This window comes from Grampus griseus (genome assembly GCF_964374135.1).
Source record: "Grampus griseus genome assembly, chromosome: 7".
Lineage (NCBI taxonomy): Eukaryota > Metazoa > Chordata > Mammalia > Artiodactyla > Delphinidae > Grampus > Grampus griseus.
This window is the reverse complement of record NC_139001.1, coordinates 49,965,061-50,037,149: the sequence shown is the minus strand read 5'-3', so window position 1 is coordinate 50,037,149 and position 72,089 is coordinate 49,965,061. Positions and strand designations below refer to the sequence as shown.

At 37.0% G+C, this 72,089-nt stretch overlaps 2 protein-coding genes across 2 annotated transcripts in view; both read left to right on the top strand.

The window, feature by feature from the left end:
* The window catches only part of DUSP19 (dual specificity phosphatase 19), a 21,602-nt gene extending 21,297 nt beyond the window's left edge, over positions 1–305 (top strand). Inside the window, exon 4 of the mRNA XM_082658947.1 lies at positions 1–305. This exon is cut by the window's left edge and continues 3,083 nt beyond it. The gene's annotated coding sequence lies outside the window, so the exon portion shown is untranslated.
* A 16,364-nt stretch (positions 306–16,669) lies between these two features.
* NUP35 (nucleoporin 35) lies at positions 16,670–53,068 on the top strand. The gene is made up of 9 exons (XM_082658761.1): positions 16,670–16,765; positions 19,958–20,128; positions 22,178–22,305; positions 25,099–25,159; positions 46,497–46,638; positions 49,290–49,359; positions 50,118–50,246; positions 51,311–51,475; positions 52,439–53,068. The coding sequence occupies exons 1-9, from the start codon at positions 16,726–16,728 to the stop codon at positions 52,514–52,516; spliced, it is 984 nt and encodes a 327-aa protein (XP_082514887.1). The 5' UTR covers positions 16,670–16,725; the 3' UTR covers positions 52,517–53,068.
* Positions 53,069–72,089: the final 19,021 nt, after the last annotated feature.

Genomic DNA, 72,089 nt, shown 5'->3' with positions numbered 1-72,089 from the left:
CCTTATTTCAAATTGCTCCCATCCCTAACACTTATATCTACCTTTCCTGTTTTATTTACTGCATATCCCTAATTATCCCCCAAATTATATATATATATATATATATATAAAATTATTATTTTTTTTTTGCAGTACACGGCCTCTCACTGTTGTGGCCTCTCCCGTTGCGGAGCACAGGCTCCGGACGCGCAGGCTCAGCGCGTCAGTTTTGTCAACAGTTTTGTTTTGCCTGGCATCCTAGAGGGTGGATTTCCAGCAAGTTCTTCCATATCTCTGCCATTCAGTGAGCCATAGCTTCACTCTGCAACAAGATCCATATTTCAACCCTGGGAGTCTTCTTCCTTGAACACTCATCCCCAGGGGTGGTGGCTGCTCTTTATATCTGCTATTCCTATGTTGTTTACTTCTTCCTTTCTTACCAATCCCTCATTACTCCAACCTATTATGGTTAATAAACTGTTATATCAAGCTTTTCTGGCCCAAGTTATTGTGTACTTTATCTCTCCTGATGGACCCAGACTGTCTAGCCTATAATTTACAGTCACATTTTTTAATAATTGTCCTTGTGGAGTGTTTCTGATAGCAGGTCAAGCTATGTTACAACCATGCAGATTATGTAATAAAAGCTGAAATGGCAACTAATGTTGTCAGTAATTTTTTGAGAGTCTAATTCTATCAATGTAAACAGTGTTCAGCGTAAAGTATAAACACAATGACCTGATTTTGTTAATGCTTCTTGTCTACAGAGTGATGAATTCTTCAAAGTTGAAAAAAAAGCACACAAATAGTGCAATTTGCTATTGTTCTTATGTTTTCACCCACTCTTCCCATTTGTATATCATACCAGCAGGAGAGGAAATTGCTTTCTTTGCTTGCGAGGAGTTCCCACTCCCCTCTTTCCACAGTTCAGTTATTCTACTAAATTTGTGAATCTACTTAATAATAGTTGTAATTAGTGCTAATGCAACTTCATGAACTCTGGGGGGTAAATGAAGACAGCTAATGTCTCATCACTAGAGATTTGTTTATATTTACCTCTTATAAAAGCAAATGCAAGCTTTTATAAGTGCTCACAAACAAAAAGTTCCCTATATCTTCCCCAGGATTGGCATACAGCTTGCTGTGTATAATTTATAGCATTCTCCCTTTCCCCTTTAAAAAATCTGGTATAATAATTGCCTATCTTCAGTTTTATGACACTCTAACAGCATGTCTTAAATATGACTGATCTTGCTTTGGGAATATCATTAGCAGTTTTTCTCAGTATTTCTTCAATGCATAAAAAGAACTTTTTTTCACGCTCAGGGGCTCCCCTGAAGACTCTACTTTTTTATGCAATAACTATTTTTTTTTTAGCATCTTTATTGGAGTATAACTGCTTTACAATGGTGTGTTAGTTTCTGCTGTATAACAAAGTGAATCAGCTATACATATACATACATCCGCATATCTCCTCCCTCTTGCTTCTCCCTCCCACCCTCCCTATCCCACACCTCTAGGTGGTCACAAATATGCAACAACTATTTATTGATCATCTACTACATGTCAGACACTGTGCTAGGTGCTGGGGATATGATGATAAGCAAAACAGTCCAAAATCCCTGCCCCCATGGATCTTGCATTCAAAGTAACACCACCGTGTAATAACCAGACATATCTGCATTGCTCTCTCAGTCTTATGCTGGTTAGATTTTCCCCTGTTTTAAAATGTCTGAACCACGGAGGTCTTTCTTAGGAGAGATGGGCAAATGACCAAGGGCAGAGTTTTCTAAGGATCTCCCAACACGACTGCTCCTGGTCCTACTGAAGTAAATAGCAGCTGTAAGAAGAAGTACAAAAACTCCTCCTCACTAGCATCTACCTACAATGATAACATTAACAATAAATCCCAAAGTTTAAAGAAAACAATTTCCTAGAAATCACTAGAAAAAATGTTGTCTACAGATACCAATTGTGTATTCCTTTTGTTATAAGACAGAGTCCTAAAATCATATTTTAAAAACGTCCTTCCCCAACGTGCAGCCTATTTTTTTTGGTTTTCATCAAGCTACACACACACACACACACACACACACACACACACACACACACACACATTCCTTTTATAAGTGATTTTCAAAAGACCTTTCTTCTTTTTTTTCTTTTTGGCCGCACCACGCGGCATGTGGGATCTTAGTTCCCCAACCAGGGATAGAACCTGTGCCCCCTGCATTGGAAGCACAGAGTCTTAACCACTGGACCACCAGGGAAGTCCCAAAAGACCTTTATACTTTAAAAATATTAATCAAGCTGATATTTAAGGAAATAATTGATACTCTTTTCTGTTCTGTCAAGATATAGGGTCCTTGGATGACCGTATCTGTATGGGTAAACTGTTAACTGTCCTCACAAGAAAGTTGAAAGAATTAGCAATTGAATGTTTATAAACTTTTTTGTTTCTTTGAAAGTTGTTGCAATTATTATTACAATAGGATTAAGTTGCAAATATTGAAGAAGTTACAGTGATAGCACCTAGCTTAGTAGTGGGCACTTGATTTAAATAAAAAGTTGATGTACATTTCCAAATGATGAGTAGCTTAGAAATAAAATTATCTCACTATATAGTCCATATCCTTGGAATAGGTTAAGCACTTATTTGTATTTCAAGAAGACTCTCTTTTTTTTCAGTAAGTACTAATATATTCTACAATTCTCATTAATTCCAGACAAAAGAAGCATTCATTGAAACTTTACTTAAGAAGTAAATTTCCTTTTCAGTAGGGTTAAGAAATTGGGAAATCACTAGAATTCAATTCTGTGATCTCTTTCCATTCAGCAAGGATGGACAGCCGTGGACCTTGTTCACAAATAATACAACAAGCTGGCCAAATGCCACAAGTGTATGGCTCCTTGACATTGCAAATTCATGGTCAAGTTGAGGCTCAACTCCACTCAGACCGGTCAACGATTGGTCTTCCCATTGCAATACTTTGGTCAGAGGAACCTGGAGCAATTAAAGTCATTGTCTTTTATTATCTGTTAACTTTTTTTTTTTTTTTTTTGCGGTACGCGGGCCTCTCACTGTTGTGGCCTCTCCCGTTGCAGAGCACAGGCTACGGACGCGCAGGCTCAGCGGCCATGGCTCACGGGCCCAGCCGCTCCACGGCATGTGGGATGTTCCCGGACCGGGGCACGAACCCGTGTACCCTGCATCGGCAGGCGGACTCTCAACCACTGCGCTACTAGGGAAGCCCATATTATCTGTTAACTTGATATCATCTCCTAATCAATGGCTCTACAACTGAGCTGTATGAAAATGTGTTTTCTAAAACTGTATAGTGCTATACTAATAATATTATTTTGTTATTCTAAATTGGTCAGGAAAAACCTTTTAGTCATTCTGTACATACTTCGGAAACTTCTCTGCTTTTGTAAAATATATGTTGATAGCACAGGATGTGTTAGTCTTCCCCTGTAACACAGAACGTACCAGCCTCTCCTGATTCTGTAGCACAGAGTGTACGAGGTCTCTCCTAGCCCATAGCACAGGGTGTATCAGTCTTCCCTCAGTCTATAGCATGGAGTATTCTAATCCTCCCCCAGTCTATAGGATAGTCCCTTGAATTATCTTTACTTTAAATGATAAAGTGTTAAGTTGTATAATATAATTCATAGTTAATGAACATGCAGATATTCCAAACAACAAAAAAGTTTTTTGTTATTAGTGTTAGAATTTTATTTTCTCTTGTAATTTATAGAACCTCATACAACACAACCCAAAGTAGACTTAGAACTAATGCTCTTAACAAAACTCTTAATAAATATTGGGCTTCTTAGGACCATTGGGTTATGCTTAGTACTACATACATACTATTTGAATGGATCTCAAGTAGGATAAACTGAAAGAAATACACACCAGGACACATCATAATTAATCTTCTGACAACTAAAGGCAAAGAAAAATCCTTGAAAGGAGACAGAGAAAACACCTTCGCTATAAAAGAAAAGCAATTTGAATGACAACAGATTTCTCTTCATAAGTCATGGAGGCCAGAAGGACATGGCATCATATTTTTCAAAAGCTGAAAGAGAAAAACTGTCAAACTCAAATCCCATACCCACCAAAAACATCCTCTAGGAATTAGGAGAAAATCAAGACATTCTCAGATGAAGGAAAACTAAGAATTTTTGGCCAATTGAACTACCCTAAAAGATTGGCTTAAAATCATTTCTCTGAACAGAAACAAAATGATAAAAGAAGAAATCTCAGGAAAAAAGAATATGATAAAAATATGAGTGAATACAATAAACTTTCCTTCTCCTCTTGAGTTTCTACATTATATTTCATGGTCGAAGACAAAATTATATCAAAATCTGATATGCTTCTAAATATATGTAGAGAAACAATTATATTATATATGGGTGAGGGTAATAGCTACTTTTGCCTGATAAAATGGTGGACTTTACTGATTGATTTTCAAATGTTGAGCCAAGGCATAAAGGTTTCTATAGTTCATTTGAAATGGTAAATTATGACAAAATTTAACACCCATTTACCATACTCCCAGAAAAATAAGAAAAAGAGAAAATGTTCCCAACTTAATAAAGAGCAGCCATAAAAAAAAAAACCTATGACTAACATTATACTTAATGGTGAAGGACTAAATGCCTTCCTGCTAAGATTGGTAGCAAGGCAAGGATGTGCATTCTCACTATTTCTTCAACATATTGCTGCAATTTTTAGCCAGAGCAATAAATCAAAAAGAGGAAATTAAAGGTATACAGATCAGAGAGGAAGAAATAAAAGTGTTCCTTTTGCAGACAGCACTATTGTCTACATAGAAAGTTCCTAGGAATCTACAAAAATCTATAATTAATAAGTGAGTTCAGGAAGGTTGCAGGATACCAGATACATATAGTAAAGTCAATTATTTTTCTACATACTAGCAATGAACACTTGGTCACCAAAATTAAAAATACAATATTAGTTACAATCACTCCAGGGTGGGGAGAGAGAGAGAGAGGGAGGGTGATAGAGGAGAAATACTTAGTTGTAAATGTAACAAAACATGTATAGGACTTATATGCCCAAAACTATAGAATGCTGATGAAAGAAATCAAAGATCTAAATAAATGGAGAAATATACTCTCTTCGTGAATTGAAAACTCACCATAGTAAAGATGTCAATTGTCCCCAAGTTAATATACAAGTTTAATGCAATTCCTATCAAAATTCCAGCAAGAATTTTTATAGATATAGATAAGATTATTCTAAAATGTATATTGAAAGGCAAAGAACAAGAATAGCTACAACAATTTTGAAAAAGAAGAATAAAGTATACTTTATATAAAGTACTAGCTATAGTAGTATTTATGGCATAGCTAAAAGACATTATACAGCTACAGTGATCAAGACTGTGTAATATTGGCAGAGAGATAGACACATTGATCAATGGAACAGAATAGAGAACCCAGTACTATACTCATGCAAACACTCTAATTTTTAACACAAGTTCAAAAGCAATTCAATGGAGGAAAGATAGCCTTTCAACAAATGCTGCTGGAGCAATTGGACATCTGTATTTCTGTAGGGAAAGAAAAAAAGAAAAAGAACCTTGATGTAATCTCATACCTTCAACAAAAATTAACTCAAAATGGAGTATACACTTAAATGTAAAAGTATAAAACGTCTAGAAAAAAATAGGAGGACATATTTGTGCTCCAGGTCTAGGCAAAAAGTTCTTAGACTTGACACCAAACTCGTGATCCATAAAAGGAAAAATTTATAAATTGGACTTAATCAAAATTAAAAATTCTGCTCTATGAAAGCCCTTGTTGAGAGGATGAAAAGATGAGCTACAGAGTGGAAGAAAATATTTGCAAACCACATATCCAAAAGAAAAGACTAGTATATAGAACATATTAAAAACCTCTCAAAACTCAACAGTTAAAAATCCATTTAATTAGAAAATGGACAAAAGACATGAAGAGATATTTTACAGAAAAGGATACATATATGGCAAATAAGCACAGGATAAGATGTTCAACATCATTAGCCATCAGAGAAGTGCAAGTCAAAATCACAACCAGATATCACTACATACCTATCGGAATGGGGTTTTTTTGCTTGTTTTTAGAAAATTGTTTCCATACCTTATTTTATTTTATATTTTATTATTTTTTGGCTGTGTTGGGTGTTCATTGCTGCATGTGACCTTTCTCTAGTTGTGGCAATTGGGGGCTTGTCTTGTGGAGCATGGGCTCTAAGTGCGGGGCTTCCATAGTTGCAGCACACGGGCTCAGTATTCGCAGCGCACGGGCTCTAGGATGCGTGGCCTTCAGTAGTTGTGGTGCGCGGGCTCTAGAGCATAGGCTCAGTAGTTGTGGCGCACATACTCTGTGGCATGTGGGATCTTCCCAGACCAGGGATCAAACCTGTGTCCCATTGATAGGCGTATTCTTAACCACTGCACCACCAGGGAAAGTCCTTGGAATGCTTAAAATGAAAAATTGTGACCACACCAAATGTTGGTAGGGATGTGGAGAAACTGAATCACTTATATGTTGCTGGTAGGATTTTAAAATGGTACAGCCACTCTGGAGAACAGCTTGGCAGTTTCTTTAAAAAGTAACCATTCAACAACCATATGACCAAGTAACTGCAATCCTGGGCATTTTCCCCAGGAAACAGATGATGTATATTAATACAAAAACCTGTGAATCGATATTAATAGCAGTTTTATTTGTAGTATCCCAAACTGGAAACAACCCAGATGTTCTTCCATGGAGGTGTGTTTAACCAAACTGTGGTGCATCCATACCATGGAATATTTATTACTCAGCAATAAAAAGGAACGAACTATTGATACCTGCAAAAGCCTGGATGAACTCCAGAAAATTATGCTGAGTGAAAAAGCCAATCTCCAAATATTAACATTGTGCTATTCCATTAATACAGCATTCTGATATGTTGTATTACGTATGTATCTACAAAATTATAGAAATGGAGAACAGATTAGTGGTTGTCAGGGGTTAAGAAGGTGATTGCGACAGAGGGGAAGTTGGTGTGGTTATAAAAAGGCAACAGGAGAGATCATTGTGAAAATAGAAATATCCCGTATCTTGATGTATCAATATTCAGTATCCTGGTTGTGACATTGTACTATATAGTTTGGCAAGATTGTACCATTTGGGGAAAGCCAGGTAAGGGGTATATAGCATCTCTCTGCATTATTTTTTACTTCTTGTGAATCTACAAACATCTCAAGATAACAAAGTTTTATTTAATAAAAACCTTAACAAAAACCTCCAAGTACCTGACTTCATGAAGCTTACAAGCAGGGGGGGATAGATAATAATTTTAAAATTACCGAAGTATATAATTCAAATCATAACCTTGTCTAGTTATAAGGGAAAACTTTCCTGACTTTTGAGTGACGTTTGAGATCAGTGCTGAAAGATAAGTAGGAGTTAACTAAGCATGGGGGAGTGGGTTGTTGAAGATCTTCCAGAACTGAGGGAAGAACACATGTAAAGACGCAGGGGTGGGAAAGAGCATGACACATTGGAGTAATGAGAAGAAGGCTGAGAGGCTGGAGCGGTGAACAAGAGGATGTGAGATGGTGTCAGATGAGACTGAGTGGTTAGTCCAGATCAAGCAAAGGCTTGTGGGCAGTTTCAGGATTTTGGTCTTTTAGAGCAGTGGAAGAAATGGAAAGACTTTAAGCAGGAGAGCAGTTTGCTCAGAATGTTATTTTTAAAGGATAACTCTAGCTGTGCTTTGGGGCGTGGATTAGGGAGGGGGAGTAAGACTAACCAGGAAGCTAATTCCAGGTATCAGATGGTAAAGCTGGGATTTGGTTAAAGCAGTAAAAGTGGAAAGAACTGGATGCACTTGAAAGGTATTTAGGAGGTAGAATTCACAGGATTGGATTGCTGTTGTAAGGGGGTTTTAAAGACCATTTCAAGATTTCATTCTTTAAAAGCTAGATAGCTGGTGGTGCCATTGTCTGAGATAAATATTCAGGTTTTACATTAAAGACCACAAGTTTGGCTTTTTATATTTGATTTTGAAGTGACTTTGAGATATCCAAGTGGAGATGTCCCATAGACAATTGGATATATAAATTTGGATGTCAGAGAATGATTTGGGTTGGTGGTATGAATTGAGAGTCAATAGGGCAATGGATGTGAATGCCATCATATAGAGAAAGAGCTTAGAGTAAGACCAGATCATAAGACTGAGCCTTGGGAACAACATTTCTAGGCTAGGTGGGGGAGGATAAGCCAAGAAAAGAGACTTAGCCACATGGTCAGAGAGGTAGGAGGGAAACCAAGAGAGTCAAAGAAATTAGGGAGAATTTCAAAGAGTGTTTACTGTTAACTAATGCTACTGTGAACTAATGCTGAAAATCTTGGATTTAGCCTTATGGAGGTCTTTGGTGACCTTGGCAAGAGCTGTCTGGTGAATTAATTGGGGAAGAAGACAAATTAGTTTGTTAAAAGCTATGTAGTAAGCTGAATGACATATAGGAGCATTAGGATAAATTTCAGTTATTGAATATATGTTATAGATAATATATACCACTGGGTGAATAAGTCAATGCATTGTAGCTACTATTATTTCCACTATTCAGATTAAAAAACTGAGTCCTAGAGATGTTAATGTCATATAACTATTAAGTATTTAAAGTCAAGATTTGCACCTGTCGTCAGCAAAATGTTACTTCTCTAAATGAAGACATTATCAAGTAAGGAAAGATTAATTTTTTCATTGATTTTTCACTCTTATTTTTTCCAATAAGCTGGGACAGAATGTATGACCTTTGAATACCCTAGAATTTAGGCTTATTGATTGAAAAAAAGAATTTAATTATGGAAAATGTCAAAATACACAAAATTATAAAGAATACCATAATCAATTAGCCATCAACAATTATCAATTCATGGCTTTTCTTGTTTAAAGGATACCCTCAACTATCATGCTCCTCCCCTGCTTCTGCTCTCCCTTATCTCAGTAGATTATTTCAAGGAAAATCCGAGACAAAGATTTTTCTAAAGTCAATCCTATTTTTTTTCAGTGTTGCCCATTTTTTCTGCTGAAACTTCCATGGGGCTTTCAAATAACCAGTTAAGCCTATCTGATAGTTCAAATATAAAAGCAGAAAATAAAATTTTATTTATAACATATTTATACTTATAAAATATAATATATAACACCTGAAAGTTATGTTTTTTAGAGCAGTTTTACATTAATAGCAAAATTGAACAATAGGTACAGAGATTTCCCATAAACCTCTGCTCCCACACATGGTTAGCCTCCTCCTTTATCAACATCTCCCTCCTTTATCAACAATGGTGCACTTGTTACAAGTGGTGAAACTACACTGAAATATCATTATCACCCCAGATCTGTAGTTTACATTAGTTTGTATTCACTCTCGGTGTTCTACATTCTATGGGTTTGAACAAATTTATAATGACATGTATCCACCATTATAGTATCATACAGAATAGTCTCACTTCCCTAAAAATCCACTATGTTCTGCCTATTCATCCCTCCCTCCCAAAGTTATGCAAGTTTTGATGTTACCTTTTTCCTTCCAACCGGTGATAAAAACCATTCATTTAATTGATTAATAGACAACAAGTGAGTCAGCTAAACTGATGTATCTTTTGATGTTTCATACACCCTTTCTGCCAGCTGTTTATTGTAATGAAATGATCAGAAAAAACTCATAAGTTTCCAAATGTATTATTTATTTTAACTTATAAAGACACAGCTTTGGTCATCATTACTTAGAGCAATGAGATAATGCTAATAATAAATAATGGATTTGTATTTTTCTGGGTACAATCCCTACATCTTAAACACCACAAAGCTCTTTTGGAGATCACTTGTCCGTGAGCCCTAGGAAATCATGGTTCCTCTGTGTGCTTTATGTGACATCACAGTCTACGTGATGGACAGCCCATGCTACACCAGCTGCCAAAGGCTGAAATGATCAGAAAAAGAGTGAGAAGATGTCGCCTCTCTTCGCTCTCTTTACAAAGGTGACAAACTCTATTCTTTCTCTAAATTCTTACCAAAGGTGGATACCATTTTTCTTCACTTCAATTAAAAAAATTCTTTGTTTTTATTTTTAAAATAGTCTAGGAGTGGGATTTAAGAATTTAGGTTTATATACAAATACTGCATATTAATAGACATTTATAAATAGGTTGATGAGTATTCAGTATGTATGATAGATACACAGCGGTTTGAGTGAAAACATATCAAATATATTGAAAATAAATAAATTTTGAGATTTCACATATTTCTCACTTTGTAAAAATTTGTTTTGTGTTTAGAAGAAAGTTGAAATATATATAGCCCAGAGCTAATTTTCAGGTTGGACTCTCTATAGCCCTAGGTACTTTACCCAAGTGTTTCAGGGGTTACTTGGAGGTGACAGTTGACAGTTTGGGGGTAAGAATACTGAGTTAGTGGGGCTTGCATTTTTCCTGTTTTTTATTTTTCCCCAACCAGAGTGGCTCTGTTGTATGTATTATCTGCGCAATACCTTGTTAAGTGAAAGTGTTCTCCATCTAAGCTTGAAAATCAGTGGTCTACAAAAATAGCACTTTGATGGAATCATATGTCACTGGAAGGCAGCATTCAGGGAACCACAAGTCCAGAATAGAAATAGGGAACAGGTGTTCCACTTTATGTGACATTTTATTTACTATGTTCAGAAAAGAAAGTAGGAAAACAAGTATTGCGGTTAAGATAATAATATTCATGTACAGAAGAGTATGATGAACGTGCAGTATTTCTATAGAGTGTAGTTTAACAAGAAACACAAAAAGGTAAAATGGTACCATGCAATGTTACTCAGTCAAGATAATCCAAGTTATAAAAATCTCATTTTACCAGAAAAAGGATAAACAGAGCTACAAATAGGTCTTCATTGTATAATATATATAAGCCCTTCTAATAGAATTAATGTGCAAAATTATTATTTTAAACATCTGAAAACATGCAACATTGCATCAAATATGTTATATCATATAATTACATTTTATTCAATGTTTATTATTATTAATTTAGAGCTTATCATTAATTTGTTCATTTATTTACTTTTTCAACATAGGTTTATTGTAAAGTGATAGAAATACAGAATAGAAAAAGTTATGATCCTGTCCCCAAGAAAATTCATCTAACGGGGCTGAAAAGAAAACTTACAAAACAAATATCTTGGAACAAATGAGTTGCAGAAATGTGTTGTACATTTTGAAATGAAATGATGATTGAGGGCTGGCAGGGCTGGGGCAAGTTTCATGGTGGAAGAGAGCTGCTACTTGTGAGAAGGACAGGGATTTGCAAATTGCGGTGGAAAGTAAAGGGATGCTAGGCAGGGAGATTGCTGTGAGCAAGGAATACAGTGTGAAGATCTTTCACAAGAGGCTGAAGGCTTGCAGGGGGGAATGATGGGAGAATTGATTGGAGCAGAAGGTTAGGGTGAGAGGGTGAAGAGACTATTTTCAAAGCCATGGTTCTCAACCTCCCTTAGTGAAGGCAGGGTGACAATGTATATTCCTTTTAGGGTACCTATTGAAATCACTAAAAAAGATGCTCCTACCCTCCTCTTTCAGTTTGTTCGGGCCGTTATAACAGAATACCATAGACTGGGGGACTTATAAACAACAGAAATTTATTTCTTCACAGTTCTGGAAGCTGGGGAGTTCAAGATCAAGGCACCAGCAGATTTGGTGTCTGGTGAGAGCCTGCTTCCCGGCTTACAGACAGCATCTTGTTGCTATACCCTCACATGGCCAAAGGGGATGGGGAGCTTCTGGGAACTCTTTTTTTTTTTTTAAATAAATTTATTTATTTATGGCTGCGTTGGGTCTTCGTTGCTGCACGCAGGCTTTCTCTGGTTGTGGCGAGCGGGGGATACTCTTCGTTGTGGTGCACGGTCTTCTCATTGCGGTGGCTTCTCTTGTTGTGGAGCATGGGCTCTAGCCGCGTGGGCTTCAGTAGTTGTGGCATGCGGGCTCAGTAGTGTGGCTCACGGGGCCTAGAGCGCAAGCTCAGTAGTTGTGGCGAACGGGGTTAGTTGTTCCGCGGCACGTGGGATCTTTCTGGATCCGGGCTTGAACCCGTGTTCCCTCCATTGGCAGGCGGATTCTTAACCACTGTGCCACCAGGGAAGCCCATGGGAACTTTTTTATAAGGGCACTAATATCATTCATGTGGACTCTACCGTCATGACCTAACCACTTCCCAAAGGTCCCCACCCCCAAATAACATCATACTGGGGGTTAGGATTTCCAACCTATGAACTTTGGGGGACATAAATATTCAGTCTATAGCACTTTCCACCCCAAGAGATTCTTTATTTAAAAAAAAAATTTTTTTTTTGGCTGCAGCCGGTCTTAGTTGTGGCACGTGGGATCTTCACTGAGGCATGGAGGATCTTTCATTGCAGCACGTGGGCTTTTGGGTGCACCACCCGGGCTTCTATCTGGTTGTGGTGTGTGGGTTTTTCTTTCTCTATTTGTGGCGCGCGGGCTCCAGGGCGCCTGGGCTCTGTAGTTTGTAGCACTCAGGCTCTCTCGTTGAGGCACACGAGCTCAGTAGTTGTGGCGCCAGCTCAGTTGCCCCATGCGCGGCATGTGGGATCTTAGTTCCCTGACCAGGGATCGAACCTGCATCCCCTGCGTTGGAAGGCGGATTCTTTATCACTGAACCACTGGGGAAGTCATCCCATCCCCACCCCCAAGAGATTCTGATTTTCCTCTTCCATTGCTGCCTGGGTGAGAATGTATATGGTGTAATGGAGGACACTATTGGTTGGCATGTGCTGCACACGTGAAGTTTGTGGCGTTGGGCTGCTGTAGGGAAGAGGAAGTCAGTGAGGGTTTTGGACAGCTGACTAATGTGTACAAGGAGGGGAGCATTGGCTAGTGGTGTGTTAGATTTGGTGGGAGAGACTGAAGGCAGGGAGATGTTAAGAGTTGGCTGCAATTGTCTAGGCATTGAGGAGAGAGAAAGAATAGGATTTGGTATTTGCATGTTTGATGGAAGGGAAGGTGGAAGCCAGGAAAAGCAAAGTGGACCAGGCACTGTACTAAGCATAACCACCTTTCAAAGTAGGTATTGTTTCTATTTTACACAAAATAAAATCTATAAAGATGTAATACAAATTGAAGTAATACAGGATTTAAGTGGGAAAGTTAGGCTTCAAATTCAGGTCCGTCTTACTTTAGATTCTGCTCTAACATACTGTGCTTTTAATTTTGGATTTCTGAGACTAATAGAAAAAGGGACAACTGGAATGGGGATGATTTTAGGGATAAGATGAGTTTGTTTTTGAGGTTTGATGTGCTGGGAGATTGTTCATCAAGCATCTGGAAAAGTATCATTTGGCTTAGAGAGAGCTGAGGCATATAATATTTGGGACTTTTTTCATAGATGTGACAATTGATGAGGACTCCAGGAGAGACTATAAAGAACTGAAGAAGTGAGAGAGGACAAAGGCTTGACTACTAATAATTAAGTGTCCAGGTTAGAATGAAGTAGGATCAGGTATAGAAAAGCCAGAAAAAGAATAGAAAGTTATGAGGTGAAACAGGAAGTGTAGTACCACCAAAAATAAGGAAAACACTGTATAGAGGAAAAGATTGTCAAAGCTGTTGAATACTTCAGATGTCAAGGAGACAGGCTTAATCTAGCCATTAGGACAAAAATAGTTGGGGTCAGTAGTTTCAGAAGAGGATTCACACAGGAGCCAGTGTGTAATGAATTAAACAATAAGATGGTGAAGTTAGGGAAATAGATCATCTACTAAAGTCTGTAGTCTCTTATTTTGAGATACTGAGAAAAAGAGAAAATGTGAGAGGAATTAGTGTATGGTCACTAGAAGAAAGAGCAGTGCCTAGGGAAGGTTTTTTGATAGGGAAAACTGGGCATCTTTATAACTCGGTAAAGAAAGAGACAATTGAAAGAGTAGAAGTTTGAAAGGCAAGTGAAGAAAGGAAAATGACTTTCTTAAAGGAAAAAAAAGTTTTAATTTGAAGAATACTAAAAATAGTAAGTAACGCCTATAATCAACCACTAAAAATTATATAAGGTAAATTGAAGGCCCTTCTTAAGTCCTCTAATTTACAAACCCCTCTCCCATTTTACCTTCCCTGTTAATGGTTTGGCAGAAATATATTCTAGGTTTTTCCTTTATTTAAACAAGCATCTGCCTTTCTCTTTGCATCTGTTCCCAAAAGCACACTTTTTGTTAAATTAAAATAAAATGATGCTGTATAATGTTTTCAAATTGCTTCTTTCATATCAATCATGGAGATTTTTCTAGGTCAATACACACAGTCACATATCAAATCCATTTTATTCTTTTTAACAGGTGCATAATATTCTTTTGTTTGGCCAGACCATAATTTATATCAAAATTCCTTCATTGATGAACATTTTTTGGTACATTATTTCTAGAAAGCGGGTTGCTGGGTGTGGTGGGCTGAATGGAGCCTCCAAAGATATCCACACTCTAATCCCAGGAATCTATGAATGTTACTTTGCAGATATGATTATTAACTTAATCACTGCAACTGGATATTGCAATGGGAAGATTATCCTGGATTATTTGTGTAGGCCCTAAATGTAATTACAAATGTCCTTATAAGAGGGAGGCAGAGGGAGATTTTACTATAGAAGAAAAAGGCCATGAAATTACAGAAGCAGAGAGAAGCAGTGCCAGAGAGATAGAAGATACTATGCCACTGGCTTTGAAGCAGGAGGAAAGGGCCAAAAGCCAAGTAATATAGTTAGCCTTCGGAAGTTAGAAAAGGCAAGGAAACAGATTCTCCCCGGAGCCTCCCGAAGAAACCAGCCTTGCTGAAACCTTGATTTTAGTCCTTATAACTCATTTCAGGTTTCTGGCCACCAGAGCTATAAAAGATAAATTTGTGTTGGTTTAAGCCACCAATTTTGTAGTAATTCAGTATGACTTCATCTGAACTTGATTACATCTGCAAAGACCCTATTTCCAAATAAGGTCATATTCATATGTATTGGAGGTTAGGACTTTAACATATATTTGGGGGGACACAGTTCAACCCATACACCTGTTAAAAAAAAGTCAATTCATCTGTAAGTGGTTTTACATTTTGATTTCTGGGAACTTGTCATTTAATGCTGGAATTATTATTGCCTCACAGAAATTACACAATTCTTGGCTGGATTTGGGATTTCAGGAAATCCCGGAGGGAATAGGGAGGATGGGTGGGTATTTTGAGGATAATGAGTCTGGTATGGATCAGAGAGTGTTTCAGAATATATACATGTAGCACATCACTTTTATAAAATTAGTGAGCAAAACAAAACAACATATTTTTTCCTTTCATTTATTCTTGTTCGTTTTTTAATTTTTATTCTATATTGGAGTATAGTTTATTAACAATGTTGTGTTAGTTTCAGGTGTACAGCAAAGTGATTCAGTTATACATATACATGTATAAATTCTTTTTCAAATTCTTTTCCCATTTAGGTTATTACAGAGTACTGAGCAGAATTCCCTGTGCTATACAGTAGGTCCTTGTTGGTTATCTATTTTGTTTTGTTTTATTTTATTTTATTTTTGGCCGCCCCACACAGCTTGTGGGATCTTAATTGCCCGACCAGGGATTGAACCTGTGCCCTCTGTGGTGAAAATACAGAGTCCTAACCACTGGACCGCTCGGGAATTCCCTATCTATTTTAAATATAGCAGTGTGTACATGTCAATCCCAAATTCCCAGTCTATCCCTCCCCCCACCACCCTTTCCCCCCGTTACCATAAATTTGTTCTCTAAGCCTGTTTGTCTTTTAAATAAGTTCATTTTAATCATTTTTTTTGATTCCGCATATAAGCGATATCATATGATATTTGTCTTTGTCTGATTTACTTCGCTTAGTATGATAATCTTCAGGTCCATCCATGTTGCTGCAAATAGTGAAATAACATATTTTCACACACACATATATAGAATATGTGTGTGATATTTGAATACGCTCTAAAGAAAAGCAGCAAAGTAGGGGGAAGAGGACAGCAGGGATGGCATAGGGAGGAACACAGAGGATTCTGCAGTGTGGTGACTTCACGGGTGTTTATTATTAGCCTTCATTATTTAATACCTTTTGCATGTATTAATATATAATAAAACAGCAAGTATGAGTTAACGCTTTAATGTAAAATTGTGCCTATATAACACAAAATTTTAAAAAATGGCATAGAGATGGTAGAAAATATGTTTTGAGAATTGAGGTTCATGCAAATAAGGCCGGAAATCTACATTGGAAAGCGGCACAATCTGTTTCTTCAGGCCAACTTTTCCAGGTGGTACTTGGAAAAGCTGACGGATGACAGAGCACCGGGTAAACTCACGCTAATTATGAAATCGTGAGTAAAATAACTTGTGCTTCTATAAAACTCAAGCACCAAAAAATCAGGAGGCTCACAAGGTGAGCAGAAGAATTCCCAGAACCGCAGTTTCCACACTGTTTCATCACCCTACCAGTAAAAACCCTCTCGGAGATGTTGCATCTCCGAAAAGACTGTTTTCCCATTCCAAAATGACGACTCCGGCGTCACAACTTAGGTATAGCGCATGTCCGGAAGTTACGCAACCCCATAAGGCAGCGCGCCCCTATCCGTGGGGAGAATTTCCGCCATTTTTGAAAATCGGGGAGGTGCGGGGCCAAGTGTCGCCGCTGCTGCGATGGCAGCGTTTGCTGTGGAACCCCAGGTGCCCACGTTAGGTGAGTAAAAAACTGCTTTTCCTTCCTAGCATTGCGATGCACGCCGTAATCTTGGAAGCGGGCAAGCCTGAAAGGCAGTAGTCATAGGGCTCTCGTCTCTAATTTCAGCCTCAGAGGGGCAGCCTCTGGCTCGCACCCAACTTCTTAGTCCGCCCCCTACTCGAGGAGTCTACACCCAGCCGCTACCAAAGCGGCTCCGGGAAAATGCGGGCCCCGAGGAGGGCGAAGAAACGGCGGTCTTGTGGTGACTCAGCTGTTTTGTGCCCCCTTACGCCGGAGCCAGACCTATCCATACCTGGGACTCCGCCAGCGCGTAGACGCGATGCTAGGTTCCGGGATCCGGGGAAGAGTTGGTGGGAAGGAACTCACCTGTGAACACCTGCGTGGGCAGTGCTCTGGAGTGTGGTTACCTTTCACCGCTGTTTGGTCACCTAGGCTTCTAGTTCCAGTTTGATTCCTTCCTTCTCCCGGGCTTTGCAGAAGAAATCAGTTTTTAATGGAAGCTTGAATCGTGCGACATTTAATTAACCAGGTGATGCAGCCATTGAGATATTAGCCTTAATAGGAGGCCAGGAGTTCGCTCGATTTCCCCCGGCTTTATCTTGGGAAAATGACTAAGTATTGTAGGTGGTCTTTTCCTCTAATCGGTCACGTCATGATTTTTTTAAAAAAAATTCATTACCATTATTTAATGGGGCGAGCATTGTTGAGATGTGTTGACTTCAGAAAATCTTGCCAAGTTAGCAGGATGTCGATTTTGTGTGTGTGTCTGCTGAGTTTTGTGAGAACCGTTGAATATCTTAGAACAGAAAATAAATCGTCTATTGTCATAGAGATGTATTTGAAAGTTCGGTTACAACTTTATGAGTTTGAAAGGAGAGCAAGCAAGCAGGATATGTATCTGTAGAATGAGTTTTATTAGAGTTGAAGGATATATAATGCTTGCCATGTTTTGTGCAAAATAAGTTTCTTTTGAGAATAGAGGAACGTGTTTTAGCATTAGTTATAAAAAACTAAATGCATAATATCAACAGAGATACTCATCTACATTTAAAGTTGGTCTAGGTATTATGTCTTGTATTATTTTAGAGGTCAAAAAGCTTTTCATTTCCAGTTCCAAAGTTTTCTACTCAACAAAAACATTTTGGAGTGTATGTTTTTTTGGGTTACAAATATGAATAAACCTCTGGTCAGAAATCTGACATTAGTTGTATTAATTGTTCAAGTCCACATATTGCAGATATTCCAGACGAGGAATAAACGTTTTCCCAGCACCTAATGGTACAGTAAAACTAATGGTTACTTCAACAAACAATGCTAGCTGAGTAAGACACTGTACTTAACATGTTAGGAGTACAAGACTGAAATGGAATTTAAGACTTTCCAGATCCATTGGTATAGCTCTCTAAGTGAAAGGGTGGGGTGGTAAGTGACAGTTCAGTTAAGAGCCCTTTGTGCCCTCCTCACTCTGCTGCTTTCTACTGTATCACAATATACATTCCGATGTGTCAGAAATTTTCTTGACTTCATTATTTCTATACTTGCCATATATGTATTTTTTTTCTTTTGGGGCTGGGAGAGTGAACGTAGTTGGTGGTACCTAAAGCTTTGTAATACATTTATTACTATGGGTTTATAAATATATGTTCATAGTATGCTTTTGTTTAGACTTTTGGTTTGATTTTAGTGGTATGTTCTTTGGAAATATGTAATAGTACTGTGGTAACATTGTAACTAGCACTTTGAAGTAATTACAATGTAGTATAGCTCTTCACACCTTATTTCAGTATTTGCTTTATTCTTTTCCTGAATTTCTTTTCCTTTTTCCTTTTTTATGTGTTTGCATTGTTAATATCTAGGTCTACTATGATTAGAAATAAGAGGAAGAATAAATAATTGACAGCATTTGGATAGCAAGAAACACATTTTTGAGGCTGTTTAGAAGTTAAGGAATAGTTAATAAAGGTAATATAAATAACATACCAAATGTTTGACCTTTCTGAGTACCATGAATCACATTCAGGCTTGTCAGATAGTTGAAAAATTAAATTTTCATAAGCAGAAATTGCAAATTCTACATATACACATCAGTTCCTCAGTTTTGGCTATTGTAAGATACTATTAGAATAATAATAACTAATATTTGGTGAATACTTACTGTATGTTAGGCACTTGAGATAAGTGCTTTACTTGCTGTAAGTCTAATCAAAGCTCTGTGGGTGGGTACTACAGTTATGTCCATTTTGCTGAGACGGGAACCGAGGTCTCTTGACTCCAGAGCCCATGTTTTCCTTACTGGGCTATTTTGTTCTGAAATTAGAGGAAGTTATAGCTTGCTTATTTTTTCATAGTTGGAATAATAATAATACCTACCCTATAAATTGTGAAAAATAATTTTGAATTGATGATTGTGAAGTATCAGTTCTTAAGTTGGTTTTATGTTGGGGAGACTTTTATTGGTTATTCTTAACTTTAAAATGAATGGTTTTAAAAATGACCCAAAACAACCTTTCCAAATCTTTTCAATATAATTCTTAATTGGTGTGCTTAACATCACATTATTTCATATGTGCTTTAATGTGTGCATGATTACACTTTTATTACAAAAATGACTGACAGTTGTATATGGGGAAAGAAAAACGGGACATACAGCACGCTAAACCTATTGTGTTTGATTTGCTTAGACTTTGTGTAACTAGTGCACCTTGTTCTTGTTTTTGGTTGTTACATAGTAGAAGCTGATCCAGAAATGGAAAGAAGTTATTCTCTATGTATTAGGGATTTTTTTTTAGATAATAAGCTAAAATTTTAAAATTTAAAAGTAAGTGTTGATTCTTAAATCTATGAAGTAATGTAAACAAAAACAGCTGTCAAATATTATTTGGTTAATACAAAATGTTTCACATTTTTCTAGAAATAATTTTTATTGGTTTTTAAAATAATAAAATGAACTATGGTTCTGTAATACTTAACAGTTTTGATTAAATTCTCAAAATTGTTTATGCTGAACATATGTATATGTATAACTGATTCACTTTGTTATAAAGCAGAAACTAACACACCATTGTAAAGCAATTATACCCCGATAAAGATTTTAAAAAAATTGTTTATGCTGGATTCTTGCATCTTTTTGTTAGATATTGTTACGTTAAAGTCCTTTCTTTGTGTTATTTTATTTTCTGATTCATTTAGGATCTGAACCAATGATGCTGGGTTCACCCACGTCTCCAAAGCCAGGGGTTAATGCCCAGTTCCTACCTGGATTTTTAATGGGGGATTTGCCAGCTCCAGTGACTCCACAACCTCGATCAATTAGTGGCCCTTCAGTAGGAGTAATGGAAATGAGATCACCTTTACTTGCAGGTAGGTAAATTGCTTAAAATAGTTTTATAGTACTATCAGTACATGTACAAGAATTTTAAAAAGGGTAGTGATGCAGCGTTCACCCTCAAACCACATTTATTTTAAAAAATTAAGCAGTGTCTCTATTTTTTATTTTAAGATTATTGTAATAGAGGTGTAAGCAATATAAGTTACTATAATTCCAAGAACCACTCACTAAAAATATGCATACTACATTTTATTCAATCTAAGATGCCATTGATTGTAAAACTCACCATTTTTTTAAAATTTAATTTAATTTTATTTTTTTTTGTGGTACGTGGGCCTCTCACTGTTGCGGCCTCTCCCGTTGTGGAGCACAGGCTCCGACACGCAGGCTCAGCGGCCATGGCTCATGGGCCCAGCCGCTCCGCGGCATGTGGGATCTTCCCGGACCGGGGCACAAACCCGTGTCCCCTGCATCGGCAGGCGGACTGTCAACCACTGCGCCACCAGGGAAGCCCAAACTCACCATTATTTTAAGTACCACTAAGAAAGAAAAACACTACATATGATAGAACAACATTTGCCAGTTTTTGTAAATTATCCCTGTTTCGGAGATGTTAGTGTGTGTGGGTGGGGGGAGGGGAATATGGTCGTTTAACTTCAGCTGAATTCAATTTGAATAATACATCTTAAATGTAATAATAGCAAATAGTCAAAAGAAGTGTAATTTGAAAATCTGTAAATATGAATTCTACTTCTAGTCATAGTGAATTAAGAGTCTCACTTATAGTGTGTTTAGTGAAAGGACTTACTCCACAAACTATGATTTGCAGTTGCCAGCACAAAATGTTATGTAAATGAAACATATCTTTTACAGGACTCTTTTAGCAAACAAATATTGGAAAACATAACTTGGAAGTTTTGACTGTGAGTAGTGAGAGCTACAAAAATGATTGAATTCCAAATGTGAGCTAATATCCTTTTAATAGATGTTTAAATGAAAATTCTTCTTACTTGAATTGTCCTTAAGGTATTATTTCAGTTAAAGTGGTTTATTATCATTTTTTTTTTTTTTTTTTTAGGATTGATCAGGGAGAATTATAAGTTATATTTGAAGTGATTCACTTAAGAACGTTATTCTGGACAGATTTTTGTTTTTTACATATTTCAAGTGTATTATTTTATTACTGTAGCTACCATATATTGAGTGTTTATGAGCCAGGCAGTATGCTAAGCATTTTATATGTTATTTTCATTCTTTTATCAGTCTTAAAGGGTAGTTAGTAGTATCCTCCAAAAGAGGAAGCTGAGGCTAAATGCAGTATAGAACTTGCTGAAGCTCACTGGTTAGTGACAGCAGGAGGTTAAAGCCCAGGTCAGTCTTGTTCTATAGCCTGTGCTCTAATCTAAATACCTTACGCCGTACTGTCTAGGCTCAGACATTAGTCTTACAGAGGGCCTGGACTGCTTTGCTACTTGGCATTGTTGATTCTCTGACTTAACGAAGATCCCTTTGTATCCCCCAAAGTTGGTCCTTTTCCTGTATGTTTATTATGTACTTAAATATATTTCTACTGTGAGAAACACGAATAGGAATTTGACAGTCAAATTCCACATTATGAGATTATATTCAAGTGTATACAAACTGGAGCTGTTTAATACCTACTTTCAAGTGAGAAATAGGATCAAATTTTGTATTGAAATGTTAAGCATCTTAACATCTAGAGAAAACAAAAGAAAAGCATCTAGAGAAAACAAAAGTTGCATGTGTTTACTAAAAACTAAAATTTCTATTTACTTATTCTGGAACCTTTTATTCAAAGTGCAGTCTATGGATCACCAACATTGGCATCACTGGGAGCTTGTTAGAAATTCATAGTCTCAGGCTCCATCTCACATGATCTGAGACATAACCTGAATTTTAACAAGATGCCCAGGTGATTCTTCTGTGTATTAAGATCTGAGAATTGCTGGGAGACAGGAATTTAAGTCATTATTTTAAAAATATTAATTTAAAAGATCTTACCAGAAAGATGGAGGATTTCTTTATTTTCTCACCTGTCTATATTTTTTGTGCATTGTTAGGTGGGTCACCACCACAGCCAGTTGTACCAGCTCATAAAGATAAAAGTGGAGCTCCACCAGTTAGAAGTATATATGATGACATTTCCAGCCCAGGACTTGGATCAACACCTTTAACTTCAAGAAGACAGGTGACACACATATCCTCATTCAGGACCATACATGTCCTTATTTCATGTTTTTATGTGGTTTTACAGGGAGGGTCAGTGATTTGAAGTGTTTGCCTGAGGTCTGTTTTAGTGTAATTCTATTGCACAGAATAAGCATTAGGGATAGTTATCCTAGAGTCTAATTAAATTGCGTTTATCATGAAATGTACTTAAAAATGTGATAGAACTTAGATAATTTTCTCGTATAGATAATTCTGTGGTTTTTAAAGGTGTGCCTATTCACCTGTCTATGCCCCCAACCTCCTTAATAAACATGTAGAAATGATTATCATTTAAATTGTTCATTGTTTAAAAAGTTCAATATTTATACATAATTTTGTGAAAGAACAAGTGAAGATTCAGGGTTTATCCAGATCTAAGGCACCTTGTAATGATTTGAGGTCTTTATTTTAGGGATGGTTTTATTAATATAAGACCAATATCCTTTTAGAGCTGTGTTCACTGTTTACTTATTTTACTGAAAACGCTTCCTTCTGCATGTTTATGAGCTGATGGTTTAGTGTGTTCCTGGTGTTGGTGTTCTGATGGTGATGTTAAATTTTGGTTGGTGTAGATGTAGGTGTTCTGATGGTCATGTTAAGTTTTGGTTGGTGTAGATGTAGGTGTTCTGATGGTGTTATTTTCAGTCAGATTATACAAGGTAGAGATTCTCTGTTTTAATGGTACTGATAGCACAAAAAAGTATGTAATACTTATGAAGTAGCTACAGTGCACATGGCCTGATCTTATAACTTCCCACGTATTGTCTCATTTAATCCTCACAGTGAATCTGTGAGGTAGCTCTTACGAGCTTTATTTTATCATTGAGGAAACTAGGACACGGAAAGCCTAAGTAATTTGTCAAGGGTAAGGCAGCTAGTCTAGCAGAGCCAGATTTTAAACCTAGCAATCTTGAATCTAGAGCCAGTGTTTACAAGAGCAATGTTCTGCTAATACACACTACTGTGATTTCTCTTGATTGTCAGTTGAAAGGTAGTGTGGATTTTTCTTTTAAGTAGGAAGTTTAGTAGCTTTTATAGTCAAAAGTTTTCTCTCCTGTTACTATTATGCCTAGAAGGATATGTAAACAAAGTGTATCAGCTAAACTGGTAAGTTCTTTGTATAACGACATTTCTGCTGTTTGATTTGGAGAAATATTTTATGGCCTTTCCCTAAATCAAATATAGCATATTTTTTGGCAAGTTTAAAAAAAGTAGAAAAATCTTTCAGTAAATTTTGATTATAGGCTTGATATGCATGGCATACTAGGCCTGTTTGTCAAACAAAGCAAAATTAATTCATTGAGTTAAACAGATTACTTTCTTTTTCCATCACTTCTACACGTGCCCTCCTGTCGAGTGTAGTAGCTACTAGCCAAGTGTGGCTGTTGACACTTGAAATGTGGCTAGTCCTATACTGAATTGAGGTATACATGCATACTATAAAATTAACAACTGCTTGTGTGGCTTGTGTTATATGTGGACAGTGGTGTTATAAACTTAACTATGTCCATGGGGCTTCCCTGGTGGCGCAGTGGTTGGGAGTCCGCCTGCTGATGCGGGGGATGCGGGTTCGTGCCCCGGTCCGGGAGGATCCCACGTTCCGCGGAGCGGCTGGGCCCGTGAGCCATGGCCGCTGGGCCTGTGCGTCCGGAGCCTGTGCCCCGCAACGGGAGAGGCCACAGCAGTGAGAGGCCCGCGTACCGCCAAAAAAAAAAACAACAAAACTTAACTATGTTCAGAATATTCTGGTCTGGAGTATTTTTCTAAAGGTTGATAGATAAATCTGATGTTTAGTTTGATATGAGGATCTCTGACTTATAAGTTTATGCCAGTTTTTATTACTTCTCTCATAATACATGAAAAGAAAGGTAGTTTATAGTTATTGCTATGTTCAAAATGTTTAAAAATCTTGTGGATCATAATTTGTAGAGAAAGTTTTTGATTTGAAAGTTGGTAAGAATATTATTAAAGTCCAAATTAGTTTTGCCACCTGACACTTTGGTCAATCTCTCTCTAATCAGGAAAGAAGTTATCATTAAGAATTGAACAATGCATTTTGTATCCCTCCTAACAATCTCTCAGCATTTGGTCTGGTTGCTGGATAATAGCCAGATTTTAGATTTTCTTAGTTTAGTCAGAATCTGTTAAAAAATTTTCTCTCTGTATGTTTACTTCTAGAGAAAGAGTCTGTTTCTCATTCTGAATTAGATATTTCTGTTTTTGTTTATAGAAGGACTTTTAACTACTTTAATCTCTAATTTTCTCACATTTAAAGGAGTTAGTCTTTGTTACTTTCTGCTAGTAAAGGCAGAGATATGCTGTCTTTTACTGTATAGACTGATTTGAATCTATAGTATTTCATGGTTTGTAAATGTCAATTTAGAAATATAGTTTTGCCATCTTTCTATTTTTCAATGTGAACTTGATGATTTGAGGAATCACTATTATCTCTGTTATTTCAAATATTGTATCTTAGGAACTAAAAACAAATAGCAGTGTTACTGTCTACTAAAAATAATGTCTTTTTATCTAATGCAACTTTTCTTATATTAAACATATAATACGCTAACAAGTCTGGCATTTTAGATTAATACTGTTCAGCTTAAAAAAAATAAAAAAACTTAGAGAGTACTCTTCAATTGTGAGCTAATAGGCATTTCCAATACCTGGTAGACATTCAGTTGTCTGTTGAATGTAGTTTTTCAACACTTATTGTGTTTGTGTTATGGTTAGAACTTTGCATTTTTACTTTAACACTTCTGTTTTCACATAGGCAAACATTTCAGTAATGCAGAGTCCTCTTGTCGGAGTTATGACAACTACTCCTGGAACAGGTAAGCAATGCCTTTTAACACCAATGACTATTCTTTACTCTTTGAATGAAGATAATATAAGACCTTTGTTGGTCATTGCCAAAATTTTGTCTTTTATATTTCAAACTTGGAGACTTTCTTAAATGTCAATAACTTCCTTCAGCAAGGAAATATTTATTTGTATATTATTATTTTCTGAACTTATAGATAAGATGAGATATTTTACTGAAAAATATTAAAAAATTTAAAAATATGTATTTAATAGTGTCTCCTGAATTGTTAAAAACTAATTTTAAAAAAAGTAGTTGCAATTGAGAAGAAGAAGAATACAGAGCCTGAATAATAAAGATGTTTTGAGAGATATTAATGCATAGCTATAAATCTAAATGTCATTGACTACAAACAGCCACTGATTATATCTCATTTTTCTTTAAGATTAATGGTTTTTTTAATCACGGTTAGCATCATCATAAGCACAGCTCTTCTAACATATTTATATATTTATAATCTATCAAATGTTCGTTCAGTAAATATTTGAGCACATAACCAAGTATCAGGCCTTGGGAAACTGAACAAAATAGGTAATCTTTGCCTTTCTGGAGCTTACATTTATTTATAGAATTCACATTTATAAGTAAAATAGTTTGTTAGAAGGTAATATATTTTATGGAGGAAAATTAAGCAGCAAAGGGAAGTAAGGAATGAGGGCTTGTATTAACTAAGGTAGTGTATTAGTTTTCTTTTGCTGCCATAACATATTACCACAAACTTAAAAGTGGTTTAAACAGTTCAGTGTACTGTTTTACAGTTCTGGAGGTGAGAAATCTGAAATGGTCTCAGTGGGCTAAAATCAGGGCATTGGTAGGCTGTCTTAATTTATGGAGGCTCTAGGGAAGAGTCTGTTTTCTGCCTTTTCCATCTTCTAGAGGCTGCCCACATTTGTTTGTGGTCCCCTTCCTCCATCTTTAAAGCCAGCAACATTGTATCTCTGACCATTCTTCTGCAGTCAAGTCTCCCTCTCTCTCTTTTAAGGACTCTTGTGAATACTTGGAGCCCTTCTGGATAATCCAGGATAATCTCCCTATTTTAAGGTCAGCTGATTAGCAGTCTTAACATCTGCAACGTTAATTCTCCTTTGCCATGTAATGTAACACTCCCAGTTCCAGGGATAAGGACACGGACATCTGGGGGTGAGGGGAAGCATTATTCTGCTTACTACAAATAGTTATAGGAAAAGTAACATTTGCTTAAAAACATTTAGGGCAAGTTTTCTAAACAGAGGAAATAGCAAGTACAAAGGCACTGAGGTGGGATTGTGTCTGGGGTGTTCAAACAAGTATAAAGTATATACTGTGAAATGGAGTGAGTGAGGGGGCGAGTAATAGGAGATGAGGTCAGAGGGGTAATGTGGGCTGATGCAACAAGGCTTTGTAGGTCATCGTAACAGTTGGTCTTTACCCAGAAAAGGTGGAAGAAAATAGGATGAGATTGGTCCTGTGATGTGAATAGACTTTGAAATAAGGAACAGGGTGGAAGCAAGGAGACCATACAGTTGGCTACTGCATTAGTCCAGGTGAAAGATGGTGGTGGCTTAGACATAAAGGAAGGCAGGAAAGAAGGAAAGGAGGAACAACAGCAAAAACAGACGGAACAAAAGAAACAAGAGCAAGACAGTAAGTTTAAATGAACCAAATGGACAATTATATAAAACGAAATGTGCTAAACACTCCTGTTTAAAGGCAAGATAGTAGCAAAAGTAATATCCAGTGACAAGTTAGATCTTTTTATCCTCCAAATCTTGATTTCTTCAAGCAGTCTGAGTCATCATGGCAGTGTTCTTAAAGTCTAGATTTCTACTACTGGTTTGTTCAAGGCTATTTCTATTATGTTCCTCAAATTTCTTCCAGCCTCCACCCACTGCCCTATTCGAAAGTCATTTCCACACTTTTACGTATTTGTTACAGCAGCATCCCTTTTGGTACCAAAATCTGTATTAGTTTTAAATTGTTGCCATAACAAATTACCAAAAACTTAGTGGCTTAAAACAACACACATTTATTACATCATAGTTTCTAAAGGTCAGATGTCTGGGCACAGCTTGGTTCTTTGCTTTAGAGGTCAGGTGTTAGCAGGGCTCTGTTCTTTTCTGGAAGCTCTGTGAATGAATCTGCATCCAGGTCGTTGGCCAAATTCAGTTCCATGTCGTTGTAGGAATGAGGTCTCTGTTTCTTTGCTGGCTGTCACCTGTAGGTTGTTTTCAGCTTCTAGAGGCTGCCCTCATTCCTTGGCTTATGAAGACAGCAATGGCAGATCAAGTCCTTTTCTATGATTTGAATCTCTCTGATCTCTCTCTTCTGTTGTATCTCTGATTTGACTTTTCTGCCATCTGCTGTTAAGAGCTCATCTGATTACTTTGGACTCACTGGAATAATCCAGGGTAATTCTTTAAGATCAGCTGATAAATAACCTAATTCTGTCTGTAAAGTCCCTTCACAGCAATACCTGGATTAGAGTTTGATTGAATTACCAGTCAGTCAAACCAGAGGACAGAAGATTTGGGGTGATGTCTTTAGATTTCTGTCTGCCACATATATATAATGGTGAAAAATCTAGGATGTCACCTCTGTCTCAGTTACATACTTGAGGCGAAATGTTCTAGGGGAATTAGGTTTTAACAATCCTAATTTGATCAAATAGGCAGATGACAGTGCTTTGTTACGTGATAATGCTTTGCTACGTGACTATTTGTTATAATATTGACTATTCGGTTGAGTCAGTCAGTGATCCCAGAGACACTGAAGATGCAAAAGTACATGTTAAGTAATGTATTTTATGCTTTAAAGGATCTCTTAGTTTCCTGAAAAGCATGCATTGTAATATTCTGATTGATGTCAAGTGGAAGAGTACAGGATTAAAGTTAATTAAACCTCCTTTTGTTAATTTATTTTTTCTAATTCTGTAACTTCTATGAGGTTTTTGTAATTTTAGAAATCATATGTGAAAATATAAGAACTATGATAGGAAAAGATAACTGTCATAAATTGGCCACTGGGAGCCACTGCTACTTCTTATTTGAGTTTAAGGAATTTATGTAAAGTCTTAATGGGGCATAAGTGAAAAAGAATACTTTCTTTTTTTTTAAGAATACTTTTGAAAAGATGGGATAGACATGAGTACTGTCATGCATGGTCAATACCTAAAGAAGACATGGAAAAAGGGAGTTGAGAAAATTGAGGTAGAAAATGAAGACTTTTCACTTAGAGCTATTTTTTTTTTAATTTTAATTTAATTTAATTAGTTAATTTATTTATTTTTGGCTGTGCTGGGTCTTTGTTTCTGTGCGAGGGCTTTCTCTAGTTGTGGCGAGCGGGGCCACTCACTGTCGCAGCCTCTCTCGTTGCGGAGCACAAGCTCCAGACGCGCAGGCTCAGTATTTGTGGCTCATGGGCCTAGTTGCTCCGCGGCATGTGGGATCTTCCCAGACCAGGGCTCGAACCCGTGTCCCCTGCATTGGCAGGCAGATTCTCAACCACTGCACCATCAGGGAAGCCCTAGAGCTATTTTAAACTCTTATATTTAGTGTTAAATAAATGAAAATTTCTTGTATGATTTGTAAATTTTAACTTTCTGAGATTGGCACCTTTTAAAAAGAGACATCACAGGATTTAATGGCATGAATTGCTATTTTATGCTTAGGTCTTTGTATCCAAAGGTGACTTTGGTTAGTTTATAATTCTGAAAGTGAGGTTAAAAATCTCTTTTAGAATCTTATTTCTGGTGTAGAAAAACCTTGGTCATATAACAAAGTGGGAAATCTAGATTAAAGAATTTCAAAAACTTTTTTCAACCATTATCGCCTCTGATAAACAGTACTGAATGTTTGCCCTCTCTTTCCCCATCCTCACCCCTCAATTTTCTTCTGCTACTATTTAAATATTATGCTACTTTTCATCCTATTTTTATTTTAAAAAATTTATTTTTATTATTTCTTTAGTTTTTTTTTTAACATCTTTACTGGAGTATAATTGCTTTATAATGTTGTGTTAGTTTCTGCTGTATAACAAAGTGAATCAGCTATACGTATACATATATCCCTTCCTCTTGTGTCTCCCTCCCATCCTCCCTATCCTACCCCTCTAGGTGGTCACAAACCACCGAGCTGATCTCCCCGTGCGATGCAGCTGCTTCCCACTAGCTATCTATTTTACATTTGGTAGTGTATATATGTCCATGCCACTCTCTCACTTCATCCCAGCTTACCCTCCCCCACCCCCGTGTCCTCAAATCCATTCTCTATGTCTGCATCTCTCTTCCAGTCCTGCCCCTAGGTTCATCAAAACTTTTTTTTTTTTTAGATTCCATATATATGTGTTAGCATACGGTATTTGTTTTTCTCTGTCTGACTTACTTCACTCTGTGTGACAGAGTCTAGGTCCATCCACCTCACTACAAATAACTCAATTTCGTTTCTTTTTATGGCTGAGCAATATTTCATCGTATATATGTGCCATATCTTCTTTATCCACTCATCTGTTGATGGACACTTAGGTTGCTTCCATGTCCTGGCTATTGTAAATAGTGCTTCAATGAACGTTGTGGTACATGTCTCTTTGAATTATGGTTTTCTCAAGGTATGTGCCCAGTAGTGGGATTGCTGGGGCATATGGTAGTTCTATTTTTAGTTTTTTAAGGAACCTCCATACTGTTCTCCATAGTGGCTGTATCAATTTACATTCCCACCAACAGTGCAAGAGGGTACCCTTTTCTCCACACTCTCTCTGGCATTTATTGTTTGCAGATTTTTTGATGATGGCCGTTCTGACCAGTGTGAGGTGATACCTCATTGTAGTTTTTTTTTTTTTTTTTTTTTTTTTTGCGGTACGCGGGTCTCTCACTGTTGTGGCCTCTCCCGTTGTGGAGCACAGGCTCCAGACGCGCAGGCTCAGCGGCCATGGCTCACGGGCCTAGCTGCTCTGCGGCATGTGGGATCTTCCCGGACCAGGGCACAAACCCGTGTCCCCTGCATCAGCAGGCGGGCTCTCAACCACTGCGCCACCAGGGAAGCCCGTATTTACAGGTTGTTTTTTTTTTTCTCATTGTAGTTTTGATATGTATTTCTCTAATGATTTGTGATGTTGAGCATCCTTTCATGTGTTTGTTGACAATCTGTATATTTACTTTGGAGAAAAGTCTATTTAGATTTTCTGCCCATCTTTGGACTCGGTTGTTTGTTTTTTTGATATTGAGCTTCATGAGCTGCTTGTATATTTTGGAGGTTAATCCTTTGTCAGTTGCTTCATTTGCTGATATTTTCTCCCATTCTGAGGGTTGTCTTTTCGTCTTGTTTTTGGTTTCCTTAGCTCTGCAAAAGATTTTAAGTTTTATTAAGTCCCATTTGTTTATTTTTGTTTTTATTTCCATTTCTCTAGGAGCTGGGTCAAAAAGTATCTTGCTGTGATTTATGTCAAAGAGTGTTCTTCCTATGTTTTCCTCTAAGAGTTTTATGTGTCTGGCCTTACATTTAGGTCTTTAATCCATTTTGAGTTTATTTTTGTGTATGGTGTTAGAGAGTGTTCCAATTTCTTTCTTTTACATGTAGCTGTTCAGTTTTCCCAGCACCACTTATTGAAGAGGCTGTCTTTTCTCCATTGTATATTCTTGCCTCCTTTATCAAAGATAAGGTGACCATGTGTGTGTGGGTTTATCTCTGGGCTTTCTGTCCTGTTCCATTGATCTGTATTTCTGTTTTTGTGCCAGTACCATACTGCTTGATTACTGTAGCTTTGTAGTATAGTCTGAAGTCAGGGAACCCGATTGCTCCTGCTCCGTTTTTCTTTCGCAAGAGTGTTTTGGCTATTCGGGGTCTTTTGTGTTTCCATACAAATTTTTTGTTCTAGTTCTGTAAAAAATGCCATTGGTAATTTGATAGGGATTGCCTTGAATCTGTAGATTGCTTTGGGTAGTATAGTCATTTTCACAATGTTGATTCTTCTAATCCAAGAACATGGTATATATCTCCATCTGTTTGTATCATCTCTGATTTCTTTCATCAGTGTCTTATAGATTTCTGCATACAGGTCTTTTGTCTCCTTAGGTAGGGTTATTCCTAGGTATTTTACTCTTTTTCTTGCAGTGGTAAATGGGAGTGTTTCCTTAATTTCTCTTTCAGATTTTTCATCATTAGTGTATAGGAATGTAAGAGATTTCTGTGCATTGATTTTGTATCCTGCAACTTTACCAAATTCATTGATTCACTCTAGTAGTTTTCTGGTAGCATCTTTAGGATTCTCTATGTATAGTATCATGTCATGTGCAAACAGTGACAGCTTTACTTCTTTTCTGATTTGGACTCCTTTTATGTCTTTTTCTTCTCTGATTGCTGTGGCTAAAACTTCCAAAACTATGTTGAATAATAGGGGTGAGAGTGGACATCCTTGTCTTGTTCCTGATTTTAGAGGAAATGGTTTCAGTTTTTCACCATTGAGGACGATGTTGGCTGTGGGTCTGTCATATATGGCCTTTATTATGTTGAGGTAAGTACTCTATGTGCCTAGTTTCTGGAGAGTTTTTTATCATAAATGGGTGTTGAATTTTGTCAAAAGCTTTTTCTGCATCTATTGAGATTATCATATGGTTTTTATCTTTCAGTTTGTTAATATGGTATATCACATTGATTGATTTATATATATTGAAGAATGCTTGCATTCCTAGGATAAACTCTACTTGATCAAGGTGTATGATCTTTTTAAAGTGCTGTTGGATTCTGTTTGCTAGTATTTTGTTGAGGATTTTTGCATCTGTGTTCATCAGTGATATTACCCTGTGGTGGTTTTGGTATCAGGGTGATGGTGGCCTCATAGAATGCGTTTGGTAGTGTTCCTCCTTCTGCTATATTTTTTAAGAGTTTCAGAAGGATAAGTGTTAGCTCTTCTCTAAATGCGTGATAGAATTTGCCTGTGAAGCCATCTGGTCCTGGGCTTTTGTTTGTTGGAAGATTTTTAATCACTTTCTATTTCAGTGCTTGTGATTGGTCTGTTTATATTTTCTATTTCTTCCAGGTTCAGTCTCGGAAGGTTGTGCTTTTCTAAGAATTTGTCCATTTCTTCCAGGTTGTCCATTTTATTGGCATATAGTTGCTTGTAATCTCTCAAGATCCTTTGCATTTCTGCAGTTTCAGTTGTTACTTCTACTTTTTCATTTCTAATTCTGTTGAATCTATTTGAGTCTTCTTTTTTTTTTTTTCTTGATGAGTCTGGCTAATGGTTTAGCAATTTAGTGTATCTTCTCAAAGAACCAGCTTTTAGTTTTATTGATCTTTGCTGTTGTTTCCTTCATTTCTTTTTCATTTATTTCTGATCTGATCTTTATGATTTCTTTCCTCCTGCTGACTTTGGGGTTTTTTTGTTCTTCTTTCTCTGATTGCTGTAAGTGTAAGGTTAGGTTGTTTATTTGAGATGTTTGTTTCTTGAGGTAGGATTGTATTGCTGTAAACTTCCCTTGTAGAACTGCTTTTGCTGCATCCCATAGGTTTTGGGTCATCATGTTTTAATTGTCATTTGTTTCTAGGTATGTTTTGATTTCCTCTTCGATTTCTTCAGTGATCTCTTGGTTATTTAGTAGTGTATTGTTTAGTCTTCATGAGTTTGTATCTTTTACAGTTTTTTTCCTGTAATTGATATCTAGTCTCATAGCATTGTGGTCGGAAAAGATGCTTGATACGATTTCAATTTTCTTGAATTTACCTAGGCTTGATTTGTGACCCAAGATATGATCTATCCTGGAGAATGTTCCATGAGCACTTGAGAAGAAAGTGTATTCTATTGTTTTTGGATGGAATGTCCTATAAATATCAATTAAGTCCATCTTGTTTAATGTGTCATTTAAAGCTTGTGTTTCCTTATTTATTTTCATTTTGGATGATCTGTCCATTGGTGAAAGTGGGGTGTTTAAAGTCCCCTACTATGATAGTGTTACTGTTGATTTCCCCTTTTATGGCTGTTGGCATTTGCCTTATGTATTGTGGTGCTCCTATGTTGGGTGCATAAATATTTACAGTTATAATATCTTCTTCTTGGATTGCTCCTTGGTCATTATGTAGTGCCCTTCTTTGTCTCTTGTAGTGGTCTTTATTTTAAAGTCTATTTTGTCTAATATGAGAATTGCTACGCCAGCTTCGTTTTGATCTCCATTTGCATGGAATATCTTTTTCCATTCCTTCACTTTTAGTCTTTCTGTGCCCCTAGGTCTGAAGTGGGTCTCTTGTAGACAGCGTATATATGGGTCTTGTTTTTGTATCCATTCAGCCAGTCTGTGTCTTTTGGTTGGAGCATTTAATCCATTTTCATTTAAGGTAATTATCGATATGTATGTTCCTATTCCCATTTTTTTAATTGTTTTGGGTTTGTTATTGTAGGTCTTTTCCTTCTCTTGTGTTCCTGCCTAGAGAAGTTTCTTTAACATTTTTTGTAAAGCTGGTGTGGTGGTGCTGAATTCTCTTAGCTTTTGCTTGTCTGTAAATGTTTTAATTTCTCCATCGAATCTGAATGAGATCCTTGCTGGGTAGAGTAATCTTGGTTGTAGTTTTTTCCCTTTCATCACTTTAAATGTGTCCTGCCACTCCCTTCTGGCTTGCAGAGTTTCTGCTGAAAGATCAGCTGTTAACCTTATGGGGATTCCCTTGTATGTTATTTGTTGCTTTTCCCTTGCTGCTTTTAGTATTTTTTTCTTTGTATTTAATTTTTGATAGTTTGATTAATATGTGTCTTGGCATGTTTTTCCTTGGATTTATCCTGTATGGAACTCTCTGCACTTCCTGGAGTTGATTGACTATTTCCTTTCCCATGTTAGGGAAGTTTTCAAATATAATCTCTTCAAATATTTTCTCAGTCCCTTTCTTTTTCTCTTCTTCTGGGACCCCTATAATTCAAATGTTGGTGCGTTTAATGTTGTCCCAGAGGTCTCTGAGACTGTCCTCGATTCTTTTCATTCTTTTTTCTTTATTCTGCTCTGCTGTAGTTATTTCCACTATTTTATCTTCCAGGTCACTTATCTGTTCTTCTGCCTCAGTTATTCTGCTATTGATTCCTTCTAGAGAATTTTAAATTTCATTTATTGTGTTGTTCATCATTGTTTGTTTGCTCTTTATTTCTTCTAGGTCCTTGTTAAAATGTTTCTTGTAATTTCTCCATTCTGTTTCCAAGATTTTGGATCATCTTTTCTATCATTACTCTGAATTCTTTTCTAGGTAGACTGCCAATTGCCTGTTTATTTGTTTGGTCTGGTGGATTTTTACCTTGCTCCTTCATCTGCTGACCATTTCTCTGTCTTCCCATTTTGCTTAACTTACTGTGCTTGTGGTCTCCTTTTTGCAGGCTGTACGTTCATAGTTCCTGTCGTTTCAGGTGTCTGCCGCCAGTGGGTAAGGTTGGTTCAGTGGCTTGTGTAGGCTTCCTGGTGGAGGGGACTGGTGCCTGTGTTCTGGTGGGTGGGGCTGTATATTGTCTTTCTGGTGGGCAGGACTGCGTCCGGTGGTGTGTTTCGGGATGTCTGTGACCTTATTATGATTTTAGGCAGCCTCTCTGCTAATGGGTGGGGGGTTGTGTTCCTGTCTTGCTAGTTGTTTGGCATGCGGTGTCCAGCACTGGAGCTTGCTGGCCATTGGGTGGAGCTGGGTCTTAGTGTTGAGACAGAGATCTCTGGGAGAGCTCTTACTGATTGATATTACTGGGGCCCAGAGGTCTCTGGTGGTCCAGTATCCTGAACTTGGCTCTCCTACCTCAGAGGCTCAGGCCTGACACCAGGCTGGAGCACCAAGGCCCTGTCAGCCACATGGCTCAGAAGAAAAGGGAGAAAAAGAGAAAGAAAATAAATGCATAAATAAATAAAATAAAGTAATTAAAGTAAAAACATTTTTAAAAAGTATTAAAATAAAAAAGTAATTAAAAAAAAGAAGAGAGCAACCAAAGCAATAAACAAATCTACGAATGGTAACAAGAAGTAAAAACTATACTAAGATAAACATAAAAATTAGGAACAAGTCAGTCGCAGGCAGCAAACCCCAAGGGTACAGCTGCTCCCAAAGTCCACCACCTCAATTTTGGGTTGATTCGTTGCCTCTTCAGGTATTCCCCAGACGCAGGGTACCTCAAGTTGATTGTGGGGATTTAATCTGCTGCTCCTGAGGCTGCTGGGAGAAATTTCCCTTTCTCTTCTTGTATGCACAGCTCCTGGGCTTCAGCTTTGATTTTCGCCCCAGTGCTGCGTGTAGGTTGCCCTCAGGCTTCTGTTCCTGCTCAGACAGGACAGGGTTAAAGCAGGGGCTGATTAGGGGGCTCTTGCTCATTCAGGCCGGGGTGGGGGGGTGTATGGGTAAGGTAGTTAGTGACAGAGGCCGTGACATTGCCACAGCCTGAGGCACGCTGTGTGTTCTCCCAGGGAAGTTGTCCCTGGATCATGGGACCCTGGTAGTGGTGGGCTGCACAGGCTCCGGAGCGGGTGTGGGTAGTGACCTGTGCTTGCACACAGGTTTCTTGGTGGCTGCAGGAGCAGCGTTAGCATTTCATTCCCGTCTCTGGTGTCTGCTCTGATAGCTGCGGCTCATGCAGTTTCTGGAGCTCGTTTAGGCGGTGCTCTGAATCCGTCTCCTTGCACACTCCATAACAATGGTCTTTTGCCTCTTAGGCAATTCCAGACTTTTTCCCTGACTTCCTCCTGGCTAGCTGTGGCTCACTGGCCCCCTTCAGGCTGTGTTCATGCAGTCAACTGCAGTCCTCTCCCTGGGATCTGACCTCCCAAGCCCGAGGCTCAGCTCCTAGCCCCCACCCACCCTGGCTGGTGAGCAGACAAGCCTCTCGGGCAGGTCCACACCGATCTTCTGTGTGAGAACCTCTCCACTTTGCCCTCTGGCACCCCTGTTGCTGCGTTCTCCTCCGTGGCTCTGAAGCTCCCCTCCCCCGCAGTCTCCACCAGTGAAGGAGCTTCCTAGTGTGTGGAAACTTTTCCTCCTTTACAGCTCCCTCCCCAAGCTGCAGGTCCCATCCCTATTCTTTTGTCTCTGTTTTTTCTTTTTTCTTTTGCCCTACCCAGGTACGTGGGGAGTTTCTTGCCTTTTGGGAGGTCTAAGGTCTTCTGCCAGTGTTCAGTAGGTGTTCTGTAGTTGTTGTTCCACATGTAGGTGTATTTCTGATGTATTTGTGGGGAGGAAGGTGATCTCCACATCTTACTCCTCTGCCATCTTGAAGGTCCACCTTTCATCTTATTTTTAATTAAAATTTTTTTTTTCTTGAGAAGTTCTTTCATTTATCTATCAGCTCTCTTCTCAGGTGGTATACCACTTATATGTACTGAACTAGAATCCTTATTTGTGTTAGCATATTATTAATGGGGTAAGTGTGATATTTAGATTATAGCAGTTTTTGGCTGCTTTTGTTGATGCCAGGAACTCAGAATTCTGTTAGCGTTCCCAGAAGGCGGATAAAGGACTAATTTATCTGTGAGGAAACTTTCCCTGACACTTCTTTTTCTTATCTGGGTTAGCTGTTCCTTGTATGTGCTCCTATAAAGCTCTCTCTGCTAGGTTCTTATCTTTCTCCATTACTGGGTTATGAGCTAAAGGGCAGAGATTCCTTCTGTATATCTTCATTGTTTACCTGTGACAGAGCTGGATATAAAGGGACCTCAGTAAATGTTGGTTGACTGAACAGATTGATGGATATAAGTTGTGAGTTGAATGGTGGCCCCCAAAATGATATGTTCACATTCTCACTCCTGGAACCTTGAATATTGCTTATGTGGCCAAAACATGATTAAGTTAAGGATCTTGAGAGGGGTAGCTCTCAAGGACAGTTTAGTGAGTTAAGGAGACAGGAAAAGAGGGGAAGATAATCCTGGTAATTACCTGGAAGGGCCCTAAATCCAATCACAAGTGTTCTTAGAGGCACAGGGAAATTTGACACAAACAGGAAAGACACAGAGGAGAAGGTCACATGAAGTGAGGCAAACTTTGGTGTTGTAGCCATAACCCAAGGAACACTAAAACTTACCAGTGTCACCAGAAGCTACAGGGGCCAGTAATGAAGTATTTCTTAGTGCCTTCAACAGGCGTTTGACTCTGCTGAAAACTTATTCTTGTACTTCCGGCCTCCAGAACTGTGGGAGAATAAATTTCTATTGTTTTAAGCCACCCAGTTTCTGGTAGTTTGTCACAACAGACAGAGGAAACTCATGTATGTATATTGTGTTTTGAGGCAATGACATCCCAAAACCAAATGATGATTGGAATATTTGTGTCCATCTTGGCATTGCGTAGTTTTTCTTTGATAATATTGAGTCACCACTAGCCTTAATCTAGATTATATTGGTTTCGTATTGCTGCTGAAACAAATTATGACAGATTATAGTGGCTTAAAACAACTCAAATTTATTATCTTAAAATTCTGGAAGCCAGAAGTCTGGAATGGGTTTCAGTGGGCTAAAATCAAGGTATTAGTAGGGCTTCATTCTTTTCTGGAGGCTCTAGGGGAGAATCTTGGGGTTTTTTCCTGTTTTCCAGAAGCTGCCCATATTTCTTGGCTCCTGGCTCCCTACCATCTTCAATGCCTGCGATGGCTAGTTGAGTCTTTATTTCACATCATTCTTTTCCCTCCCCATTTATGGATCCTTGTGATTGTGTTGGGTTCACTCTGTTAATCCAGCATAATCTTCTTGTTTAAGATGAGATGATTAGCAATCTTAATTCCATAGCATCCTTAATTCTTCTTTACCATGTAATATAACATATTCACAGCTTCTGGGCATTAGGACATGGACATCTTTGGGGGCCCATTTTCTGCCTACCAGGTAAAGTTTTTAAAATTAGTCACCAAAATTTATTTAGTTTCATGCCAGACTAGCCATAGTGCCATTTATTGGTCTCTAATTTTGGTGGGATAGTATTTTATATTTTAGTCAAAAGAATAAATGCAGATTGTTTAAAAAAGTCAAATAGTACTTAAATACTTATAATGAAATGCAGCAGTCTTTAGCTTTATTCCTCACAACTAGCCAGTCCAGATCTTAGAGCTCTTCCTTTTGGAATTTACCTCCACTTAACTAAATGAGAGGCTGTATTAGCTTTCTGTTAGCACTGTGACATATTGCCATGAATTTAGTGGCTAAAAACAACTCGGATTTATTCTCTTATAGTTCTAGAAGTCAGAAGTCCAAAATCAATTTCACTGGGCTAAAGTCAGGTGTTGGTAAGACTGGTTTTCTGGAGGCCCTAGAGAGAATCCATTTCCCTGCTGTTTTTTGTTTGGTTTTTTTCCAGTTCCTAGTGGCTACCTATATTCTTTGGTTTGTGGCCCCTTCTTTCATCTTCAAAGTATATTGTATCACTCCAGTCTCTTTCCCATCATCATATCACCTCTCTTGTAAGGACAGTAGTGGATATCTTGGGGGTCCACCTGAATAATCCTGGTTAATCTTCCCATCTCAAGATCCTTAATAAATGCAAAATCTCTTTTGCTATATAAGGTAACATTCATAGGTTCCAGGGATTAGGATGTAGTCATCTTGGAGGGCCATTACTTAGCTGTATATGATTATATTGCTAATTCTTTTTTTTTTTGGTGTTTTTTTAAAAAAATTATTTATTTTTGGCTGCGTTGGGTCTTTGTTGCTGCACGTGGGCTTTCTCTAGTTGTGGTGATCGGGGGCAACTCTTCATTGTGGTGCGAAGTCTTCTCATTGCGGTGGCTTCTCTTGTTGCAGAGCACAGGCTCTAGGCACGTGAACTACAGTAGTTGTGGCATGTGGGCTCAGTAGTTGTGGCTCACAGGCTCTAGAGTGCAGGCTCAGTAGTTGTGGCACATGGGCTTAGTGGCTCTGCGGCATGTGGGATCTTCCCAGACCAGGGCTCAAACCTGTGTCCCTTGCATTGGCAGGCGGATTCTTAACCACTGAGCCACCAGGGAAGTCCTATTGCTAATTCTTTCTTTTCTTTTTTTTTTTTTTCTTGCAGTACGTGGGTCTCTCATTGTTGTGGCCTCTTCCGTTGCGGAGCACAGGCTCCGGACGCACAGGCTCAGCAGCCATGGCTCACGGGCCCAGCCGCTCCGCGGCATGCCTTCCCGGACCAGGGCACGAACCCGTGTCCCCTGCATCAGCAGGTGGACTCTCAACCACTGTGCCACCAGGGAAGCCCTTTATTTTCATTTTTAGTATTGCTATATTTATCTTAATGTAGGGGAGATAAGATATAATTATCTTTAATTACCTTATCTGAATATAATTAAAATATATCAAACTTTATTCCTTTGTCAGTGTATTATTATGATTATGTAAGCACTGTTTAGTTTTGCACCAAGTAGTATTACTATAATTTATTCTTTCTGTAAAATGTTAATTTTTTGTTAGTTAATAATTGTTTCTTTTTTCCATTTGTCTAATTTTTCTGTGTGCCATTTGCTCATATTTTAAGCAAATATTCTGCTGCTATGATACATATATATCTTTTTAAAAATGCTCATAGTTTCAAACACACCTTTGTTTTGTTTTAAACTGAGAACTTCTCATTCTCAGCTTCTTTTTTGGCTGTTTCCTATATCAGCATGATGTACAGCTATCATCTTAGGACTTGCCTTAGCAAGTTTCTAGAGTTGAGCTATTTTTCCTAGTTAACATGTTTTCTTCTTAGTTTATTTCCTAATTTTGGTGAAGAAATATATGAGTAGCTTTCTAAGAAAGCTTGCATGGGAAATTAAATTGAAGACCTTAAGTTTGAAATGCTTTTTATCTCCCTTAAAATGGATTGCTAATTTAACCAAGTATAGAATTCTAGGTTGGAATTTTGGAGGCATTATTTCTTTGCCTTCTAGCTTCTAGTGTTCTGCAGAAGTCATTTGTAGTGATGATTCCTGAGTTGTTGTATGGGGATTGGTTTCAAAAAATTTAAGATCTCTGTAGGGTTAGTGTTTTCAGTTTCACAAATGTGCCTTGGTCTGGGACTTCCATTTATTTTTCTGGGGAATTTGTGGATCCTTTAAATCAAGACACTTACCCTGAGTTCTGGGAAACTTGCCTGTATTTGATAATAGCTTTCCCTCTGTTTTGTCTGTTCCCTCTTTCTGGAATTTCTTCTGTTTGTGAGCACTGCAAAGATTTCTAAATTTCTACTTTTTCTCTGCGAGAGTGTGTTTTATATTTGTATTCTACTTTCTGAAAGATGTCCACAATCTCAATTTCCAACACATCTAATAATTTTTTATTTTATTTTAATTTCCAGTAACCTTTTTTTTTTGTTGTTCTCTTAATGTACTTAAAATGTAGTATCCTTTTCTTGTTTCATGGGTAAAATAACTTATCAGTGAGGTACATGTTGGTCCTTTATTCCTGCTCATATTTTCTGTTTCCTTCTAGTTCTTTTTTTTTTTTTTCCTCTCTTTTTGTTTTTTTCACCTCTTCTGCCTTTCTTGGTGAAATGAGGCACTAAAAAGCTACTTGGAATCCATGTGTGTATGTGTGTTAACAATGGTAGGAAGGGGGACATTGGTGGAGAGAGGCTGTTTTGTCTCTTTTTGGGCTTCACTGTAGGAGGATTGGACAGTTAGGTAGATTTTTGTTTGGAAAAATCTCTGATTTTAGCATATATAGATCTTTCTCTTAAGTTTCCCAAAGAATAATTCTGTAATATTCAGTCTTAATGTCTAAGCTGGTGTTCTGAATATAGAAAGGGAGAAGTCTTCTTTTCTTTTTTTTTAATTAAAAAAATTTTTGATCTTTATTGAAGTATAGTTGCTTTACAATATTGTGTTAGTTTCTGCTGTGCAGCAAAGTGAATCACTTATACATATACATATATCCACTCTTTTTTAGATTTCATTCCCATTTAGGTCACCACAGAGCATTGAGTAGAGTTCCCTGTGCTATACAGTAGGTTCTCATTAGTTACCTGTTTTATACATAGTAGTGTGTATATGTCAATCCCAATCTTCCAATTCATACCATTCTCCCCTTGGTAACCATAAGTTTGTTCTCTATATCTGTGACTCTATTTCTGCTTTGCAAATAAGTTCATCTATACCACTTTTCTAGATTGTAAATGTAAGTGTAAGTGATATTATACAATATTTGTTTTTCTCTTTCTGATTTCACTCTGTATGACAATCTCTGGGTCCATCCACGTCTCTGTAAATGGCACTATTTCATTCCTTTTTATGGTTGCGTAATATTCCATTGTATATATGTACCACATCTTTTTTATCCATTCCTCTGTCAATGGGCATTTAGGTTGCTTCCATGTCTTGGCTATTGTAAATAGTGGTGCAAGGAACATTGGGGTGCATGCATCCTTTTGAATTCTGTTTTTCTCTGGATATATGCCTAAGGGTGGAATTGCTGGGTCATATGGTAACTCTAATTTTAGTTTTTTAAGGAACCTTCATACTTTTCTCCATAGTGGCTGTACCAGTTTACATTCCCACCAACAGTGTAGGAGGGTTCCCTTTTTTCCATACCCTAGAAGTCTTCTTTTCAATATGCAGATTTTTACTTATTCTTTTACATAGATTTTCTCCACTGTGACTGGACCCACTGAGTCCTGAGCCACTGAGATTCCTTTTCCTCAGGGACTAAAACCTTGGTCTCTTGGTGGTGGAGTGGCTGGGTAAGATGAGGAAGGGCTTGCCATTTCATCCCGTATTATACACTCTTAAACTAGTTTTCCTTAATTTCAACGAGGAGCCTCTTTCACACTTTTCACAGTTTCTGTGTTCTCCAAAACCTGGGACTTTCTAGATTGACTGTCATTAGGTGTCTGACAGGGATTAGAGATGAATACAAGTGTTCAGGTCGCCATATTGTTTTGGTTATTCTTGTATTCATTGTTCAATATTATTCTGGGTACAAAGACTTTGTCAAACTGAAGAGTCTAAGGAAACAGTACCTACAAGATTGCTCTCTCTTCAGGTGCCAGCTGCAAGTTTGGGGGTCCCCAGGACCACCCTCACTTCAGACCTGCTGGCTGCAAATTCAAGCTTTCCCAAGCCCACTCTAAGGTTGGATAATTCACTGGAAAGACTCAGGACCCACTGAAAGTGCTACACTTACGGTTACAGTTTTATTATAGAGAAAGCAGACAAATTAGAACCACCTAAAGAAAGAGATGCATAGGCTGAAAACAAGAACTTCCGTGACATGTTACCCTCCTGGTATTGATATATGGCACTACACAGAGTATTGGCTAGTAGGGAGCTTACTGGAGCCTCCATGTCCTGAGTTTTCATTGGTGTTTCATTACGTACAAATGACTGATTGAATCACTGATCAAGTGGCTAAACTCAGTCTCCATTCCTTCTGCCCAGAGGTGACCTTTTTTATAACATGGATGGTCTTCATGGTTGGTCTTTATGGCGTGACCTACCCTCACCAGGAGTCACCTTGTTATCATAAACCATCAGGTGCTCTTGAGGTTGAGGGGCCTGCCACGAGTAACAAAAACACTCCTGTCGCTGGGGAAATTTCTAGGGTTTAGAGGTTGTCTCCCAGGAACCTGACAAAGGCCAGACATCTCTCTGGGCTGAGGCCAAATTCTTTATTATACATTGTGCTACGTTGTTTCATGGTTAGAAGGTAACAGCACTGCCAGGAACCTCTTTTTCTCCCAAGTTTCATATGCCATGTGTCTGTTTAAAATTCCTACTCTTTTAATCTCTTTTATTTTCATTTAGGTTAGTTGTCTATTTTGAAATAATTGAATGTGGTCTTCAATTGAAGACATTTTCATAAAGGGTAATAAGTTATTTTGCCCTCCACTTCAGTCTGATCTTAAGACAGAGTAGTGATTTACAAAGGGAGACACATTACAGTTAAATTTGATGTGGTTTGCTAGGCACACTTTATTTTCATCTTATAAAGCATTGCATGTGAGTACCAGAAGTCTGATTGAAAGGAAGTAAAATCAGTGGAGCAATGAAACGTTAACAAGGTGGGGGGCAATTATGCTAAAGTTATGTAAATAGTTTTAGTTTATGTATAAGTAATTATGTTTTTCAGAGTAGTTGACAGGGCAAAAATTAGATTGCTTATTCGTTTGAGACTTAATTTTGATTTGTTTTATTTTTAAAAGTCATAATGGTAGTCTCATTTTGAGATTTCCATTTAATTTCTTGCTTGAAGGTTATTACATAATGTAGAACTAAATTGTACCTTCTTAATGGTAATGCAGGACATAAAAATTTTGAATTGGCTTTAGGTTTTATACTAGAATGCCTTTTACCATCTTTTTTGTGTTAAAGGCATGTCTTTGTAGTAAGAACTAAACTTATTTAAGCTTATCTTTCGCTTGCTTCTCTTTATTTCCTAAAGGGGTAGTTGATAAGTTGGTTGATTAGCAGACACTTGTCAAAGTGGGGTGGTTCATTTTAAATCAGCCTCATTTTAGAAATGTTTTGTACCTATTAAATGCATCCGTGGTGATGAGGAAAAGAAGAATTGCTAGGAAAAAGAAAAATTGCTAGATGTATTATAGCATGTATGCAGTTTGACATTCTTTTCAGTTATTTACTTCGTATTGTCTCTTTTAAGCATGAACTCAATTTTAAAATTAGATAAATCTGTAAGACTGAGCCATGTAATGTACTAGGATTCCATGTCCTTCTTGTACATCTTTTTGTTTTCTCTAGAGTTAATAACTGTTACATACTTTCTTTTGCTTGATTACTATTGTAAAAATATTTGAATATTTGTTTCTCATTGCTAAATTCTTTTTTGCCTGGTTACTCAACAGCAGTCAGTTTTGAGCATCTTTATTTTCTAGTAGGGTCTAGGATAGTGTTCTGAATCAAATAGATTCTTTAATAAGCCTAGTAGATCTGAGGTGATCTGAAATGTATTTTTATTTTCCCTTAAGGAAAGGCTACATTAATGGGTTAAATTAGATTAATTCTGGTCTCTAAATTTGACTCCAGATGAAGTAAAGGGATTCAAGTTGTATGGCATAAAGAATTAAGAATTTTGAAATCCTTAGATGACCATATTTTTCCTCTTTAGTTAGAATCACATTGTTGCATTGTAGTTTTTACTTGATTGATGCCTTTGGCTTTTAATTCTGTTGAGGGTATAGTTTCGGTTTACTACTGTTCGGAGGCAAGAGAATGGACATCATTCCTGGAAGTCTTTTATTTTAGGTTTGACTGAATATATTTGTGCTGTTGATGCAAAAGAATAATTGTACCAAGTGCATCACTTATAGTATTGAAGTTATATATTGTTAAAACAGTTAACTTTTGTGAGTTCTTGTCTACCTAAAGTTTCATTTGATTCTTGGAGTAACATGTTAAGTCTTCTGTCACAGGTTAATTTATGGATATAGTAAAGGGAAACTAACATTTAGTAGAGTTAATGAGATATAATTGACATTGTGACATTGTGACATTGTGTAAGTTTAAAGTATACAGTGTGTTGATTTGATACACACTGTGGTCATTTTGATATTACAAAATGACCAGTGTCTTAGCTGACATTTTTCATCACGTCACTTAATTACCATTTCTTTTTTTGTGGTGAGAACCTTTAGATCTACTCTCTTAGCAGCTTTTAAGTATATAATACAGTATTATTAGAGGTAATCACCATGCTGTACTTTAGATCCCCAGAACTTATTCATCTTATGACTGGACGTTTGTACCCTTTGACCAACAACTCCCCATATCCCCCAGCCTCCGGCCCCTGGTAGCCACAAGTCTACTCCTTCTGTGAGTTCTGCCATTTTTACATTCCACATATAAGTGAGGTGATAGAGTATTTGTCTTTCTCTGTCTGACTTCTTTCACTTATCATCATGAACATCATGCCCTCAACATCCATCCATACTGTAGGAAATGGCAGGACTTCCTTCTTTTTCATGGCTGAATAACATTCCATTGTATATACGTGCCACATCTTCTTATCCATTCATCTATTAATGGACCTTTAGATTGTATCCATATCTTGGCTCTTGTGAATAGTGCTATATTGAATATGGGAGTGCAGATGTCTGAGATCCTGTTTTCATTTTCTTTGGATATATGCTCAGAAGTGGGATTGCTGGATCATATGGTAGCTCTGTTTTTAATGTTTTTGAGGAACCTCTATACTATTTTCCATAGTGTGTGCAACAACTTTATTGTCCTGCCAACAGTGCACAAGGATTCCTTTTTCTCCAAATCCTCACCAGCACTTATCTCTTTCTTTTTTTTTGATGATAGCTGTTGATGAGGTTATATCTCATTTTGGTTTTGATTTGCATTTTCCTGATGATTAGTGATATTGAGCACCTTTTTTGGGTACCTGTTGGCCATTTGTATGTCTTTGGAAAATGTGTATTTAGTTCCTCTGCCCAATTTTTAATTGGATTGATTTTTTGTTTGTTTTTTGCTATTGAATTGTATGAGTTTCTTATATATTTTGGATATTAACCCTTATGTATATACATGTTCCTTTTCACCTTTCTCTGTTATTATTTTTTTCCTGTAAGATTTTCTGTTTTCTAACATACTAGGTATTTACTTGTCTTTCTTCCACTAGAATTTAAGCTCTATTAGAGATTTTTCCCCCCTTTGGTCTAACTTGTTCATTACTGTATTTTTAATACCTAGAATAATGCTTGGTGTACATTTAAGTGCTGAAAAAATATTTCTTGTATGTGAATCATTATTACTACTCCAAAGATGAAATAGTCTCTGCTTCTCAGAAATGTGTGGTCTCAGTAGGACAGAGCCTCTGAGATAAAAGGAACACATAAAGTGTTTAGCTTGACATGTTGGACGTGAAGTACTCATTAATTGGTAATTATTGTTGAAGAATAAGAAAAGAAAGAACAGAATCAGACATTTCAGATAGAAATGACCTCAATAAAAGAAAACTGCGTTCACATCTTAGGAACTAGGGTAGATACTGTTTAGGGGTACATTGAAAAAATAAGGTTGGAACTATATTGTGGAGAACAACCAAGACATTTGGATTTTGTTTTGTGTGTAATGAGGAGTTACTGAATCTTTTTAAGGCAGAGGTGTCATAATGAAAGTGGTAGGTTTGGAATATGAAGTCCTTGAGGTTGACTGGAGATCCTTCTGCTGTAAGTTTAACTGGAAATTAATAAAACATTTAGCAAATTTATAATAAATAATAAAACATTTGCAAAATGATAAATTATGCTCAAATTTTAATGACTTCCTCTCAAATTGTGTGGTAGTATATAATTATCATTTGATTATAGTGTGTATTTTGAATTATTTATGGAATTGCCAACTTTTAATGTACTTTCCCATTTAAAACTAAAGCTTTGATATTTTAAATCAAGATGTTTATATTGGTAACTAACTTACTAAATACACTAATATAGGGCAGAGTGTGTTTAGTCCAGCAAACATTGGTCAACCACGAAAGACAACATTATCTCCTGCCCAGTTGGATCCTTTTTATACTCAAGGAGATTCTTTGACATCTGAAGATCACTTTGATGACACTTGGGTGACTGTGTTCGGGTAAGGTTTCTAGATTATTTACTTAAAAAAAAAAAGCTCTCACATTTTCTAATGAGTATTATCAAACATAAAAAAACTAAAACAGTGGCACAGCAAACACCCATATGTACCGACCACCTAGATTCTGCAGTTGTTAACGGCTACATTTGTTTTATCTACTATTAATTCATCTTTTTTGTTGTTGGTATATTTCAGAGTAAGTTGCAGACATCAGTACATACCACCTTGACATTTCAGCATGTATTTAAGTAATGTTTGATTTTTGTATTTTAAGTAATGTTTTAAGTAAGGTTTAAGTAATGTTTGATTTTTAATAGTTTTTCCATCATTTATCTGTGTGCCTCTTCTCAGATTATCTTCTCTTGAGCACATTTGCTGGATATTGGAAGAGGGTTGGTTGTCCCTTTAGACTTAGGAAGCTCCTTTCTCTCTTTGTTGTGACTGTGTCTATGCTTATATTGGACTTAACCAGTTTTGAACTAACAGATTGAATTTCATTTGTATATATATGCATACTATTTCACAGGGTTGATACTTTCTAGCTACAGAATATTGAATATTAATAGAAATTGTGCATGACAGTCCTAGTTGAATGGAGTTTTAGATCTAATAAAGTACTTTAAAGCGTCTTAGAGATCATATTGCATCATTTACATATGAAAAACCTGAGATATAGACAGATTAAGTGATTTACTGAGAGGCTTACATCTAGTTATTTAGTAAAGCTTCATCGAAAACCCAGGTCTTTTATTTTCAGGCTGTGATTGTTTATACTGTACTACATAAGGTTGGTTTCTGAAAGTGTGATGTCATACTGTTACTGGACCTTACTATATTTAGTTTTGGGGTTTAAAAAAATATAAAAACATGTGAGCTCCTTGAAGGAAGAACAATGCCCAGTAAATAAATATTAGTGGACTTTATATATTCAATTTATTTAAAATTCAGAAGAATGTGTAAGAATATGGTGAAAAGTTTTCCTTCCCACTTTTTCCCCCAGATAGTTTTTCTCCCTTGTAAGGCAGTAATTGCCACCTGTTTTTTGTGTAACCTTTCAGAGAGATTCTTTGTTACTGATTCTGTTTAGGTAGTAATCAGGGTCATTGCTTTCCCTTGTTCTCCAGAAAGGGCACGCTCAGCCATATGTCCATAGCAGTTGGGCTGACTGCTGCTGCTTCTTTTTTTTTCTTCCCTTTTATGTGTTTAAATTTTTGTATTCTCTTGTGAAGTAAGTGGCTGTATGTTTTTGAATGTGTCTGTCCACTCTCAAGTGTTTTTCAGGTTCAGTAGTAATGGTGTCATTTTTAAGATTCCTCAGTAATTAGATAAATTACTTGAAGTACTTCTGTTAGCCCTTCATTTTTAAGATGTACACTTTCCCAGCTATTTATTTTCTGTTGGTTTTATGTTTCAGTAACCCTGCATATAAGTTTAATTGCAAGCACAGAAACATTTTCTTCTAAGGGATAAAATATTTTATTTTGATTATTTATAGGGAAGTACATCTAAAATATATTATATATCTTCTTCCTTTGATAATTTAACTTTTTCCTGCTGATTCAGGGTCATCATGAAATACCATTTATTGTTGTAGGGTGATTCTGTGACAGGATATTCTGCTGCTTCTACTCAGAGTGGTCCTAGACTCTTGGAATTATGTTTTATTTCTCAAGTGCCTGCATCACTTGCAACCATTATTTCTCCCTTTCGTTTTAATTTTTTTTTAGTTCTGCTTGCAGGCATCCTGACTCATTTGTTGTTTTCTTTGGGATTAGAAATCTTATATCCAAATTTACGTAACATAAAATAAATTTCCAGTCCTGAATGCAGTGAGTATTTTAGTCACATAGATTTTAACGTGTGGAGTTTCTCATTTATTTTTGTGACTTACATTTTTTCCTTTAGGTTCTAATCCAAGCTCCAGATAACTGAAGTTACTGGTTAAGGAAACTCCAGATTTTCAAGCTGAAAATAGCTTTATTATTTGGACTATAAAAGTTATATCTCATTGTAATATTCAAAGCATACAGAACTTTATAAAGAAGAAAGTAAAAATCACTTAAAATTTTCCCATACAGAGATATGGCTATTAAAATTTTGGTAACAGTCCTTTTAATTGATTGTTTACCATTGATATTGGTTCGGACTGTATTTTTGTTTCAGGAATACATTTCTGAATTTTCAGGTAGTGCTCAATATATATTGATATGATTCTATATAATTTAAAGTTCTTTCCCCTTTAATAACCATAGTAGTATATTGCAACATTTCCCTTTCTCTCTCTCTCTCTCTCATGGACGTGCACACACACACACACACACACCCACACACCCATGTAAAATAAGTTATTTACAGAACTGTAACTTCATAGTACTTTTCTAAGGATTATGATAATGACAGTGAGAGTAGAAGGTGGAATTTGGGGCTGGAGAAAAGTGGCTGAGTCAAAATTAATTTTAACATAATTTGCTTTTGGGTGATGGGCAAATGAATAGATTTAGCTAATATAGGGGAAAATAGGATGTTCAGGGTCTCTTATTAATGTACTAGACAGTTAGGGGGAGTATATTGTGAAACACTTGTAAGGTAATTTGCATTTGTATTATCGAAGTTGACTGTTCAGACAACTTTTTGTCCCCCCCCAACCCCAGGTTTCCTCAAGCATCTGCTTCCTATATATTATTACAATTTGCACAGTATGGAAATATCTTAAAACATGTGGTAAGTCTTAATTCTTTTCATTTCAAGATTTAAGCTGAGGAAAGATAACCTGTGAATTGAGGGAAAACTTTGCTGCTGAATGTTGTCTGTTTTTTTCCAAACTTGAAAATTTTTCTTTTTTTTAAAGTTTTCATAGGATGTATCTATCTATTGGAGTTTGGAAGGCTGGTAGTTGCATAGTATTTGATAAAAAGGGATAAAGAGAGAAGATAAGCAAGAGAGTGAGAGTTTCAGGTTTCCCCCTTTTAAAAATAGTTCACAGTCTCTTAAAAAAGATCATGCCAAGTTTTCCAATTTGAGCTTGTTTTATTGGGGATAAAGGAAAAGGGAGATGTTTCTAACTTAGAGTTCTTAGAGCTTTTTTAGCTTGCCAGTTATAAATAACAAATCTTTTTTCTATTACTAGAAATTGACTTAACTCCTATGCAAAATCAGATTGATGAATACAGTTTTTAAAAAATTTCATAGCAAGTGTTGATAAGACCTTTTTATAAGAAACATTATCTTTTGAGAATTACTTTGCTTTCAGAGAATATTTGTCACATATTCTTTATATAAGAGATTTGAGAACTATTGAAATGTATTGAAATAGTTTAATAGGATTTTTGTTGAATCCTAGTATACAGCTTTTTACAGGGCATCAAATAAAAAGTGGAAGCAGATTTATTTCATATGTTTCTGTTTTCTAATAGAACTCATTAAGTTTAAATTTTGTATACTTTGTATTTTAATTTAAGAGAAAACTTCATTTTTTGCAGATGTCTAACACAGGAAATTGGATGCATATTCGTTATCAATCTAAACTGCAGGCCCGGAAAGCTTTAAGCAAAGATGGGAGAATTTTTGGAGAGTCCATCATGATTGGTGTAAAACCATGTATAGATAAAGTAAGTTATTGCTGGTGTAAGGAAAGCAGTTTAATTTATATGTAGTGCACAAGTCTAAGTACTAACATTGGTGGTTATGGCACTTTGCTTCACTGTGCCTCTTATTTTATAAAATGTGATGGATGATGTTACAGCACTCTTTTATGGTAAGTCAAAGATATTTAGTCACAAGACTTTAGAGGTAATACACGCCAACCCCTTCACTCTACAAATAAAGAGGCCAAGGAGACTTAGGTAACTTACCCAGAGTTGTTAAGGTGAAGCCTACATTCTAGGTCTTTTAACTTTTAACCCATTCCCTTTTTTGTGCAAAGCAACTTCAAATTCTTTACCTCAAAGGAGTGGTGCTATTTCAGAATGAAATATTTCTTAAGAATGGTAACTGAGGGTTAACTTCTAAAAGCTGAAGCTTTTTATTAGTCATTTCTACTTTAAAATATTTAAATATTATTATATATTTGTATACTGATAAAATAATCCTGGGCACAATTTAAACTTTGTGGTTTGTAAAATCATGATCATTCTTTAAGTAAATATATGTGAACTTCTGCTACCTACCAGGCACTGTGCTTGGGACTTACGTATACACACTAGTGCACGAAGCAGACATGGCTCCTGTTATCATAATCTAGGATCACTGAGTAGTTGTGTAATTATTACGTTGTACTGTAGCAGGTGTTTGCAGAGGCTAGAGGAAAATTTGGGGTTACTGGATACTAAAAAGCACTGGACTTTGATGCCCCACACCCCTCAGTTTCCCTAAGAATTCTTTTTTTCTTACTGATTTTCCGTAGTGTTTGTTAGGAGATTCTTACTCTTGAGAGTCTATAGTTTTCTTGAGGATATTTGAGGTCATTCAAGTGAGATTTCTGGTTGAGCATTAGATCTCATATGCTAGCTGAGAAGCACATATTGTTTTCTCAACCCTAAAGTTATTTGAAAGTTTAATTAGATTAAATAAAGTACGCTACTTTTAATGAAGTTTTCTTTGTAAGTAGGACATAATAGTGGATGATATGTATTATGTTAATAAACAGAGAAGTTCTTTGTCTTTATTTTTCTAGAGCGTTATGGAAAACAGTGACAGGTGTGCTTTATCATCTCCATCTGTTGCCTTTACACCACCAATCAAAACCTTAGGTACACCAACCCAACCTGGAAGTACTTCTAGAATTTCTACCATGAGACCTCTTGCTACAGCATACAAAGCTTCTACTAGTGACTATCAGGTATTTTAAAGATTGGATAAAAGAATATACTTTAAGGGCTGCAGTACTTAGCATGTTTAACTTTTTCATTGGATTGATTTGTATGCCATTAAATATTTCCTACTGAAGTTGATTGGCTTGATGAAACCTATAAACTTTGCATTTTTAAATTTCCTATTTTAAAAATTAGAATTTTAGCCAGTTGGAAATTTATCTTGAGTTTTTAAAAAAATTCTTTGCCATTTTAAAAAACATTTTGAGAGTTAATTAGTTTAGTTTTTTCTAAGGTATGTTGCATACGTAAAAAGTTTCTCTTGTGGACGTCTCTGGCATGAGGGAATGTTAAATCCCTGTTAAATTGATAACTAAATTTGATGGTGTTGCAAATGAAGAACCTCAGATTGGAAGTAGCTTTGGTTATCAAAAGAAAACATTGACCAGTCCCCATTTCAAAACTTCTTATTTCAAAAAAGTTTAAAGGAAAAGTTCATTATATTCATTGAAGAATGCTAGAAGTATTATGACTGTCATTCACCATGCTATTGTTGCCTACTTAATTAGCCAGTAGTTCTGAACTTGCCTAGCTGCAGACACAGGTCCTGAGATAGCAAATAAAACACTTTAGTAGGGCAGTTTGACTTCCCTTGAAATTTGGGGATCATTCTAGAACTGGTTTAATTTTTCCCTTTAGTTTTTTTTAAACTAGTATTTTAAAGTCCTTATCTCTTTTAGCTTTTGTGGTGTTTGTTCAGTTTACTAATTTAAGGAGCAGATGTAATTTGCCTTGCCAAAGGAATACAATTTTGTTATTCTTAAAAGCATAAGGATGTTCCAAGCAAGCCTATATTTTAATTTTTAAATATATAATTTATTGTTGCAAATCCACTTTAGTGTTTGGCACTTTTAAATTAGCCATTAACTGAAGAATTGACTATGATACTAAAGAAACCATAATCTTACAATTGTGTGTGTTTTTTTTAATAGGTTATTTCTGACAGACAAACGCCAAAAAAAGATGAAAGTCTTGTATCCAAAGCAATGGAATACATGTTTGGCTGGTAATACAGTAAGAGCTAAGAACTCAACTACAAAGGAGAAGGTTGCCACAATAAAACAGACTTAGCAGGGTACTGCTGGGTTTCCTTCGGTTAGTTATATAACCACTCTTGACTATCGAATAGCTGTCTCATACTTCCTTTAGAAGCCTTTTTCTTAAAGGATACAGCATATTTGTAGCTCGCACTTTAAATGATGCTTGAGATACATTTTAAAGAAACAAAAAATCCCTGTATATAAGATTTTGTGCTTTCTGTGATAGTGCATGCTTAAGTGCAAAACACTCATTGATTATTGTAAGTTATGTAATTGAGTTTGTAGTGAGGCTTTGTAGTCTTCATGAGTTGGTGAGGTGAATTTCATGACGGGTAACTGTACAGCTGATTCTAACAAGACACAAAGATTATAATTAATTTGAATTATGGTCTTTTAATTTAGATGGTATTTAATATTTTAATTATCCTTGTTTATATTTGTCCTGTCATGAATTGTCATCTTTCAGTCTTGTAAAACCAACACAGCCTTTTAAAAAACCTACCGAAGTTTCTTGATAATAAACTTGTCGATTATATGTATTGAGCAGTTTTTGAAAGGGTGATTTATTAATTAGTACAAGAAGTTTGAAGTCTTCGCAGAAATAGAGAAAATATGTAATGAACCTCCATCCACCTGTAATCCAGCTTTAATAACCATATAACCATCACTATTTTCTTAATTTCTAATATCCAGTCCTTTTAAAAATTTCCCAATTGTTTCCAAAATTTGTTAAATTTTATGTTTGGTTTGTGTGAGTCTCTGTCGAGACTAGGTCTACACAGTGTATTTGGTTTTGTCTTTGGAGTGTCTTGAAGTTTAAATTAGAGTTCCCCTACTTTTCCCCACCGTTCAGTACACCATGATTTGTTGAAGGAACCATGTGAGTTGCCTACAGAGTGCACCACAGACTGAATTTGATCTAAACAAGAATAGCGTTCTTGTTTAACTAGTTCTGTCATTTGTCCCATATCCTAGAAGTTATATCTAGAGAAGGTTAATTAGATTCTGCAATCTCATTTTTTTGAGCAAGAATACTTGATAGTAGTATGGTGTACTTTATGTCAAACGATGAGGCATTTAGTTCTGGTTGTCCCACTTTTAATGGTCCTCAGGTTGTTCATTGGGCATGTGGGCAAAAGCCAAACACCATCATTGGAAAGTTCCCCATAAACTTTTTACATAATGTATTTAAAAGCATGCATTAATGATACTTGCCTGAATCAGTTATTTCATTAAGATTTGCAAAATGAGGACTTTCCAAACCTATCATTCCTGTTGCATTTATTAGTTGGAATTCTTTCATATAGAAGAAACTTGTCGCATCCATCCATTAGGGCTATTTGGTTATCATGGAACACATTCATACCAGGATAGCAGGATAAATATTTAATTCGTTTCCTTTATCAGCTTTCAGAGTTATTTTTGGTGCCCTGGCGACCTCCACTGCTGTCCTGAGTTAAAATTTTTTTTCCTTTGGTATCACTATGCACTTAATGGCTTTTTTTTTTTCTTTTTTAAATTCACTGTTTCAGTCACTTGCAGTCATCACTCTTTTATTCAAATTATCCTCCTTGGCCAGTGAGAACCTCATCAAGCTGGCACTTGTATGAAAAGGAGGTTTTAATTGACATGATATTTCACCATAATACATGTATCTAGGTAATCTGCATCTTTCTTTATCTTTAATACATATCTATAAAGAATAAAGTAACACATTGTATAGAAGGTTTTGATATCCTTTTTAAATCACAGCAAACTACCATTGAAGACTTGTTTAGTTCTCTGAGATGAAGTGAAACTAAGGAATGTACTGGCATGGATGAAAATCCATTTATCATTACATTTATAGAGTATTTTTCATCTGAAACTTTTAAAGTCTTTTCCACCTTAAAATAGGAGTATATTTTTTATCCTGTTTCTTTACATACAGAACTCAGTTATTCAAGGTAGATCTGGATAGTTTTCCTATTAAACTGTTGGATTTGTATTTGAGTTATACACATTTTTGTAAAAGGGCTGTGGGTTTTATTTTTGAGAGGGCATTTTATTTCCGTAAACCTCTGTGGAGCATGAAGTTTGCTTTCTGGCTAAAAATATTTGTTTGCTATGTTTGGGTTCGTTATTTTTACCCAGTATTGTATCTTACCTGTCTTTGTATCCATCACATCCTTTATTTAAAAAGAGCCAGGAAATACATAAATATATCAAACTAACACTTTGTATACCTCAGACTTATACAATGTTATATGTCAGTTGTATCTCAACTTAAAAAATACAATAAAACCAACAAAAATACAAAACAAAAGTAAAAGCCAGGAAAATCTGAGGAAATAAACTGCCACATTTTCCAGTACTATACAAAAACAGTAGAATCTGTGAAACTGGAAAAGTTACCTTGAAACAAGCCTCATTTTAAAGTTCAGAAAAGCTGATTTCACACAAAAATAAGTAACATAAAACTGTAGTCATGGGACTTCCCTGTGGTGGCACAGTGGTTAGGAATCTGCCTGCCAGTGCAGGGGACACGGGTTTGAGCCCTGGTCTGGGAGGATCCCACGTGCCGCAGAGCAGCTAAGCCCATGTGCCACAACTACTGAGCCTGTGCTCTAGAGCCTGTGAGCCACAACTACTGAGACCACATGCCACAACTACTGAAGCCCACGTGCCTAGAGCCTGTGCTCCGCAACAAGAGAAGCCACCGCAATGAGAAGCCCGTGCACTGCAACCAAGAGTAGCCCCCGCTCGCCACAACTAGAGAAAGCCCGCGTGCAGCAACAAAGACCAAATGCAGCCAAAACTAACTAACTAAAAAAAACAAAAAAAAGTATAGTCATGCAAAGTTGTTAAAAAAAAAATAAAGAGGATAACGAACAAAATTTCCCATAGACATTGAAAGCACACCAGAAAGGCATGCACATAAAATAGATCAAAATTATGACCTGTTATTTAAAAATAGGTTCTAAGATGTTTTGGAAATGCTGCAAAATATGAAAGGATACTAAAAATCAGAATTTGAAGAACTTGGGAAAATACTAGAAATAAAGGAAAAAAATTTAGAAATGAAGACTAAACGAGAATACACACAAAAGTAGATGAACAACAGATAATGCCTTATGGAAATACAGTGCAAAAAAGGATGATGGCTTTAGAAATCAGAAAGAAAAGGTATAGAAAGGATTTATAGAAAAGTGACATTTTAGAGATTAAAAAAATATAGTGAACAAAACTGTATGAAGAATACTTTGCTGAAAAAGAATATTTGGAGCTATATACTGGAAGAACATCTTGTCTACTAAGAATATTTTCCCAGATATAAACTGGGTTTGGCTATCTAGACGAAAACAGTGACTTAGAAAAGCAAGACTTAAATACAGTACTGTGCCAGGAGAAAATGATACATTTAAGATATTTGCGGGAAAAAAATGTGAGCAGATTTTATATCTAAGAAAACTGATCTTTTAAAAAATTGAGGTAGCAGTGGTTTATAATCTGTTTTTTGTGTACAACATTGTAACTTGACTTCTGTATACACTACAGCATGCTCACCACCAAAAGTCTAGTTTCCATGCAATTGACCCCATTTACACATTTCCCCTTCCCCCACCCCCCTTTCCCCTGTGGTAACCACCAGTCTGTTCTCTGCATCTACATGTTTTTTTTTTTTTTTTTGTGGTACGTGGGCCTCTCACTGTTGTGGCCTCTCCCGTTGGCGGAGCACAGGCTCCGGACACACAGGCTCAGCGGCCATGGCTCATGGGCCCAGCCGCTCCGCGGCATGTGGGATCTTCCCGGACCGGGGCACGAACCCGTGTCCCCTGCATCAGCATGTGGACTCTCAACCACTGCGCCACCGGGGAAGCCTTACATGTATGTTTTTGATGAAACTGATTTTTAAGTAAAAGTCATTGCTCAGACAGTATCAGTATGCAAGAATTCAGGAAGTTTCCTTTGAGCGCTTCCTGAGAAGTGGACTAGAGAATGTGCTCAGACAAGCTAAATAACTAGGAAGATGTTGACATAAAGTCTGCGGTGAGCATTAATTTTGACATCACATCACTAGACCAAAGTGCTGACCAGGTTTATTGCTTGAAGCTCAGCCCATTGGGTGGATTTTCCCCTCATCACTGTCATTCAAGTCCACTCTGAATCTAATATGGCAGCAGTCAGGTTTTGGCTTACAGCAACATATCAAGCCGATCTGTCTGAATCAAGCCTGGATTTTTTTCTCCTGTCAGCTGATGGTAGTGAACTCAAGTCATAGATTGTGAGTTGAGGGAGAGGTGTTCAGTGTCTTGGAGGTAAGTGACATGGGCTCCTGGGTCACCTTGTCATGAAACTTGGAGCCTGTGGACCTCATTGTGCCCCAATCTGAATGTGCCATAGGTTACTGTTACGCTGGCCCGGTCTCAGGGCTTTGTGGATCTGACAGTACCGAGCTTATGAGGGACAGCTCTGGTCATGTATTTAATATGCTCTGATGTAATTGATGATTAGGTGTTAAGTCACTTGTCCCAGTGCCCTCTCTCACTCTGGGCTCCACTAGAATCTTCTAAGTAATCTGAGAAATGGTTTGAAGCACTTTCTCATTGATATTGGGTTGTCTCCAAAATCCAGAAGCTTACCAAAAAGAGATTTACCAAGTGCTGTGTCTCTTTTTTAACGGTAGGAGGAGCAAGGTGCAACAATTTATCCTTTAGGAAGAGGTGTCTTAGTGTGCCCCAGACCACTGGACTCATAACTTCACCAATGTGGTAAACCTGAATTTTTGTGGTTTACCTTCTACTCTCTGGCATACATGTACCTTACCAGAATGTCCAGAGTATTTCCCACTTATTTCTTGCAGGTTCAATGAACATGATGCCATCAATGTAGTGGATCAGCACAATGTTCAAATGATCAAGAGTTCTCTGACTATATATTGTGACTGGCCTACTGTGAGACAGACATGGGCTAAGTTTCTGTCACCTGGCTTCCTTATGACCCCACTTTTAACAGGAACCATGAGAACATTTTGATTCATCATGTCAACTAAGACCCTGAATTTAACAGCCCTTGGAAATATCACTGTATTCCTCTTCTTCAGTGCACTCTGAAAAATGAGGAAGACTTGCTGTGGCATTGAAAATTACTTCCTCAGTTGGAGGTGGGAGAAACTAAAATACTTTCTGTATCTTATTGAGTTTTCCTTCTTTTCAGTGTCTTTCCTTTAAGTCTTTATTTCTTGTATTTATTCAGTCTTGTGTGCCTTCTGGTTTAGTCTTCATTTTGAAATGATTTTGCCTTTGGTTTTTGATTCTTTTCTGAATTCTGTACATCATTTTTAGGTTTCTAATTCTGATTTATGTTGTTATTTCATGCTTGTATCATTTTATTGATGTCTTTTAGCTCAGTTTGAAACAAGTTTATGGGTTTGATCTTTTTAGGCTTATGTCTTTCTGGTGTGCTTTCATTGTCTCTAGGGATGTCATTCTTCTCTTTTTTTCTCATAATAACTTTGTATGGGATTTGACCTCACTACTTTGGTCTTACTCATTTTTATATGAAATGAGTTTTCCTGAAATTTAAGAAAGGGTAAGGTTCTAGGAAGCCTTGCTAACTTCACAGTGGTTCCTTTTGTGTGTATGTGTGCAGAGTTGTTGGATGTTTTTGTAGATGAAGAACTATGGTTTTGTTACCAACTATATTTTTTGGCAATTAGAGTGAAGAAATGTAGAAATGTTTTTAGGAGATGAAGTTCTGCAAAGAAACTTGTTGGCTCAAAAGATAGTAATTTCTAGCTTGAAGGTTTTGGTTAAATTCCCTCATTCCCTTCTGAAATGTTTTGCCTTTTCTCCAAAATGTCTTAATCAGGTTTTATAAAGTGTTGTAAATCTAAAGAGTACTTTTCCTTTCCTTCCTTCCTCTTGCTACCTGATCCTAACTCTTTTAAAGTTATTATCATTCATTTGTCAAACGTTTAGTTTGTCTTATTCATTATGCTAGTTGCTAGAGATTGAGCAGAAATAAGGCATGGGGCTTTGATCTTTTTTCTGGGACTCAAGATGATTAATTTACTTAGTGTTCCCCGCATTCCCCTGCCATTTTTTACTCTTGTTTACCCAGTTACCTTAGTCTCACTGCCTTTCTTGATTCTCCAGCCCCTATCTTTTCCCACACTATGAAGAAAGAATAATAGAAAAATAGAAAGATACTAGAAAAAAAAAACTAAAAAGCTTCCATTGCGTTTTGATTTTTAAAACAAAGTTTAATTTTGATACACAGCTTTATTCATCTTCTAACATGCAAGTAAAGGAAAGTTTATGGCCATAAACAAATCTTGAGCTAGGTGACATTGTGTTCTGATTGTAAGCTTTGTGTTTTCCAGCTCATCTGTATCTCAGATTTCCAGTGTAACTTGAATGGCAAATGCTCTGTGTATTTCTTCCCTTCTGTTCATAACACTGGATACCCTCATGTTATGATAGTAGGGAGAAAGGTGAGTCTCTGTTTCTCCAACTTCCTGTGAATTGGTTGGCAATAGCTCTGTGATTTAGGGCATGAAGACACTCCTGTGAATTACAAACTTAGCCTTAAATATGAATACTCTTTTAAACCTCAAGTACTTTCCAATACATTTTTTTATCCCTATATATATAATAAGTAGGAATAGACTAAAAGTAAAATACACTAGTATATGTTGTGCAGACATTGTAGGTTCAGACAGGCTTGAAAAGGGCTGAGAATTCTATTTGATGTAGAAAGCTGATTGAAGTTAAAGTTCTTAATGAGCTTGTAAGACTTTTGGATGTTAATGAAGCAAAAGTGTAGGTATTGCGACTCAGATCCAGTTTTGGAAATTCACCTCACATTAATAAATAAGTTGAATCAAAATTATTTTAACTTAAAAAATTTTGACTAGGTCATTAAAAGGAAATGATTCAAGGTGAAAATAATCCCTCTGACATAATTTTAAATAGCTTTCCAAAGTGGATATCTATCTGATACTCATTTTCTTGACTCAGTGTCCTTACATTAATTTCAGTAAGCATTCTGTTATCCTATGCAGTTCACATTACTGTACTACTAACTGGTCGATTAAAAGGTAGTGGTTAGGGGCTTCCCTGATGGCTCAATGATTAAGAATCCGCCTGCCAATGCAGGGGATGCGGGTTTGAGCCCTGGTCCGGGAAGATCCCACATGCCACGGTGCATCTAAGCCCGTGTGCCACAACTACTGAGCCTGCGCTCTAGAGCCCGTGAGCCACAACTACTGAGCCCACGAGCCACAACTACTGAAGCCTGCACAGCTAGAGCCTCTGCTCTGCAACAGGAGAAGCCACCGCAATGAGAAGCCCGTGCACCGCAATGAAGAGTAGCCCCCGCTCGCTGCAACTAGAGAAAGCCCACACACAGCAATGAAGACCCAATACAGCCAAAAATGAAATTAAAAAAAAATTATATATTAAAAAAAAGGTAGTGGTTAAAGTTACTGGAATCTTAGAATTTTCTTTTTATAAAGATTAAAAGCCTAGATTTTGGACTGAGACTATTTTTAAGTCCTGTCTGATAACTGTATAAACCTTGGACAAGTTACTTAACCTTTTTGTGCCTCAGCCTCATCATCTATAAAATGGTGATAATGATAGTATATTCTTTATAGGATTGTTAGGATTAAAGGAATGAATACATATAAATCACTAAGAATAGTGTCTGGCATGCACTAAGCATCCATTAAACATTATGTAGTTAATGTTTGCTAATTACCCTTATTAAAAAAATGAGTATGCCATGGATTAAAGATGGGTGCAAACTTTTGACATTCTTCCCCATTGAGACGCAGGATCTATTTCTCCTTGTGTGTGTGTGTGTGTGTGTGTTTAACCAATATAGTACAGGGGAAGTGATGCTATGCCAGTTCCAGAACTAGCCTGTAAGAGGACCAGCAACTTCCACCTTGGTCTCTTGAAGTCGTGATCTGCCAGGTAAGCAGACCCATCACCCTGTGGGAGAAATATGGAAAGGGCCTGAGACTACATGGAATGGGAAAAGGACTTAGCTAAACTAAGCCTTCTAGTTGACCAAGGCACCAAGTATGTGAGTGAGGCTGTCACAGACCCTTCCACAGAGCCCAGCTGCCAGCTCAATATCACTGGGAGTCCATTCATAACATGTGGAACAGAATTACCCAGCCAAAACTTGTGTGAATTCCTGATTCACAGGATTGTGAGATATAAAAATAAATGATGGTTGTTTCAAGCTACTGAGTTTTAGGGAGGTAGGTTATGGAGCATTTGGAACAGAAGGTAAGAACACAGAACACATGTCTTGCCTAAAATCACATAGAAATATACTGATAGCAACTGGACAGAAACCCAGATTCTTTAGAGTGCAGTGTTGTGGAATTATAGTGTATTTTCTTTAAAACTTAGGTTATTTGATTTTTAAATCATTTAATTAAGATGCACTGGAGTTGAGAAGTTTGTTTTTGTTTTGTTTTTTTTGTTTTTTTTTTGCGGTATGTGGGCCTCTCACTGTTGTGGCCTGTCCCGTTGCGGAGCACAGGCTCCGGATGCGCAGGCTCAACGGCCATGGCTCACAGGCCCAGCCGCTCTGCGGCATGTGGGATCTTCCCGGACTGGGGCACGAACCCGTGTCCCCTGCATGAGCAGGTGGACTCTCAACCAGTGCGCCTCCAGGGAAGCCCGTGAGAAGTGCTTTAAATGAATCTCCTGGGTTCTAATTGCAGCTCTAGAAATATCTACTGTGTAATAGAATATTTGAAAAGAAAATATTAAAAACAGCATAAAGCAAATGAGTTATTTTTGGTCATATAAAGTTTCTTAAAAATTTACGATATACAAAGGATCATCTCAACATAAATCACTGCACATGTTTGTTCATTGTGAATATTTAAACATCATTAAAGTTTGATGAATTCCTCATATAAATAGTTATTTTGTTTGTGCCAGCACTTAATCTAGGTTTAGGCATAGGGAAATTCTTGGGACAAAAAGGCATCTGTGGCCCAGGACATATGCATGCTTTAGCTCCAAGTCTCTGCAATCTGTGAGAAACCTTAGGGCATTGTGTGCTGAAGTAGAGATACTGACACTGGGAAGGGACTTAGAACTTTTTCCTGAGGTGGGTCAGTGAAACAGGTGTCTTTGGAGCCTGTGGGTTGTATCTTAAATTATCAGGTTATTTCTTGATTAAGCAGTAGAGATATTTTATAAATTTAAGCCATCTGTCTCTTCCTGGCTGTTTCTTATAAGTTGCTATAAGTCTTGCAGAGGTAGTTTTTGAAGCGTAATTTCAAAGTGGAATTTAAGTAGTTAGATTTTTTATTGTTGAAAACATCGTTTGTGTTCCTAATACTTAAGAAACATATTTGACTTAAACTACCTCCATCTTGTGGTGACTGTCAGAAGTGTCCAAAATGAAAAGGTTTTAGAGTAAACTTTAAAAACAGAACCTGGAAAATCTGAGCTAAAATGCCATTGCTGTATTTAAGCTTTTGGAAATAAAGACTTCTTTTTTACATCTTTGTTTCTTCTTGCCTTTTTTTGAGGTTTGGTGTTAGTCTTACTGTACATCTTTGCTTTTATCACAAAGGATCAAAACTATTTTTTAGAGGGAATGGACAGGTATAAATAAGTCATTTTTTTTCAAAGTTTTCTTTTGAGCCAGAATAAAAGGAATATTGATCTTGTTGAATTAAAATATGGAAACACTGAGTAATGTCATTGATTTAGAAAGGAGAAATTAGTAAGGATCAAGGAGATAATTCAGTATTTCAGGCACTCTGGCAGTTTACATGACCTACAAAAAACATAGAACGTATACATGTAACCTCATCCATCAGTCAATATTTGGAAAACTTTGTTCAACAACCAATTCAAGTAATATTTATTGAGCTCCTAATGTGTACTACAGCCTTGGGATACATCAGAGGAATAAAGACACTCTTGTGGACCTAATATTCCAGCAGAAAGATACAGCAAGAAATAGTAAATAAGTTGTAGTGTAAGTTAAAGGGTAATAGGTGCTATGGGGAAAAAACAATCAAATACTGGAGTATCAAACAAGGCAGTGAGGGTAGGCCTCATTAAGATGATGAGATCTGAGCAAAGACTTGATGGGGATGAAATTTTAGAGTGGAATCTGGGGAAGAGCCTCTGGCAGAGGAAACAACAAGGACAAAGACAGGAATTTGCCTGGTGTGTTCAGGGAACAGCATGGAGGAAGCCAGGGCTGCGTGAGCAAGGGAAGTGTAGGAGGAAAAGAGGTCAGAAGTAGTAGAGGCTCAGATCACACAGGATCTTCTAGACCTTTTAGGACTTTCCCTTTTCCTCTCTATAGCAGACACAGTAATGGTCCCCAAAGACGTCAGTGTCCTAATTCCTAGAGCCTGTGACTATGTTACATTACATGGCAAGGGGAACTATGCAGTTGTGATAAGGGTATGGACCTTGACAACAGGTAAACATGAAAAGATGCTCAACATAACTAATCACCAGGGAAATGCAAATCAAAACCACAGTGAGGGGCTTCCCTGGTGGGGCAGTGGTTGAGAGTCCACCTGCTGTTGCAGGGGACACGGGTTCGTGCCCCGGTCCGGGAAGATCCCACGTGCCGCGGAGCGGCTGGGCCCGTGAGCCATGGCCGCTGAGCCTGCGCGTCCGGAGGCTGTTCTCCGCAACGGGACAGGCCACAGCAGTGAGAGGCCCGCGTACCGCAAAAAAAAACCCACCACAGTGAGATATCACCTCACACCTGTTACAATGGCTATTATCAAAAAGACAGTAAATTACAAGTGTTGGCGAGGATGTGGAGAAAAAATCCGTGTGCATCGTTGGTGGGAATGGGAATGGAAATGGGTGCGGCCACTATGGAAAACAGTATGAAGGTCCCCCCAAAATTAAAAATAGAACTACCATATGATCCAGCAATTCCACTTACAGGTATTTAACTGAAGAAAACAAAAACACTAAGTTGAGATATATGCACTCCTATATTTATTGCAGCATTATTTACAGTATCCATAATGTGGAAACAACCTTGCAGCATTATTTACAATATCCTTGATGTGGAAACAACCTAAGTGTACATTGACAGATAAGTGGGTAACGAAATTGTGGGGGATATATATATATATATATAATGGAATATTATTCAGCCATAAAAAGAAAGAAATCTTGCCATTTGTGGCAACATGGATGGAACTTGAGGGCATTATGCTAAGTGAAATAAGTCAGACGGGGAAGACAAATACTGTATGATCTCACTTACATATGGAATGTAAAAACAAAGAAACAAAAGAAAACAACAAAAACCAAAACCAAGCTCATAGATTCAGAGAACAGATTGGTGGTTACCAGAGGTTGGATGTGGGAGGGCAGAATGAGTGAAGAGGGTCAAAAGGTACAAACTTCCAGTTATAAAATAAATAAGTCATGGGGATGTAATGTACGACATGGAGACTACAGTTAATAATACTGTATTGCATATTTGAAAGTTGCTGAAAGAGTAGATCTTAAAAGTTATCACAAGAAAAATAATTTTGTTTAACTGTGTGTGGTGATGGATGTTTCCTAGGCTGATTAGTGTGAATCTTTCACAATAAATACATTATGTCATACACCTGAAACTAATATAATGTTATATGTCAATCATACTTCAATTTAAAAGAAAAGAAACCAACCAACCAAACAAAAGGGTGCGGATCTTGAGATGGGAAGAGTATCACTGATGGTTCAGGTGGGCCCAATCTAATCAATTAACCTTTAAGCTCAGAGGATCCCCTCCTTCTCCTGAGTCCGAGACAGAGCCTCTGGAATCTGAGAGGAGCCCTCAGCTGACAGCCAGAAAGGAATGGAGACGTCAGTCCTACAACTACTGACTTCTGGCAACAACCTGAATGAGCAAGGAAACAGATTCTCTCCTAGAACCTTCCAAAAGGAGCACATCCCTTGATTTTTGGCCTTGTAAGACTCTGAGAATCATCTGAGCTCACTGGACTTCTGACCTATCGGAACTGTAAGGTAATAAATTTCCGCTGTTTTAAGCCACTAAATTTGTGATAATTTGATTTGGCAGTAATAGAAAACTAATACACTCTGAGTGAAACAGCAATTGGATACTTTTTAGTAGAGGAGTATCATGATAGAACTTATGTCCTTTTTACCAATTACGTAAATTTCTGTGTTCTCTTGACAGCACAAGTGGTTTTTACAATTAATCTCTCTCTAAGGGTAATCACCTTTCGACTTCGGTAGATGAAAGTTGAGTAATTTATACCCTTGATTTCAGACACTATTTTGACGGTTTGAAAAGCCTTTTACATTTTCTGAATTTCATCATTAATATATATTTATTTTCCAGGAAATCCAGATTAACATGATCTGGAACAATTAAATGAATTTAAAGTTACTTCATTCATCTAGGGAAAAATGATACCTATTATCTATAGCAAAGCCAAGCTTGAATTGTCTCTGAAGCCAGTCTTAATCCTCTCCTTCCCTTTTTTCCCGTTTTTTGCATTTTTTTCTTCCCATAAACTAAGTTTTTGGTAAAACCAAAGTTACTAAAGATTAAGAGAAGAATAAAAAGCTATTAAGGTTGTCCTTAAGCTCCTGTCTCAATGTTTCTTAAAATTTGGGTACATTTTCCACAGCATTCCATTTTGGCTGTCTGAGGCAGAAGCAGCAGAGTTTTGTGAGTCAGTCCTAAGTAAATAACTTTGTTTTCTACATTTGTATAGAATAATAGCTCAGTAAAACCTAACTTCATTTGAGGCATCACATTTCAGGTTGGGACCACAGAGCTTCTCCATAAGCTATGGATAAGAAGTTGTAGTTTGTGTGTTTGTTTTTTTTAAGAAGTTGTAGTACTAAGAGAATATGACAAAGGAAAACCTCTAGACCAACGTGCAGGAAGGCCCAAAATGGGACTTAGCAGAAACTAATAGAATGTTCTTCAAAAGAGGTTTCCTCAAAATCATCTGTATTCAATATAGTATACACATTGATGGAAGCTAATCCTCTATTGTGCTTTTGTGTTTCAAAATAAATTGACCAACTCTGTGCACGAGAAGAGCACTAGCTTTAAAAAAATATTTTAAAGTGATAGAATTATAATGCATAAGCATTCTTAGGGAGAAACTCCCATCTCTCTGGAGAGGAGCGAATTTAATCCTTTTTTTTTTTTTTGTGGTAAAGTGCTGGGCAAAATAGATGTGCTGCTTCCGCAGCTTTCTTTTTAAAAAAAAATTATTTTATTTTTGGCTGCTTTGGGTCTTCGTTGCTGCACGCGGGCTCTCTCTAGCTGCTGTGAGCGGGGGCCACTCTTCGTTGTGGTGTGCGGGCTTCTCATTGCAGTGGAGCATGGGCTCTAGGTGCACGGGCTTCAGTAGTTGTGGCATGTGGGCTCAGTAGTTGTGGCTCGAAGGCTGTAGAGCGCAGGCTCAGTAGTTGTGGCGCATGAGCTTAGTTGCTCCGTGGCACGTGGGGTCTTCCCAGACCAGTGCTCGAACCTGTGTCCCCTGCATTGACAGGCAGATTCTTAACCACTATGCCACCAGGGAAGCCCTCCACAGCTTTCTAAACTAAAAAAGGTGAACTTGCTTTACCTAGGATTTGCTTATGCATTGTAAATTGCACCAAACATTAAGGCACTTGGTTCTCTAAGGGTCAATAAAGCCTGGTCACACCGAATCTTTTGCATAATACAATTTCTTATAGCAGCAAGTTCCTATTCCTACTGAAACCCTAACTCCAATGTAACATTGTCAGATTTAAGTTAAATCTACAAATTAAGACTTTAGTAGGTTGCCCTTCTAATTCAGTCCTAGGGACACCATGATCAATTACCTATGCCAAAGATATATATTTATGCCAAATTATTCTGATTAATGCTTTGACTTTACAACCCTTTATGGCAACCACATCAACCTGTTTTTGGCAATTCAGTGTTGCAACTCAGTCCCTGTCACCCTGCCACTACCCCTATTGAGTTCAAGGAGCGTGGTTCAGTGGCAGCAGTTTCCTCTGTCTTTCCTGGCTTGCAAAGAACAGCCACCACAGAGCTTTGAGGATTACACAGTCTTAATGAAAGGAGTGTCCTCTGGACCCTTCCAGGGGATATATATTTAGGGGGTAGATGAGCAAGTCTCATATGATAAATTCACTCTTAACATTCCAATCTACCTAAGCCTTTGGAGATCTTCTTCTTCAGATTCTCCAAAGTGTTGTCTGGGGACCCCTGGGGGTTGCTGAGAGCCTTGCTTAGTATCCGTGAACTCAAAACTTTTTCGTAATAATAAGACATTATTTGCCTTTTCCATTCTTACATGAGTACGCAGTGGAGTTTTTCAGAGGCTACATGATATGTGGCGGTAATATCTCTATGAAGGCTAATGGAATGTGTGATTGTGTAATGCTTGTGTTTTAAATTTGGGGACAGGGGTATTCTCAATAATTTCTAAGAGTGTAAAGGGGTCCTGGGACTAAGTGTGAGAACCAATGCACTATAATATTTCAAGGAAGTTCTCATTTCACCTTTATTTAGTGTGAGCTGCCTTTGATTTCATAGGTTTTTCTCAGTTGTATTTTTAATTGTACTGGCTTCTGCCATAATATTTAGTTTTTTATTCCATTTGCTTTAGGTTTTTTTTCCTGGCTTCTTAAAGTAGAGCTTAAGTTATTGTTTTTAGATCTTTCTTCTTTTCTAATATAGGCATTTAATGCCATACATTTTTCTTTAAGTATTGCTTTAGCTGTATTCTACACAGTTTAAAATGTTGGATTTTAATTTTCATGTAGTTAAAAATATTTAAAAATTTCCCTTGAGACTTCCTCTTTGACTTATTTATTTATAAATGCACTGCTTATTTTCCACATATTTGAGGATTTTTCAGACTCCTTTCTGTTATTGATTTCTAGTTAGTTCTGTTATGGTTTGAAAATGTAATTTTATGATTTCTATCTTTTAAAATTTGATACTATTTGTTTTATGGCCTTGAAGATGATCTATATTGTTGTATGTTCTGTATACACTTGGAAATAATTGGGAATAGACCATATATTAGAATGTTTCAGAATAATACAAAAGAAATGGCGTATGCAATGGTAGATAGATCACAAAAGAGCCCAGTTATTCACCTTATCCCCCCCACCTCCCCACAATGTGACTTTGCAGTTTCTTGCATCACAGAGTGGGGTCCATTTCTCTGCTCCTTGAGTCTGGGATGGTGTAGTCAGTTGCTTTGGTTAATGGAGTCAATGGAAATGATGGTGTAAAAGTCCCAAATCTAGGCATCAAGAACTCTAGCAGTCTTGTTTCTCTTGCAACAACCCTGCCATCACCGTAAAAGCAAGCCTAGGTTAGCCTAGTGGAGGATGAGAGAGTAGGTAGAACAAAGTTGGGTCATCCCAGGTATTTTGAATCAACCCAAGCCTGGCCCAGATCAGCAGAACTGCCTGCCTGACCCACAGCTGATGACAGAGGTATGAGTGAGGCTAGCTGAAACCAGGATTGCCCAGCTTACCGACAAAGAGGAGAAACAATAAATGGTTATTTAACATTCTATGTTTGGGGATAGTTTATTAAAGTGCAGCATTATTGTGCTAACTGATAATTGACACATGGTCTAAGCCTAAACTTATTTACTCAGCATGTTTACATGGAAACACATATATAGACGTTAAAAAAAAGAGTTACGGACTCAGGTAATGAAATTCAAAGTATCACAAATTTTGTGGTGACAGAAGTTCATGATTCCTCCCAAAGGCACATCTCTCCCTCATTCCACCTTTGATTACCTGCATCCATAAAAAAAATACCTATTCAATTATGCTTTTAGAAATAATATCTATTTCCCAAACAGACAAATGAAAGACCATTTAGTGTAATGATTCAGAATGTGCACTCTGGAGACAGATCCTTCCACCCACTAGCTATATGATCTTGGGGGATGGTACTAGTGTCTACCACATGGGGCTGTTGAAAAAATGAATTAATGTATATAAAGTGCTTAGAATAGTGCATGGCAAGTAGTAACTACAGTTGACCCTTGAACAAGAAGGGCTTGTACTTCGCGGGTCCACTTATACATGGACTTTCTTCCATTAAATACAACACATACTACAGCAGGACACCATCTGAGGTTGGTCAAATTCGTGGATGTGGAACTGCGGATACCGAGGGCCCACTGAAAAGTTATACACAGGTCTACTACGTGGCAGGTTGGTACCCTTAACCCTAGAGTAGTTCAAGGGTCAACTATATTATATAAGTAAATGTTAAGCAAGCTATTCTTAGTTTTATAAAGTGCAGACTTCCTATTAGTGGGAAATTACAAAGTTTATGCACTTAAAACATTACTTCATAAAGAGGTTAGTCTTCAAGAAATAATTATTTTTTAGTAAGTTTGATAAATCTTAATGTGCTTGAAATACTTTATTCCATTTCCAGTCACAGCACTCAAAATGCTACTGAGACTTACTTGCTGGTAGAGAGTGGGGAGCAGGCAGTAGAACAGTAATAGCACTTACAGATCAGTTCACAGAACAAGTATGCATTCTGTTAAATGTTCTAAAGCAGCCTTCCCTGAGTGATTTTAGAACCATAGAAGTTTGAGGTCAGCAATTTTGTGACTGTACAAAAAAACCCGAACCCTTATAGCTTTAAAAACACCCTTAAAGTTTTCGCTTTGGTCTTTTGCTGGGCATAAGGCTAATTATATTACCATTTAACTATAAGGCCCTTTGCATCCTGCTAAGAATAGTGATATTTGAGGCTCCTAAAATAGTTATTTACATTTATATTAAGCTTAATAGATGCAGCTTTAACGTTTTTTTTTTTTTTTAAAAAAACACACAGTCTGTGTAAAAGAGATTATTCCGGAGTGGGGAAAAATATTTTTATAGTGATTAGAATGTGAAGGGTCAGAAGAAAATATAACTGTGTTATGTAAGTATATATGTTTACATTTGTACTTTGGTCCTTTCCAAAACAGCATTTGAATATATGTGTGTGTGTGTGTGTGTGTGTATATACATATATATATATATATATATATATATATACACACACACAAAATATTACAGGATAAAAACTATTTAAAAGGAACATCAACTGAAGAACATAAATAGGAAATTGTTTCTTCCTTTCATCTCTTCCCTCCCTTTTTCCTTGTTTTTCTGTTTCAGAATTTTTTGTGTAGATTACAAAATCAGATGTTATAGGAAAGCTGATATCAACAAATTAATAATGAGGAGACTATATTAGTTCTGAGAAATGGCTGACCCATCTGGAGGTTGAACTACCTAAGCAAAGCAGAATTTTCAGGACCAAAAAGTCCTCAATACATATAATAAATTATATTAATATCTATCTAATCTATCTATCTAATATGCAGTTAACTCCAATCCACTGACTACTCTTTGGGATGAAATTTCATTGGAGCAAAAGGGTTGGGGAATCCTGGAGTCTCCTTAATGTAGATTGTATAGAACTCTTCTCTATAGGGCACATATTTCTAGTTACAACACTCAGTCATGTTTTCCAAATACAAAGTCTCCTTTGGGGAATGCTGGATAGAAACTATAATTAATCTCATATGCTGAGAAACAGAGGCAAAAAAGGGTATTTATTTAATTAGAGTTGAGTCACTAAAAGGTTTTAATTTTTATCTTTCAATAGACTGTATAAATGGTTTCATGGTAAATAATACTTTAGAGAATTTAAAAATGAATATTTAAATGGTCTCACAGTTAAGAAATCAAAAGCAAGTGACAAATTCATAGGAAAGGAGAATGTTGGAATGCTAGCTTCCTAATCTGTTTAATGTGGTTAGTTCCTGAAGAAGTGAAAGTCCATCTTGGAAGGATTTTGGAGTTCATAGACAGAAAGCACTTGAAGATGGAGAAAACAAGCACAGGAAAACATATGAGGTAGACTCTAGTGACAGTTATAATGGCCCAGATACCATAGAGTATCTCAGATTTAGGAACTTCTGGTCTGGCTCCAGATTTGGGAGGATGCAAGGAATATTATAATCTGATGAGGTACAGAAGGGCCCAGAACATCTGAGATGGTCCCTAAGACAGAGCCTAAGAGGGAGAACAGAAGCCTTATAAACCAATTGGGATGTATGAGTAATAAGCATTAATTTGGAAATTTGAGAAGAATTTTGTTCGGCAGAATTCTTGGGGACTTGTCTTTTAAAAAGAGGAGTTATCCTGGGGAATGAACCCCTTATCCTGTGAGGCTGGTAAGAAGGGTCATAATTTGAAAACATACAGACACTGTGAAGAAAGTTTAATAATGGCCATGTATGTGGCACTTTAGGAGGAGAGAGAAATGTTAAGAAGAATTTTAGGCAACATTCTGTGTGATGTGCTAGGTAAAACTTACCCTGTACTGCCCCTTTCAGGAAAACTCTGGTAAATATATTATTTTTCAAGGCTCGTGCAATACTTATTTTTTGTGTTTTGGTTGATAAGCATGGCTTCATGGAAACTCCATTATACTTAGATTATGAGACTATCTCCTCTTACCTACGGTTATCTAGTATATTTCCTTTTAAAGAAATTGTTCTTCCCTCTAAAAACTTGACATGTACACCAAGAATTCTCTAAGAGATAAAAAATTATTTCTCAAAATTTAGGGGTAGGAATACAAAATATTAATTCATTTTTTTTTAAAAAAGAGAATAAATCATTATCTCTTCTACAGACACCTACTCCCTAACACTCTACATCTAACTCCTTTTTATGGGCATGCTGTTTGTATAAATGAAATAAAACACACTTTATACAAACCAAATTCTTCTTGTAGTTTTCTAGATAACTGGTATCATAACTCCTCTCTATTTAAAAAAATTGGGATCTATTTCATCACCCTATATTACTAGTGTAATGAAATACTTTCATTTAATGATCTCATATCCCCCCAGTCCACAACTGTAGATGGAGTAGCGTTGGAGAAAAAGTCCCTGAGGTCTAGTAGAGGGACATGTTGTAGACTGTTAGCCACTGTATATAAGAAAGTTCTAAGCAGCCAACTAAATTAGTTGAAGTATGAAAGTGCAAGCAAAATGTTCATCATTATTCGGTGATTGCAGTAAGGAGCATCTGTAATTTTCAAAGACTACCTAAAATCAATGCTAAAGTGAAGATCAATGCTAGTCGTAGCCCTGAAAATGCAGCACAGTCCTATGGCTCCCTTTCTATAACAAATGTTTTAATATGCCTCCCTTCCTTATTTAACATGGAATTCATAGATAATTAAAAAATTTACACACACAAATTTAGGAAAATAAATATAATGTCCTAATTGTAATAGCAAAAGGAATAGAAACAAAATAATATGTAATAAACATGTATTCCAGTATGTAAATCCATAAGCACAATTACACTGGAAGACATGATGATGTCATGAAGGGCTTGCATGTATACCGAGGAGCACACTGAATGCAATAGCTAACAATGCAGGTTGTATTGTACTGATACATTGAGGAAGCATGATTGATGAAAGTATAATTTTCCAAAATGATGAGCAGTTC

What these genes read in the sequence shown, in the direction of transcription:
- NUP35 (XM_082658761.1), top strand. Translation starts at nt 16,726, where the DNA reads ATGGCAGCGTTTGCTGTGGAACCCCAGGTGCCCACGTTAG. An exon ending in ACCCCAGGTGCCCACGTTAG is followed by an intron (nt 16,766 to 19,957) that starts GTGAGTAAAAAA and finishes TGATTCATTTAG; the next exon opens with GATCTGAACCAATGATGCTG. An exon ending in CTTCTACTAGTGACTATCAG is followed by an intron (nt 51,476 to 52,438) that starts GTATTTTAAAGA and finishes TTTTTTTAATAG; the next exon opens with GTTATTTCTGACAGACAAAC.